Here is a 72,089-nt window from a genome sequence, read left to right as displayed (position 1 = left end):
CAATGTGCAACTCATGCACCATATCTTTGCATGCCCCCTCCCCCCGGGGTCTGCGTGGGTTTCCTCCCGGAGCTCCGGTTTCCTCAGACAGTACAAAACATGCAAGTGAGGTGAATTGGAGATACAAAATTGTCCATGTCAAATACTCCATACCAACACTTTAGGGAATGTACTTTCCTGTTCCAGCACGAGCAAGCTCCATAAAGTGGTGCAGAAAAGCTCAATTTAAAAACCAAGAAACTCCAATGTCCTGCACAGAGCCCTGACCTCAGCCCAGCCGAGGAACTGAAACATCAACTGAGGCTTTCTTGACTATCATAAGTGCCCAGCTGTACAAATGCTGCCTTTTTTGACTGAATGGGCACAAATTCCCACAGACATGTCTATGCATTCTCTTGGTTTTCTTAGTATGTTTTTATTATGCTGATGTAAAAAATGACATATATGCCGGACGGATGCGGAATTCTCTACTATTGATGTTTAGTTTGTATAAAGGTGCACAAGTGTCTTTTATTTGTACATTCAGGCTCATCAGGGACAGTTTAACCTTTTTCGGTACGCGGAGGGAGACGTTAGCTGGCGTGCTAGTGTGTTGTGCCGCCTTCGTTTTGAACGGTCTGAGGCTAACTGTGTTAGCTTAGTAAGCTAAAACTGCAGTGACGTAATGACTGTTTAAGTAGAGCGTCTAAATAATCTGCCTTATGAGTTTGATGTCTCTCTACTGAGGCAGCTGATCAGGTAGGTAGTAGGCAGCAAGGCAGCTCACTAGGTCTGTTCTCTTATAATAAAAGGATTTATCATGTCGAGAAAACAATACTCTGTGATCTTTGACAGGAAGTTGGGGGAGGCTGCAGACTTCCTGTGTGTGGTGTGCTCCACTGTACACATGAGCGTACAAATTAAGTTATGATCACAGATTATAACATGGCTCATGGGCTGTGATAGTATCTACAGAGGGCACATGGAAGTGAGAGTGCCCACAGTAGGCATGAGTAAAGGTGTCGGGATGATCACTTAAGTGTGAAAGTAGCCATTGTCATGCTAACTGTGTACTGATTTCATGCTTAATATAACCTGAATATTAGTATTATGCTGTTTGTGCATTAAATCCTTAGTCATGTTGTTGTTAGAGGTGTGGCTGAATACAGAGATAAGCAACATGTCTTTTGTTAAGCTGTTGCAAAATGTTGTAAGCAGATAAGAAACAACAAGTAAGCACAGAATGGAGGGTTCAAAGTCCTGCTGAAACTGTAACGTGATTAGAGAGCTGTGCACAAAGTTTCTGCACAAGAATTTAAAAAACAAACTTCATCACGTTTCTTCACAGTCACATTCCGATGCATTTTTCCAGCGTCGTACCAACTTTTTAAAGCCATCAGCAAAATGTTTTAGGTTGAGTGAGTAGCCACTGATGCGCCGCTGCTTTCACATCATCACCACATCAAAATCTTCTTCCCCTTAAAGCTTCTTTGAGCGTCCAAATAGGGTGGAAATCAGATGGTTAAATCCGGACTATAAGCGTCTCTCAGACACGATTGATTACTACTCCACCCACCCTCACTGTTTCCATCCAAAATATAAAAGTGAGGAAACTTTTTGAAGATTCCTCGTATAAAGAGAGGCCCACAGTTCTGTTCTTTGTTCTCACACTGCTGTAAGGACCCACGATCGTGCCAATGAATTCTTCAATCCAGTCATCTTTTATCATCGGACCCTATTTTCCACAACAGTACATGGCTAGAACGTTACATCTACTGGATTAGTATCATGCTAATTGCATACATGACTAGAGCATTACATCCACTTGTTAGACAAAATATCAAGGTGTACACACATTTTTGGTCACTTTGGTCTATCCCCTCTGACCTCTGTGTTGCAACAGAGGTGTTTATTTAAGATATAGTTAACCACAGCAAATAAATCATTTTATTTATAAAAATATTAAACTATTGTATTATATGAGTATTAATAAATCCTTTTATTATAAGAATATTATTAAATATTTTTATTATGATAATATTAAATCATTTTATTATAAGAATATTATTAAATTATTTTATTTTAAAACATTATTAAATTATTTTATTATAAGAATATTATTTTTATTATAAGAATATTATTACATTATTTTATTAAGAATATTATTAAAATATTTTATTATAAGAATTATTATTTTTATTATAAGAACATTATTGAAATATTTTATTATAAGAATATTATTACATTATTTTATTATAGGAATATTAAAATATTTTATTGTAAGAATATAATTACATTATTGTATTATAAGAATATTATTAAATTACTTTTACAAGAATATTATTAGATTATTTTATTATAAGAATATTATTAAATTATTTTATTGTAAGAATATTATTAGATTATTTTATTATAAGAATAATATTAAATTATTTTATTATAAGAATATTATTAAATTATTTTATTGCAATTATATTATTAAATCATTTAAGAATAAGAATTCAGTGTCTGGAGATTTCTTTGAGAGTTTTGTGTTAGTTTAATAGTCTGGTGTGAGGGATCGGGGTCTTTGAGCCATGACAAGACTTTCAATCTTTAAACAGTAAGCTGAAGACCACTGTTTTATCTCTGGACACTCTTTAATCCTTGGACCTCCTCCCCAGCTCCAGTAAGTTGGAAAAGGTATTAAAACTGACATCTTGGTTAAATGTATGGCCTCCTTCCTGAGATCTCTCTGGGGAAAGACAGAACCCCCCACCACCCTCCAGAAAAGAAGGTTTCACACACAGAACAAAGGGCTCAGTTTATACTTCCTCTTTTAGTATTTTTACATCCTTATATCAGAATCTGAAGCTATCAGGGAGCAGAACTCAAGACCAGCTTTCAAACAAGTCCAAACAACTGGGAAATCCAACCAAATTTTGCCAAGAAAGAAACGGTGGGTGGCACCTCACAGCAAGAAGGTCCTGGGTTTGATGGTGGAGCAGTCCGGGTCCTTTCTGTGTGGAGTTTGCATGTTCTCTCCGTGTCTGCGTAGGTTTCCTCTGGGAGCTTCGGTTTCCTCTCACGGTCCAAAGACGTGCAGTCAGGTTCATTTGAGCTACTGAAATGCCCTTGCTGTGAGTGTGTGTGTGTGTGTGTGTGTGTGTGTGTGTGTGTGTGTGTGCTTGCCCTGTGATGGACTTGTGACCTTAGCATTGGCATAGTTCTGTAAACCAAAACAAAATTCCTCGGTTCAGACAGAACTGAATTATCTGTTCATTATCAGCTCTTTGTTTTGTTTAGAACCGGCCGACATGCATGTGTTGTGTCTACAGAGTGAGCTTGGGTGTTGGATATACCAGTCTGGTTTGGTTTTGGCTAATTTAAGGGGAAAAGCGTACATACGAGTGCCTTTGTGCTGATGGTGGACCAAAGGTTTAACTCTTGCAGACTGAATTATGCCAGTGGGATGTGTATCGGGGAGCTCTACTGATTGTTTAAAGGAATGTAGAAATGTTACAAGTAGAAAGAAAAGATTTCAAATGTTCTCACTAAACAGCTTTTTTTGTAGTTTGGAAATATATTGTGGTGTCAGACTTGCAGTCATAGAAAGGCGAGGGACCCACGATTCAGTGCGTCCACACCCGAAACGTTAATAAGGTTTAAAGCTAGTTTAACGAGTAAAACAGTGTTAGAAGCATGTGTGTTTACAGTTGCATATTTTGTTTGTGTTAATTTGTAAGTTACCGTATTCGTTAAGCACGTTGTGCTCAGTGACCATGCTGTTCTGTTCACTTGTTCAGGATAGTGGGAGGGATTTGCCATATATCAGATCTGGTTGCTTTTTCATTCCCTTTTAGTTCACACAAGAGCTTCCCTCTACAGTAAAATACCGATATGTTATTTTTAGGGCTGTCAAACGATTAAAATTTTTAATCGCGATTAATCTCAGAATTTCATATAGTTAATCGCGATTAATCGCATTAAAAAAAATCTGTGTAAATGTTATAGAAAACAAGGATTTTTAAGTGAAATGTTACAATTAAAATGGTGAACACATTTTATGCTAAATGTACTTATGTTAAAAACTGCTGGTTTTATTCACTCACATACTAAATGTCAGATTGTAGGTTAGAATTTCTCCATCAGCAAACATTGTAGATCAGCGGTGCTTTAGGTGGGATAAGGCGTAGTTATTGTAACAGACTTGTCTGTGGTTGTATCGTGACGATGGTTTGATGGACGTTTCTACACGAAGTGAGTGTGTTTTGACCCTTTGGGGCTTCCATGGTTCATGAACTAACGTGCTCGACTCAGCTTTCCGGTATTCGGTACAGAAGAAGAAGTTAATTAAGTGTAATAAAGTGTTCTGCTCCCGACAACTTGTGAATATAGCGTGTATTTATTTCTTTATTATGCAAGTGCATCACTACCACGATCGGTTACATTATGTTAACAAACCGCAAATGAAAAACGGTGGCAAGTCCGACATTAAAATGTTTGTTCTACCAGTCAAGTGTCAACATGAACTAGAATTTGCGTTAATGGCACTAATTTTTTTAATCGCGTTAAATTGAGGTCGCGTTAATGCGTTATTATCGCGTTAACTTCGACAGCCCTAGTTATTTTACATCTAGTGCTGGGCGATTTTCATGATTAATTCGGTTAATTCAAATGAACGTCGCAATGTGACAATCGCGATTGTACAAGTTTACAAACCTTATATTTTTGTAATATAATCAAGAGGACCAAATCAAAGCTGAGCTGACTTCTCAAAAAAAAAAAAACGGAATCGAGAATCGGTAATAAAATAATTGAAAATAATCAAGATTAAATTTTTTTGCAATATCGCAAACTTACATCTCACCAATTCAGTTCTCATTAATTTTTCTGCCTTATTTTATTTCACTTTTGGTCATCATGCCTTCCAGCCCCAAACAATGATTTCAAGTCCAGTATTATTTCTATACTCTGTGGGGATCTGGTTTCTCAGGCTCCAGGAAGACTGGGAGAAAAGCAGTAAAACTGACAGAGTAACTAACTTTTTTGGCTTTTTTATGGCTCCCTAAGTGGCCTTCTGCTGAAGGAGGAAACTTCACACGCTTTCACATTCTTTCAGCAAGGATGACTTATGGGAAATTCGGAGAAATTCGATGAATACACGATGAAAGTACAGATCTTGGTATTTTCTTAATTTGGTTGATGAAGTGGGGTTATTTCTGAAGAACTGGTGGTAGGAGCTTCCTCACCTTGGTCTGCTTCAGAATCGGAATCATAGTAGTGGCCGTCCATTGACCTTTGCACTTTTAAACTGGGCAAATAAATTATGTGTCCGTTCTTAAAGACCCAACGTAGACAACAGGTAGTTAAAAATACATTTATGACATCACAAGAGTTCTCCCGTCCCATCACGTGGTTATTTTCTTTACTCTTCTCAATCAAATGCATTGGACCCCCTTCTGTATTCACTGCACCCCTGGTTGAGAACCACTGCTTTAAGGAACAGATTACGGATTAATATTTATATTGTAATGGCAGAGTATATTGGAAAATACACTGATCAGCTATAACATTAAAACCACCTACCAGTTTCTACACTCACTGTCCATTTTATCAGCTCCACTTACCATATAGGAGCACTTTGTAGTTCTACAATTACTGACTGTAGTCCATCTGTTTCTCTACATACTTTTTAACCTGTTTTCACGCTGTTCTTCAATGGTCAGGACCCCCACAGAGCAGATATTATTTAGGTGGTGGATCATTCTCTGCACTGCAGTGACACTGACATGGTGCTGGTGTGTTAGTGTGTGTTGTGCTGGTATGAGTGGATCAGACACAGCAGCGCTGCTGGAGTTTTTAAATACCATGTTCACTCACCGTCCACTCTATTAGACACTCCTACCTAGTTGGTCCACCTTGTAGATGTAAAGTCAGAGACGATCGCTCATCTATTGCTGCTGTTTGAGTTGCTCATCTTCTAGACCTTCATCAGTGGTCACAGGACGCTGCACACGGGGTGCTGTTGCCTGAATGGTTGGTGGACTATTCTCAGTCCAGCAGTGACAGTGAGGTGTTTAAAAACTCCAGCAGCGCTGCTGTGTCTGATTCACTCATAGCAGCACAACACACACTAACACACCACCACCATGTCAGTGTTACTGCAGTGCTGAGAATGATCCACCACCCAAATAATACCTGCTCTGTAGTTGGTTCTGACCACATACAGCCCTTTACAGAAGAGAAGGGTGGGTAACGTCTCCCCTGTCTCCTTATTTATACCCCCCTTTACTCTCCCTTCAGGCAAACTGTGCTCAGTAATCTAGTTCAAGGTTAGCTAGTACAAAGAACTGTTCATCATTGAACATTCAATAACAGTGACTTGATTGTTGGAAAAATGGTTGTACGTGCTGGATACAGTGTGTCCGCCAAGGTCAGCATGTCTTGAACTTAAAGCTTCAAGCAGTTACACTCGTGATTATTAGTCATGCTATTCTATCAAGGATATATGTTCATTAGTAAAATATAAACTAAAAAATCGAGAAAATCGTATCGTGAATCCAGTATCGTAAAATGCATTGCATCGTGGGTGGAGTGTATCGTTACATCCCTAATACAAATCAGTTAGTCAGCTACACTTTCCCCATTGCTAGATTTATACACAGAAGCATTTATACTGTTCGTATTACTTACTTAAGTTCTTTTTTCTTTCAGACCCTTGATTATCTACCTATGATGGAACAAGAGAAGCAGAGAGCGTCTGCCACGATGCAGTCTAACATGTGGAATTCACAACCTTTTGCTCAGAGCCATCAACATCCCTGGCACAATGTGTCATCCAGATATTACAACGTACAGCAAACGATGCAGATCCAGAGGAACAACCTACAGGCCGAGGGATTAAACAATGCCCAGAGATATCACCAGCCTTCGTCAAGTTTCAATAACCTGAATTCAGGCCAGATTCCTTATGCGTCGTTTACCAGCTCCAGTCGACAGCTGTCGTACTCTCGGAATTCACCACCTAATGTTACTGTTCACCATGTGCCTTTGCCAACCACACTATCCAGAAGGCCTACTGAAAATGTCTGGCATGATTCCCGAAATGCTCCTTCACAGCAGGTTCTGCCGACCCAGCACACAGACAGTCGTACCTCCAGCGCGACCAGGTTCTCCTCCGCGAGCAGCAATTGCAATGCGAGTCCTGGATTCGAATACAATTACCGTACGCATGGTGAAATGAATCGGTCTTACCCGGCAAGGACTATGTTACATTCTGCAGCGCAGACACAACAGGCACATCAGAGAACACGCATCTATCAAAATCAGATAAATGAAGTTGACATTAGTATGGCGTATAACCTTAATTCAAAGCCTGTGGTTGCTTCACACAGACTCGTGCTTTCGTCGTCTTGTTCTCAGGGCCGCTCAGATTGCGAACAGAATCAAGCTGCGGTACAGCAGCGTATACTGTGCCGGCCGTCCGTTGCTTACAACCAGTCCACAAACGGTTCAAGTACAAATTTAAACCCACCTCCACCATATAGAGCAAATATTAATTCAAAGTCAAAGCCTACAGTAGAGTATGGATCAACCAGCCTACCCGAGAACTTATTTCAGCCTCACGTCATGCCTACTGCGGACAGTCCTTGTAACACGAGCCTTCCTCCGTCGCAGCGCAACACACAGCCCCTACACCTAAATGATTCTAGGTCCTCACAGGACACGATGTCTTGCGAGACTGCCACTGCTCACCCTGATTCACGCCTGTTGCGCTTTCTGCTAGAAAACAACATCAGTGACTTGTCCAATCAGAACTTATTGACCAATTTGAGGTCAGTGTTTGCCAAGAGGAAAAAAATGCTGCAGCAGTCTTCACAGGACCGAACAGCCGGCCAGGTTACCAATACCAATTACCAAGACTCCTCTCAGGGACAGGCACCTGTTTCACATTATACCGTTCCTCCAGGCCAAAGTAATCATGAAACACAAGAGCTCCAGCGAGCTGCTGCACAAACAAGGGTCTCAAAAGTGAATGGAGTTGGACTGCAAAATGAGATTCCTGATGGACAGACGGAAGGAGTCATCACCAACACAGATAACGGCTTACTCTTTAGAATCGAGGCTGTCACGACTCTTGAAAGACAGACAACTGAAGTCATAGCCAATGCAGACAACAGCCTGCCCTTCAGGATCGAGGCTGTCGGGACTCTAGAAGGACAGACAACTGAAGCAATCGCCAACACAGACAACAGCATGCATTTAAGGATCGAGGCTGTCAGGACTCTTAAAGGACAGACAACTGAAATCAACACAAACAACAGCCTGCCCTTTAGGATAGAGGGAGTCAGGACTCTTTTAAATGACAATACAGACACACATACACAGTCAAGTGCACTGAACCTGACCAGAGAGACCAGCATCGTATCTGACAATGGATCTGCAATGGACACTCAGCAGCTTAAAACTGACACTTGGTGTACAAGATCTTCAAACCCTGTGTCCTCTGCAAACTTGATGTCACAGAGTCCACGATATAATGACCATGAAGGACGGTCTTGTTTACATTACGCTGCTTTTGATATGACTGACGTTCCAGTGGTTGATGTTACTTTGAAGACACTTAGAGAGCTGGTGGCATCTTTAGAGGTCACGAGGACTGATTCAGCAAACGAGAAAGTAACTAACGTTTTAAAATGCATTGCAGATCTTTACTGGAAGGGAAATATGAGAGAACAGCTGAGAGATTTGCAATTATGTATAAAAAATGTATCTGACTTCTGTGTAAGTGAAAATGAGGCTGTGGTCTTTCAGCAGCTGGAACCTCAACACTTAAAACTGCTGGAAAACAAGACCACCTTACCTTTAGCACCTGAGAAATTTACATCATTATGGTTGAATGTCGATGGGCAACCTGCTGATTTAGATAAGGTCCTTGCAGAACCCTTTTCTGACCCCATATTGGAAAGTATCTTAATACGCCACAAGAATTTATCCTGCTCAAGATCTCTTAGTACTGGTAATGTCGAGATTCTAGACAACAGTTGTGCAAACCTGGGTAAAGACCCGTGTGTCTCAGGTAATGAGGAATCTAATACAACATCGGGCAACGTTCCTGAGGACACTAGTTTGGACACCAGTCATCCACAGCTTGAAAGTTCTGCAGAGGTTTTGATACCAGCAACAGCTAAGATGGCCCAACAGAACAAGGCTGCAAACTCTCAGGTCAATGAAATTCAAACCCATGAAAAACGTCTAGAGGAGCAAGAGAAGCAGAATGAACAGAAAGAGGTTCATATAGATTCAGAGTCTGAGAGTAATAACAAAGATTACGTAGATACTGAAGAGAATGCGGTCTCGAAAACAAGGGATCTCCATGATGAGCCAGTGGGGGAAGACACTGAGGAAGCTGGCAATGTAGTCACGGATGTACATGAGGAGATTTCTGAGGTTACGGATGATCCCAATGACTTGATGGAAGTCACGCTTCTATCGATCAGTGAGGCTAGAGAAATCTTTAAAGATGACTTCAAGTCTGACCAAGATAAAAGGACGGTGTTGCCCATGCTCTCCAACAAACTTCTAAATGATGGATCCCAAAACGTCCCTAGTAACATTAATTTTACTTGCCCACATGTGGCAGACAAAACAAGTGGGGGTGATTTATTTTGCCCTAGTTGCTTGGGGGAGACACAGTTACTTAATCTAGACCTGGATGAGGATTCATCTGATACGGAAACCTCTCCTAGACCACTGCAATCTGAAACACTGACCGAGGACCAAAATTCACCCGTATGCCTAAAGAGTCTGACTGAAGCAGCTGTATCCATGCCGATCGTTGATATATCTGGCAACACAAGAACCCCTGCTGACCCAAATTTACTTTGGGTATTCAAGTCACCCAATGCAAAGCCAGCGTCATCCTCCCTGACGAAACCAGAAACGATTGCTCCATCAAGAAATCCCCTTAGTAAAAAGGTCAAACTGCTTAAAACTACTGCAGCAAAGGACGTCCCTGATGCTATGACCAAGAAACCAAGCGTCCATAAGCAATGCTTGAATAACCACAGATTTTCTTCTTTCAACGATGGGCAGCATTCAAGAGCCGAGGAAAACAGAACCTCTCCCATGAAGATCACAATTCGACTTGATCAAACCAGACAAAGCGCTTACAAGGTGTGCAAAAAGACACTGGCCAAGAGGCAGCAAGGGTCGAACGTCTTTGGGAGGACGGCGGTACCTCGTAAACCGAAGAGACAGTCTCTGAAGAAAAGGGGAACCTGTACAAAACAAATGGGACTGAACAAGGGAGCCAAAAAAGTCCGATTCGAGCTGTTCGGATCCAGCAAAAGCAACTCCATCTGCCAGAGCAGAGAGAGGTCAGCGTCGACTCCAGTTTACCTTACTATTTCCGCTAACACGAATACCAGCGCGAGCTACGGCGGCAGTCCTTCCGCCAAGCAAAAGGTCTTTGAGCAGTGGAGCAAGACATTTGTGCCGACCCAACAGAAAGCTTCGCATAAGAAAGCCCAAAGTGTGAAGTCAGAACTGAAGTCCAGAGTACAGATGTTGAAAATAGTTGTGAATGACAGAACGGCGTTCAGGGAGAATCAGTCGCAGAAAAGAGTCATCGACAGTGTTGCTAATGACAGTGTTGCTGATGCACACCAACCCAAGAAAATGAAGAGCACTAGTATAGAATTCAGTTCCTAAAATGCATTAATAAAGTCATTCTGGTGTTATGAAAATATAGCAATACACCTTCTGTGATCATTTAAGTCTGTAATATGTTGGATGTTAAGAATGTAAATCACTCTTTTTTTATTTCTAATAAAAGTATTTTTGTATATATAAAGCTTTTGTGTTGTGTTTTCTTTAAGCAAACAACCCATTTGTTAGGTAATAAGCTGAACAAAGCAGTCCAGAGTCCAGAAGGTCTGGACCATGCTTTCCGATAAACATCCAGACCATGGGTCCCCAAATCATCCCTAGTAACATTAATTTTACTTGTGTCCATGTGGCAAATTAAACACGTGGGAGTTTTTTTTGCCCTAGTTGCTTGGAATACCTAAAAACACATCCTTAACTTACACAAATGCAATGTAATATGCACAACAATAGATATACATAAGGTATAACATTATGAGCACTGACAGGTGAAGTGAATAACACCGATTATCTCTTCATCACGGCACCTGTTAGTGGGGGGGATATATTAGGCACCAAGTGAACATTTTATCCTCAAAGCTGATGTTAGAAGCAGGAAAAATGGGCGAGCGTGAGGATCTGAGCGAGTTTGACGAGGGCCAAATTGTGATGGCTAGACGACTGGGTCAGAGCATCTCCAAAACTGCAGTTCTTGTGGGGTGTGTCCTGGTCTGCAGTGGTCAGTATCTATCAAAAGTGGACCAAGGAAGAGACAGTGGTAAACCGGCGACAGGGTCATGGGCGGCCAAGACACATTGATGCACGTGGGGAGTGAAGGCTGGCCCGTGTGGTCCGATCCAACAGACGAGTAGCTCAAACTGCTGAAGAAGTTTCAGAAACGTGTCAGAATACACAGAGCATCACAGTTGCAGGGCTGTTTTGACAGCAAAAGGGGGACCAACACAATATTAGGAAGGTGGTCATAATGTTATGCCTGGTCGGTGTATGTCAACAACTTCTATAAGTGACGCTGAGTCTCTTGCACAGTGGAAATGTCCATTGTGGTCTGACAAGTGTAATAATTTTTAATAATATACTTTTTTTCTGAATCTATTTCTATAAATCACAGTAGAATTGTAATGGGGCGGGTTGCGCCTACTCAAGCGTGAGGTGAAGCCCCGGTTTGTTGAGCAGACAACATAAAATATCTCAGGTTCAAACTGTCTGCAATCAAATAAAAGTCAAAGTAAATAACCTCTTCTGATTTGAAGTTGTAAATACACTGATCAGCCATAACATTAAAACCACCTCCTTGTTTCTACACTCACTGTCCATTTTATCAGCTCCACTTACCATATAGCAGCACTTTGTAGTTCTACAATTACTGACTGTAGTTCATCGGTTTCTCTACATACTTTGTTTGCTCCCTTTCACCCTGTTCTTCAATGGCCAGAACCACCACAGAGCAGGTATTATTTAGGTGGTGGATGATTCTCAGCACTGCAGTGACACTGACATGGTGGTGGTGTGTTAGTGTGTGTTGTGCTGGTATGAGTGAATCAGACACAGCAGCGCTGCTGGAGTTTTTAAACACCTCACTGTCACTGCTGGACTGAGAATAGCCTACCAACCAAAAATATCCAGCCAACAGCGCCCTGTGACCACTGATGAAGGTCTAGAAGATGACCGACTCAAACAGCAGCAATAGATGAGCGATCGTCTCTGACTTTACATCTACATGGTGGACCGACTAGGTAGGAACGTCTAATAGAGTGGACAGTGAGTGGACACGGTATTTAAAAACTCCAGCAGCACTGCTGTGTCTGATCCACTCATACCAGCACAACACACACTAACACACCACCACCATGTCAGTGTCACTGCAGTGCTGAGAATGATCCAGCACCTAAATAATACCTGCTCTGTGGGGGTCCTGACCATTAAAGAACAACATGAAAGGGGGCTAACAAAGCATGCAGAGAAACAGATGGACTACAGTCAGTAATTGTAGAACTACAAAGTGCTTCTATATGGTAAGTGGAGCTGATAAAATGGACAGTGAGTGTAGAAACAAGGAGGTGGTTTTAATGTTATGGCTGTGATGGTTATCACTGTCTGTTTTACCACCACTGTATGCTATTTAGGATCACAGTGGATCTGACTCACTAGGTGAAATGCAGGAAACACACCGGACAGGTCACCGGTCCATCGAGGGCAAACACACACACACACACACACACACACACACATTTCTTGTACCTCCTATAAACCTGACTGCATGTGTTTGTACTGTGGGAGGAAACCGGCTTTGCCAAACAGGCTTCTTATAATCATATAAAGTATTTTCACATATTTAGTAAGATATTTAATCATTAAGTGTACGATATTTTGTGTGCTGTGACCTAGGTCACAAAGAGAACACAACAATCAGATAGACATAAACATAACAAGGATGTGAAAACAAAGGATATCTGAGAAAGACAAGCTATCACATCACAAGGCCGAATTATTTAGAGCAGCGCCAGATGTAATTTTATTTTTGAATGACATGTATGTTTCATGGTATGTTTCTCTTTGTGTGTCCGACACCGAGGAGGGGGGTTGGTGATGGCGAGGGCGATAGAGGTATAAAAGACCTATGTAAAATTACTGGGTACTGCGGTATGCTTTTATACTGTATGTAAGAAACCAAACTTGAGCTTTCATTAAACTTCAATCCAGCTAAAAACAATTGTCGTGTTTGAGGGAGGGGAGGTCGGACGGGGGTACTTCTTTCTCGCTGCTACTGTGATGTGCTGGAGGAAAAAAGTTTTCCATGCTGTCTCTGCTGGACTGAGAATAGTCCACCAACCACAAACATCCAGACAACAGCGCCCCGTGGGCAGCATCCTGTGACCACTGATGAAGGTCTAGAAGATGACCAACTCAAACAGCAGCAATAGATGAGTGATCGTCTCTGACTTTACATCTACGAGGTGGAGCAACTAGGTAGGAGTGTCTAATAGAGTGGACAGTGAGTGGACACGGTATTTAAATACTCCAGCAGCGCTGCTGTGTCTAATCCACTCATAACAGCACAACACACACTAACACACCACCACCATGTCAGTGTCGCTGCAGTGCTGAGAATGATCCACCACCTAAATAATACCTGCTCTGTGGTGGTCCTGTGGGGGTCCTGACCATTGAAGAACAGGGTGAAAGGGGGATAAATCATGCAGAGAAACAGATGGACTACAGTCAGTAATTGTAGAACTTCAAAGTGATCCTATATGGTAAGTGGAGCTGATAAAATGGACAGTTAGTGCAGAAACAAGGAGGTGGTTTTAATGTTATGACTGATCAGTGTATATACACACCAATCAGGCATAACATTATGACCATCTTCCTAATATTCTGTTGGTCCCCTTTTTGCCACCAAAACAGCCCTGACCTGTCAAGGCATGGACTCCACCAGACCCCTAAAGGTGTGCTGTGGTATCTGGCACCAAGATGTCAGCAGCAGATCCTTTAACTCCTGTAAGTTGTGAGGTGGGGCCTCCATGGATCTGACTTGTTTGTCCAGCACGTCCCACAGATGCTCGATTGGATTGAGATCTGGGGAATTTGGAGGCCAAGCCAAGACCTCAAACTGGTTGTTGTGCTCCTCAAACCGTTCCTGAAGCATTTTTGCTCTGTGGCAGGGAGCATCATCCTGCTGAAAGAGGTCACAGCCATCAGGGGATACAGTCTCCATGAAAGGGTGAACATGGTCTGCAACAATGCTTAGGTAGGTGGTACATGTCAAAGTAACATCCACATGGATGGCAGGACCCAAGGTTTCCCAGCAGAACATTGCCCAAAGCATCACACTGCCTCCGCTGGCTTGCCTTCTTCCCATAGTGCATCCTGGTGACATTCATTGGTGGTCATAATGTTATGCCTAGTTGGTGTATATGTGTACAAATATTATATCCATAAAATTCCACCACACTGTTCAGCTGAATCAGGAATACAGAATAAGGACAGTCAGGGAATTTGCTTAGTAAAATTTGATCATTTCATTTTTATCAAACACTACATCCTGGTAAGGGTCACAGCGGGTTTGATTCCGAGCGTCCACTGTTGGGCCCTTTTTTTGTGTGTATTTATTTAGTAGCAGTGCTCGGAGTGGTCTGGTGTGAAAAAGCAGTTGATATGTAAAAAATGTGTCTATTATGTAAAATGTATAGATAGATACACTTTATGACCAAAAGTATTTGGACACCTGACCATAAGTGTGTCGGACGTCCCATTTCAAAAACAAACTGTATTAAAACAGAGTGACCTCTGTGTGATCTTTTAAGCTAGAACAACAGACACTCTTCTGAGAAGGCTTGTCACATGGCTTGTTGTATGTCTGTGGGAATTTGTGTCCATTTATTCAATGGCTGGGCACTGGTGTCGATGTTCCAGTTCATTCCAGAGTTGTTGAGTGGAGCTGAGATCAGGACTCTGTGCAGGACACTGGAGTTTCTTTAAGTGTTTATAGAGCTTGCTCATGCTAGAACAGGGAAGGTCCTTCCCTAAACTGTTCCTGCGAAGTCGGGAGCATATAATTCCCTTTATATCATTGATTTATTACACCTGTTAGCAGTTGTTGTGCCTGAAAAACATGCATTTAAAAATTAGAAGTGGCATCCCAATACTACTGACCATAGTGTATGTGAATTTCTTTCTGGTCAGGGTTTCAGTGAGTCCAGCCCCCTGAAATCAATGGGCGTAATGCAGAAACACAGGATGCCAATTCATCACCGGCCACTCCCGTCCTCAGACATAGCCAAACATGTCTCAATCATGTCTGTATGTAGATACCCGACCGGTCGACAGCACAGCTGGGGATTCGAACCAATTTCATACTCAATATGTTATAAACTAAATATATTCATACTCTGACACTGTATGGTAGATTAGATACACAACGTCCATATATTTATTGTTTTTTTCCAAAATGAGTATAAGACACACTTAGTAATGACATTACATTTATTCCAAGCACACTGTTTAAAGAAAATGATCCCACAATGCATTGCAGCCACCACTGTACCCCAATGCTCCATGTGTCTCCCAATACACAATGAAATCATAGCGTCTAGGGTCAGGGGCCCGGACTAGACTAGAGGACCCAGACTGGACTAGTGTCCTCCTGGGCTTCTGAGCAAGGCCCTCAACCCCCAACTGCTTGCTGTTGACTGGGGCTGAGGTCAGAGTTCTGTGCAGGACACTGGAGTTTCCAGAGTCACAGCAGAACAGGAACAGTCCTTCCCTAAACTATTGCAAAGTCGAACGCATACAGTGCCTTGCAAAAGTATTCAGCCCCCTTGAACTTTTCAACCTTTTGCCACATTTCAGGCTTCAAACATAACGATATGAAATTGTAATTTTTTGTGAAGAATCAACAACAAGTGGGACACAATCGTGAAGTAGAACGAAATTTATTGGATATTTTAAACTTTTTTTAAAAAAAAAAAACTAAAAAGTTTAGCAATATTATTCAGCCCCTTTACTTTCAGTGCAGCAAACTCACTCCAGAAGTTCAGTGAGGATCTCTGAATGATCCAATGTTGACCTAAATGACTGATGGTGATAAATAGAATCCACCTGTGTGTAATCAAGTCTCCGTATAAATGCACCTGCTCTGTGACAGTCTCAGAGTTCTGTTTAAAGCGCAGAGAGCATCATGAAGACCAAGGAACACACCAGGCAGGTCCGAGATACTGTTGTGGAGAAGTTTAAAGCCGGATTTGGATACAAAAAGATTTCCCAAGCTTTAAACATCTCAAGGAGCACTGTGCAAGCGATCATATTGAAATGGAAGGAGTATCAGACCACTGCAAATCTACCAAGACCCGGCCGTCCCTCTAAACTTTCAGCTCAAACAAGGAGAAGACTGATCAGAGATGCAGCCAAGAGGCCCATGATCACTCTGAATGAACTGCAGAGATCTACAGCTGAGGTGGGAGACTCTGTCCATAGGACACAATCAGTCGTACACTGCACAAATCTGGCCTTTATGGAAGAGTGGCAAGAAGAAAGCCATTTCTCAAAGATATCTATAAAAAGTCACCTGGGAGACACACCAAACATGTGGAAGAAGGTGCTCTGGTCAGATGAAACCAAAATCGAACTTTTTGGCCACAATGCAAAACGTTATGTTTGGCGTAAAAGCAACACAGCTCATCACCCTGAACACACCATCCCCACTGTCAAACATGGTGGTGGCAGCATCATGGTTTGGGCCTGCTTTTCTTCAGCAGGGACAGGGAAGATGGTTAAAATTGATGGGAAGATGGATGGAGCCAAATACAGGACCATTCTGGAAGAAAACCTGTTGCAGTCTGCAAAAGACCTGAGACTGGGACGGAGATTTATCTTCCAACAAGACAATGATCCAAAACATAAAGCAAAATCTACAATGGAATGGTTCACAAATAAACGTATCCAGGTGTTAGAATGGCCAAGTCAAAGTCCAGACCTGAATCCCATCGAGAATCTGTGGAAAGAGCTGAAAACTGCTGTTCACAAACGCTCTCCATCCAACCTCACTGAGCTCGAGCTGTTTTGCAAGGAAGAATGGGCAAAAATGTCAGTCTCTCGATGTGCAAAACTGATAGACATACCCCAAGCGACTTGCAGCTGTAATCGCAGCAAAAGGTGGCGCTACAAAGTATTAACGCAAGGGGGCTGAATAATATTGCACGCCCCACTTTTCAGTTTTTTATTTCTAAAAAAAGTTGAAAATATCCAATAAATTTCGTTCCACTTCACGATTGTGTCCCACTTGTTGTTGATTCTTCACAAAAAATTACAATTTCATATCGTTATGTTTGAAGCCTGAAATGTGGCAAAAGGTTGAAAAGTTCAAGGGGGCTGAATACTTTTGCAAGGCACTGTATTACTTCCTTTATATAATGGATTTATCACACCTGATAGCAGCTATTCTTGGTGAAACACATGTATTCAAAAGCTAGAAGGGGCGTCCCAATACTTTTGACCATATAGGGAATCCACTGGGAGGATTTATGGGTTTGTAATTGTTGGCCTGGAGTCGTGCAGCACCAACACAGTCTGCTACGCTATATACCAACTGTATAAACAGTGATATTACATATAATCAGATTTTGATAATTAGGGTATACAAACTAATCATATATACACTATATAGTGAGTGCAGTTAGTGTATATAGTAAGTAAGTATATATATTTTTTGACATATTGGTGTTTTTTTCCTCTTTTTACACCCACTGTATCCTGGTCAGGGTTGCAGAAGGTGTAGTTTTCTTGGAAGTACGTAGCATGCCAGCCAATATCATCGCCAGGGATTCGAACCCTGGATCCGGGGGTAGAGGGCCAATGTAATAAATACACCACTGTGCCATACGGTGATGTACATTCATTAGTGATTTCTGGTCTTGCCCTACACAGACTGTGACTCTTAGGATTCCCAGAATCTTTTCACAATATCATGTACAGTAGATGGTGAAAAATCTAAATGATATGCCTCATCTTGTATTTTCTAATACAAATTCTTGAATCTAGGGCTGTAGAGTAAAATGAATACTTACACAAACTGATCTGATGTGGCTGGTCTGTTTTAGACACCATTAATCTATTTATCGTAGTACCTGTCTGAGGATCAGCCACATTCAGAAGACTGAGACTCTCAAAATTCCCAGAATCTTTTCACAATATCATGTACAGTAGATGATGAAAGCCCTAAATTATATGCATTATCTTACGTATATCATATATATGTGTTGCAAATTTTAATTGTGTTTTTCCAAACATGAATCTGATCTGTTGTGCTGTTGTGGCTAGTCTGTTTTAATACTCGACGAGCAACTCGTTCTACACTATTTATTGTAGTAGCGTCTGTCTGGGGGTCTCAGGATTCACTAAATCTTTTCACAATATCATGTACAGTAGATGGTGAAAGACCTAAATTATATGCATCATCTTGCATTTTTTAATATTCTGCTTCTGTTGAAAATTTAAAATTCGTTTTTCTAAACATGAATCTAGTGCGGTAAACTCACATTAATATTTACACAAACTGATCTGATGTGAAATATTGGCGACCCGTTGTGTTGTTGTGGCTAGTCTGTTTTAAAACTCGACGAGCAACTCGTTCTATACTATTTAATCGTAGTAGCGTCTGTCTAAGGGGTTTAGGATTCACTGAATCTTTTCACAATATCATGTACAGTAGATGGTGAAAGACCTAAATTAGATGCATCATCTTATGTATAAAGTATGTGTTGCAAATTTTAAAGGTGTTTTTCCAAACATGAATCTAGTGCTAAAAAGTCACATTAATAATTACACAAACTGATCCGATGTGAAATATTGGCGACCTGTTGTGGTTAGTCTGTTTTAATACCTGACGAGCAACTCTTTCTATACTATTTAATCGTAGTAGCGTCTGTCTGAGGGGTTTAGGATTCTGGTTGGTCTGTTTAAGTACTCAGCTACTAATGAAATTGAAACAGGATTTAACACTTCTTTCTGATTCAGTCCTGCTGTACGTGTTAACATGGAGTGCTCTTTAATGATTCATCTCTTAATAAACGCTTGTACAGGTTCAGTAATGGAGTTTGTTATTTCTATACAGGCGGCTGCAGTAGCTTGTGCAGGTCGTAGAGGGCGCTCTCCAGCGTCACAGCCAGTTTCTCGGCGTTGGTCTCGTCGCAGCAGTTGAAGGCCGTGATGGAGAAGTGGATGTGATCCGGTTGTGGGTTGTAACAGACGGCGTAGCCATCGGGGACCAGAGGCCCGAAACTCATCACGCTGTCTGTGTTAGTTGGAACCTGAGTGATAGAATTTTTTTTAATCTATTATATTTTGTAAATATAAACAAATGTTGAATTTAAAGCTTAAAAAACATGTAAAAAGTTGGCACGGGAGCGTGTTTACCCCGTCTTCCATCACCTTTTTATTAATGACACTTTTTAATAATTTGGGAACTGGGGATTCGAATAGCTGCAGGCAGGACAGTCAAGCACGTGCACTCTACACTAGAATAACAGCCGCTCTTCTGAGAAGGCTTCTCATAAGACTTTGGAATATGTCTGTTAGAATATGTGCCCATTCAGTCAAAAGATGACAGTATTTGTAAGACTGGGCATTGCTGCAGGCAGGCCAGTGGAGCACATGCACTCTACAAAAGCCACTCTGTCGTGAAGCCTGGCATCTTCTTGCTGAAATAGTCTTGGACTTTTTGACTTCCAAGACAAAAGTACCTTCACCCATACGCAAGTCACCTATGATGTGGGCACTGATGCAACATTCTGGATGGTCCTGAATGGTCAGTTTTCTTTTAAAAACAAGCTGAATTGTGGACTCATCTGAGCACAACATACGTTACCACTGACTATCACTGTCTCATCAAGTGAGATGAGTTCAGGAAATCGACTGGCTTCCTCTCTGTGTATCAGTGTTTCAGGTTGGGTTTCTCGATACAGCAGCGGACCGTGTTAAGTAACAATGACTTTCAAAAGTTCAGCCAAGCCTATGTGGCTGAATTTATTACAGTAGCATCTGTCTGAGGGCTTGAAGGAGGTCAACCACATTCAGCAGTGATTTTACCCAGACAGAGATTCTCAGGGTTCCCAGAATCTTTTCATAATATTATGTACAGTAGATGGTGAAAGACCTAAATTATATGCAGTATCTTGCTTTTTTGAATATGTTGCCCCAACTTTCAAATGTGTTTTTATTACATTCTACAGTTCGTTTATATTTAAGTCCATATATTAAAGTTTGAGTACTTGTGTTATTTGAGTACAAATAACAAAACAAGAAGTGTTAACTACTCGTTTCTCAGCACTGTACATTCACGCACATACATTTCTGCATATAAACCATGTGAAATGAGACATTTAATGGGATTCCCATCCTTTCTCATCTTTTGGAGATGTTACCTGTCCTGTACGTAGTTTCCAGTGTGTGGCCAGCCCGTACGCCGTGTCCATGAACATCCTGGGTACGCTCAGTCCCTCCTCGATAGCCTGTAGCTTCAGACCCAGCAGGTGCCGGTCAATACCCTGTCCCTTCAGAGCCTGGCCAACACACACACACACGTACAGAGGAGGACATAAGTTTACATACACAGGCTGAAGTCATTATAACTCAGATTTATCCTCCAGATTAGGATCTGTACGTCACACAAGCAGAACTTCACAACTTCTGGGTCAGAAGTCAGTGGGGGCTCAGGTCAGGGCAGGACACTGGAGGTTCTTTCAATTAAACTGAGCTTTTCTTCATGTCTTTATAGTTTAGTTTATTAGGATTTTAACGTCATGTTCTACACACTTTGTTTACATTCATGACAGAAACAGTAGTTGCACGTCTTTGGACTGTGGGAGGAAACCGAAGCACCCAGAGGAAACCCACACAGACACGGGGAGAACATGCAAACTCCACACAGAAAGGCCCCGGACCGCCCCACCTAGGGATCGAACCCAGGACCTTCTTGCTGTGAGGCGACAGTGCTACCCACTTGGCCACCGTGCCGCCCTCATGTCTTTATAGAGCTCGCTCATGCTGGAACAGGAAAGGTCCGTCCCTAAACTGTTGCTGTAAAGTTGGAAGCATATAGTTTCCTTTATATAATTAATTTATTACACCTGTTGGATTTGTTGAGGCTGAAACACAAAATTTGAAAGGATGTCCCAATACTAGGGCTGCCACTAACGACTATTTTTCTTTCGATTAATCTATAGACTATTTTATCGATCAGTCTAAACGATTCATTTTACTTCAAAAAATGTAATTCAGAATCTCATTAAAGCTTCTTTTATTTTAAAAATAAACTGTACGGCTTAATAATATGGCACAAAACTAAATGTAAACAGGGTTTATGTCCATATTATCACATTCTCAAGTGCTCCATATTAAACAAAGTGCAGCACGTGTTTATGGTGTTCCGTACACAAAGCAAAGTGCTTCAACTTATAGCAGAAATAAAACAGAGGTAGGCGCGTCTCATTAAGTCCAACGTACAGTAAAGAGCCCAGATTCTAACCTACACATTCACTCTAAACTGCAGCTCTAGTGGGGTGTTCCCGGTCTGCAGTGGTCAGTATCTATCAAAGGTGGTCCAAGGAAGGAACAGTGGTAAACCGGCGACAGGGTCATGGGCGGCCAAGGGTCATTAATGCACGTGGGGAGCGAAGGCTGGTCCGTGTGGTCTGATCCAACAGACGAGCTACTGTAGCTCAAACTGCTGAAGAAGTTCATGCTGCTGTACAGCTGTTCCACTGCTGTACATCACACCGACACAAACGTGATGTCTGGAACACGGACGGTGATCTTACCTGATCGGTCAGCTGACTATAAGCATCCACAGCCTCCTTCAGCAGCTCCACCTTCACTTCCACCTAACACACACACACACACACACACACACACACACACACACACACACACACACACACACACACAGTTTCTAAAAGGCTCCCGTTAGCATTAAACTCATCAATCTGCCCTCGTTAGCTGGTGTAACTCACAGAGAGGGCGTGGTCATCAAAGGCCTGGACGAACTTGAGCGCCTGATTGGTGGGAGAGCGGATGTAGTCGATGCGTCCTCCTCGAAACATTCGGACTGAGGCGATGTCACAGGCGGGACACAGCTCGCCGTGCGCTCTGAGAAGACACAGACGTGCAGATTTCATTTTTACCAGCCACTTCGTCCTGGTCAGGGTTGTGGTGAGTCCAGTTCCATCTACCACAGTGATTCACAGTACATGGGGTCTGTCTGAAAACCTAGAGAGCTGCCTTGCTGCCTACCTGATCAGCTGCCTCAGTAGAGAGGATTCTAATAAGACATGGAGATTATAAGGCAGATTATTTAGACGCACTACTTATACAGAGGTTACGTTGATTACGTCACTGCAGCTTTGGCTTACTAAGCTAACACAGTTAGCATCAGACCATTCAAACCACTGGGTAGAGGCGGCACAACCCCTCTGTGTACTGAAAATGATTCAACTGTCCCTGACGAGCCCGAATGTACAAATAAACGACACTCGTATAATTACACCTTTATACAGATTAAACATCAATGATAATTTATTTACATTTGAAAAGAACTCTGTTGGTTGCTCCATATTGATTCATCCACCATGTTTGTAGTTTTTTGTGAGGAAAGTTGTGCCGCACTGAATGCTGGGATTGCCTTCAGCGCTGAGGAAGTGTCGGACGCTCCCTCATTATTCAGTCAGATTATCACTCAGAATTAAGGCGCCTTAGTAGGAGCATTTTAAATGATCTAAGAATTTAGACACGCCCTCTTCTCGGGAGTGTAGGATGACGTAAAATGCGACTGAAGAGAGATATCTGGCATGTCAAATATCTGGATCTAAGTTGGCCGACTGGCAATGAGTGCTATGTTGAACAGCCAATGAGAACGCAAGATACGGTGTGAGGGGAAACGCAGGAGAGGAGTGTAAACAGGTGGTACAGGGGTGTAATATAGTTTATATCAGAATACACCGGCACACACACAAGTTTTACAGTATTTCTGACCTTATCGTTCTCTACGAAACATAACACTGCATTGCAAAAAATATTTATTAACCTCCAACTCACTACAGAACAATCCATACTGTTCGTGTTGCCAAATCCACTCAGATTCATTTATTTTTTCTCTTTGATTTTACGCTGCACATCAGCACACAAACTTTGATCTCTCGCTACTTGTTGACGTGCATGTTTGGACGTGGCATCATTAAACCCCTCGTCACTTCTCACATTTGTTCTCTGGGAGATCAGAGAAGCTCGCCTGAGATTCCAGTTGGTGATAGACGGTGTAGTGTGTTTGACCCCCTATCACCGATCAGCCGTGTAGTGTGAAAGCCACACCGACCTGAAAGACTCCCGAGTACAAGAGATCCAGTCGTGTAGTGTGAACCGTACAGCGACCCGACCACTTGGAAAGTCGTGTAGTGTGAACTTGGCATTAGCAGCCCACGTCGGAGGGGGCTTGTGTCAGACAGATATACCCTCCTCAGATCGTATCAGGGTCTCCAGCAGCGAATGACTAACTGGCTATGACTAAATTGAAAGAAAAAGGAAGAAAATGCTTAAATAAAATAGAAAATGTGATTCATAGTGAGCACTAAATAATGTACCAGGATCTGGTACTGGGACATTAGTACCAATGCTTTGCCGCAGAAAACACTGGAGCAGATCATGAGGATGAAGCTCACAAGATTAAACAGTATTGAGATCCACTGTGTTATAGCGCCCACTGCTGGTCAACTAGTCCAGTCTAGCCTTATCAGTCCTAGTTACCAGCTCACAAACTCACATGAAACACAAGTGAATAAAATATATAAATAAAACACTAAATTATTTCATTTTGATTCGGAAAGACTTTAGTCGAGTTGAGCCGGGAGTTCAGAAGGACTGTTGGTGTTTGAGAGGGACCTTCAACCCTCGACTGACCCTCTCTGTGTCCAGATAAACCCTGGACAGATCAACTTACTGTTTAAGTATCCAAAGTGACTTACAACAACTGAACACAATTTAAGCAACTGAGAATTAGGGGCTTTTGCTCAGGGGTCCAACAGTGCCAACTAAACAATGATATGCCCTGTCTACCACTGCCCTGGTAGATAAACGTGTCCCTCACCTGTAATAAGCCAGCTGGATGGCGACCTGGATGAAGGCGTTGGGACTGAACTTCAGCTGTTTAGGGAATTCCTTTCCAAAGTTCTGGAAGTTAAAGCAGCTGATGTCCAGATCGTTGATGAGACTGAGGAGAGAGCGGTCATCTATTAGCCAACAACACAAAAGCTAAATTCAAAGTATTTGTGTCCACAATTTGTGTTTCATGGGCCGATTTTCCGCCTGGTGCTCCATAAACCGAGTTTCCATAAATAAGTGACCCAATCTTGAGCCTAACACATGACCTCATTCCAGAGATCAGAACTCTGTGCAGGACACTGGAGTTTCTTTAAACTGAGCTTTTCTTCATGCCTTTATAAAGGGCCTTCCCTAAACTGTTGCGACAAAGTTGGAAGCATATCATTTCCTTTATATAATTAATTTATTACACCTGTTAGTAACTGTTGTGGCTGAAACACATAAATTCAAAGTTTACAAAGTGTAAATAAACCAAGTTTCATTTTAACGTTTTATCACTGCTCTATCCTGGTCAGGGTTGTGGTGGGTCCAGAGTCTCAGGTATTACTAAATCAATGTGGTAACAATGCAGAACCACACCCAAACAGATCGCCAAGACCCATAGCCAATCAAGCCTGTTTGTAGATGCCCAGACGGCAGATATCACACCCCTGGGGATTCAAACTCTGGATCCCAGTAGTAGTAGGCGCCACCCGAGCACTTCATTTCACTATTACTCTAGAATCTTTGTATGAATATTGTTGTGTCTAGAGATCGTCACTCGTAATAAAACATGTACAGGAGTGTAAACTCACATGTTGAGGTTCTGCTTGGCCATCTCCAGGTCCCACTTGATAGCCCGGTCGATGTAGAAGTAGAGCTTCTTTGGCATGGGCAGCGGGACGAGAGGAGCTCGGACCGGATCAGGCTTCTTACTGTAGCACAGAGGGAACAACAGGGGTAAGATGTTCACATTTTAATATTTAACAGATGCTTTTATCCAAAGCGACAGTATACAGTCAGTATACAGTCTTAGCAATTGAGGGTTAAAGGCCTTGCTCAAGGGTCCAACTGTGGCAACCTGGCATTGGTGGGGTTTGAACCAGCAACCTTCTGATTACTAGTCTTTCTATCTTTCTGTCTGTCTGTCTACCTACCTACCTACCTATCTGTCTATCTGCCTGTCTATTCAGCTCTCTGTCTGTCAGACGGCCTATCTATCTGTCCGTCCGTCCATCCATCCATCCAGCTGTCTGTCTGTCAGACGGTCTATATATCTTGTCTGTCTACCTATCTATCTGTCCATCTATCTGTCTATGTCTGTCCACATATCTGTCTACCAGTCTGTCTGTCTATCTATCTATTTATCTACCTGCCTGTCTATCGATCTATGTCTGTCTGTCTGTCTGACAGTCTATATATCTGTCTATCTATCTGTCTATCTATCTCTGTCTGTCAGACGGTCTATATATCCATATATCTGTCTGTCTGTCTGTCTATCTATTTAAACTTGTACATGAGCACCCCCTTGTGGAGGCTTTACGTTACACCTTGTAAACCACAGTGGGACCAGATTACCACCAACACAGTGGTGACCTTGCTGTGTTGGGGTTGGAACCTTGAGGTCCTGTTACCTCGAAGCACTAAGATATCACCGATCCAGATGATTTCTAATAAAGTGGTCGGTAAGTGTGTAGGGTCGAAGCTGTAAATATAAGATACATTAGTGTGTGTGTGTGGATGTGTGTGTGTGTGTGTGTACCAGTAGTGCAGAACATGGTCGAGCAGTGTAGCTATTGGAGGAGCTTCAGCCGTAGCCTGTTCATACAGGAGCCCCCATGATCCGTCTTCACTCACCACGAACTGCACACACACACACACACAAACACACAGGAGATTTAGCATGTTCACCTTACAATAAATAAAACTCATCTTTTATCTAAAAACAAAACCAGCACATAAAACATTCCACTTTACATCACTGACGTCATAATAAATATTTTTATTCAATTAAATGCAGAATATTTAAAGTATTTATATTATAAGCAGTAGCTCCGCCCACCTGTAACGTTTTATCAAACCAGCGGTTTCCGCTGTTGGAGTAAGTCCCGCCTCCATGCAGGATCTGAGCCGTCATTCTGCTGGAGTACCTGTCAATCATCCATCACACACAGATAACACCAGTCAAACAACAATTAATTACTTAATATTAATATTAACAATTAATAAAACAGTTTTGGAGGGTGGTTCAAATCTCAGATCTGATATCAGCCGGGCGGGCGCCTACACAGACACACGACTGGCTAAGTGTCTATAGGGGGAGGGACAAAGGCTGAAACAGGGATACTCGTCGCTGGTGTAAGTGCAGCTTCTGCTGACCGGTTGAGGCGTCTGTGCCAGGGACAGCTGATCATGTGAACCCTAGCAGGTGAAAAGAAGTAAACAGCAGCTGCACAAACAGGTCAGTGACAGTGGTTAATGTACTGGACTAGTAATCAGAAGGTTGTGGGTTTAAGCCCCACCACCGTCCCTGAGCAAGGCCCTTAACCCTCAATCGCTTTGGATTAAAATATCTTCTAAAACTGTAATTAAGGGTGCATAAGGGCCTTGGCCCTCCTGAGATGAGGTGGGCGTGGCATTTGGCTCAGGTGAGCCAAATATGAGCTTACATTTACATGTGTGACATTTAGCGGATGCTTGTATCCAAAAAAAATGATTAAGGGTTCAGGGCCTCAGAGTTTTTGACTAATGTAGTAACTAACATAAGTAAAATAAACCTGTTACTTCAATTCTGGATAGAAATTTGGAAAAAAAAACCAGATTGCAGGAACTAAAACACAAAATTAAATAAATAAAATTTTCTTTTTACACTTTGAGCATAAGCAATAAACAATCTCAAGTATAAATAAAGAGAATCTTTTTTCCCACTGAGCAACAAAAATTACATTTAAAAGGGACACAAGAAACAAAAAGAAGCCACAATTACAAAAAATAAAGCAAAAATACAAAAGGACTAGAAATCCCTACAGTTTGTTTATACATATTTCTGCATTTGTTATTTTATCTCCTAATCTAGTCGCATTCAATTCCCCAGATGTATCTCATCTACTGCTTCAGACCCCTAGCTCGAGCGAGGAGGGCCGTACCAAACACACGCCCCGTCCGACACGTGCAGTTGCCAACCACTTCTTTTCCCCAGCACACAGGAATCAGTAACACATACAGAGAGTCACGCACTGCTCTCCGTTATTCACCGTCTCTGTGCAGCGCCTCCACCGGCCAGCAGAGGTCGTTTATTCAGCCCTCCCACCCGGCAGACATTAGCCAATCAAGTCTGTGTAGGTACACGTCTGGCTGACAGAAGCTGAGTTTCGACCTTAAGGGCTCGAGATCTCAGCACTCGCACCTATAGTTTGTTGAGCCAAACCAAAATTAAAAAGTGCAATTATTATTGAAAATGAATCGCCGCATCACGTTTCTCCTTCACCGAAAACAAACCGAGAGGAAAAAAAATCCAGAAGCTGAGAGAGACATCAATACAATAAAGCAGCTCGTACTTCTCATCGCAGATGGTCATGACTGGAGAGTCCAGACACAGAGTGAAGATTCCTTTCTCTATCAGCCTCACCGACTCCTTATTGATCTTATCTGAGGGAGAGCAGAGCACAGAGATCAAAAGACCAGAAGGACTCCATTCAGGCTTCTTACTGTAGAACCTTGGTGCTTTTGTCATGGAAAATGGTGAGAATGCAAAAGAAGTCGGACTGGATTGAAAAAGATTTATTAAAATACGGTTATGGGTTCTTACAGCAGTATATGAGCTGAAGAACTAAGAACAGAACTGTGGACCTCTCTTTATACTGCTCTAGTCACGTTTACAGTTTCTCTGAAACTTGGGTGTAGGACTTTGGAACCAACCATTCTGTGATAACCTGTTGTTCCTCATTTGCTTACAACATCCTGCTTATCTCTGTACTCTCCACTCCAGTCGTACTTGCTTAAACAGCAACATGACTGTGAGGATTTATGCACGAGCAGCATAATACTAATATTCAGACTATACTAAGCATAAAATCTGACCTTCCTACTACACTTTTTAGAGAACCAGTCTGTTTTTCCATCAGTTTTGGGAGCCAAGGATGCATCATAAACAGAAGTAAACCGTACTAACATGACAGCAGAGCGTGTAGGTTACCTGTGGGGATTTGTGCTGCTGTTACAGATGTTTGTTTTTATGTAAAAAGCATCGATCAACTCTTGGTGATGATGATGATGATGTAGAAGGTGACGTGCTTGTTTGCAGATGTGGAAAAAAAAAAACTAGCAGCCATATAATTGATGTTCATGGCTGCCCACTGTTGGCACTTTCGGCGGTGGACAGGGGTCAGCATGGGCACCCTGACTGGTCTACAGCTATGCAGCCCCATACGCAACAAACTGCGATGCACTGTGTATTCTGACACCTTTCTATCAGAACCAGCATGACCTTCTTCAACAATTCCCTTCCCTAAACTTGCTGCAAAGTCGATGAGGTCAGAAGTATTTGGACACCTGAGCATGATAATACTGGACGTCCCATTTCAAAAAATACTCTATTAAAGCCTAGTGACCCTCTGTGTGATCTTTTCAGCTAGAACAACAGCCGCTCTTCTGAAGTGGCTTCTCACAAGACTTTGGAGTATGTCTGTGGGAATTTGTGCCCATTCCGTCGAAAGATGACAGCATTTGTATGGCTGGGCACTGAAGTTGGTGTTCCAATTCATTTCTAAAGTCAGGACGCTGGAGTTTCTTGATATTTAAACCGAGCTCTGCCAACACGCCTTCCACCAGCTTAAGGAATCTAATGCATGTATGAACCTGTGTGTGTGTGTGTGTGCGTGTGTGTGGTTACCCTGCAGCAGTCGGTTGTACGCCTGACCCCACGTGTGTCTATGCTCACTGGTCAGAATTCCCATGGGCTCCTTATCGGTCTTCCAGGACTGAGAGCGAATCCGACAGAGCTGAGAGTGAATCTGACCCTCAGTGAGAGGAGTTCCATCACTGTTGTACACATCCAGCTGGAAGAACTATACACACACACACACACACACACACACACACACACACACACACACACACACACACACACACACACACACACACACACACATCAGTACCTAGTGTCCATCCTCTGTAGCGAAACACACACGCCCCATCCTCTGTAGCGAAACACACACACACACACACGCCCCACGTCGAGGCTCTCACCTGGTAGTTTCTCACCACGGTGATGTGGGTGGGGCCTCGGCGGGGCCGGCCGTAGTGAACCACGTGATCGCGCTTCGGCCCCGGAACCCGACAGGACGAGAAGAGATGAGGGAACAGCTCCATACACATGGGCCTGCCTCGCATAAACTCCACAGCCAGCTGACCACTACATCACAGACAGGAGAGAGTTTTAACTACATGAGAATGAGGGTCTAAAGTATCTGGACACCTGAGCAGGAGCTTGTCGGACGTCCCATTTAAAAAGCGTATTGTACTAAAACAGAGTGACCGCTATGTGATCTTCTCAGCTAGAACAACATCCACTCTTTTGAAAAGGTTCATCACAAGATTCGGGAAGTATGTCTGTGGGAATTTGTGCCCATTCAGTCAAAAGATTAGATCAAGAAAGCCTCAGTTGATGTTCCAGTTCATCCCATTTACATTACATTTACATTTTCAGCATTTAGGAGATGCTTTTTATCCAAAGCGACTTACAGTTGTGACAGTATACAATCTAAGCAAGTGAGGGTTAAGGGCCTTGCTCAAGGGCCCAACAGTGACAACCTGGCAGTGGTGAGACTTGAACCCACAACCTTCTGTTTACTGGACCAGTACCTTAACCACTAAGCTACAACTGCCCTACATCATCCCAGAGCTGTTGAGTGGGGCTGAGGTCAGGTTTCTTTAAATAGAGCTTGCTCATGTTGGAACAGGAAAGGTCCTTCCCTAAACTGTTGCTGCAAAGTTGGAGGCATAGAATTCCCTTTATATAAGAGAGTAAGGGAATCTACACAGACATGATGACTTAAGTCCTGCAATGAATTGGCACCCTGCCTATGGTGTACCAGTGTTTTCTTGTGGAACTGGACCTGCTGTGACCCTGACCAGGATACAGTGGCTGATGAAAATGACCGGGGTGTTTCCTACTTTTCACCCATTGAGTCTGACCCACTGTGACCCTGACCGGGATAAAACGGTGGTAAAACAGACAATGAATGTATAAATACACTGATCAGCCATAACATTAAAACCACCTCCTTGTTTCTACACTCACTGTCCATTTTATCAGCTCCACTTACCATATAGAAGCACTTTGTAGTTCTACAATTACTGACTGTAGTCCACCTGTTTCTCTGCATGCTTTGTTAGCCCCCTTTCACCCTGTTCATCAATGGTCAGGACCCCCACAGGACCACTACAGAGCAGGTATTATTTGGGTGGTGGATCATTCTCAGCACTGCAGTGACACTGACATGGTGGTGGTGTGTTAGTGTGTGTTGTGCTGGTATGAGTGGATCAGACACAGCAGCACTGCTGGAGTTTTTAAATACCGTGTCCACTCACTGTCCACTCTATTAGACACTCCTACCTAGTTGGTCCACCTTGTAGATGTAAAGTCAGAGACGATCGCTCATCTATTGCTGCTGTTTGAGTCGGTCATCTTCTAGACCTTCATCAGTGGTCACAGGACGCTGCACCACGGGGCGCTGTTGGCTGGATATTTTTGGTTGGTGGACTATTCTCATATTCTCAGTCCAGCAGTGACAGTGAGGTATTTAAAAACTCCAGCAGTGCTGCTGTGTCTGATCCACTCATACCAGCACAACACACACTAACACACCACCACCATGTCAGTGTCACTGCAGTGCTGAGAATGATCCACCACCTAAATAATACCTGCTCTGTGGTGGTCCTGTGGGGGTCCTGACCATTGAAGAACAGGGTGAAAGGGGGCTAACAAAGCATGTAGAGAAACAAATGGACTACAGTCAGTAATTGTAGAACTACAAAGTGCTTCTTTATGGTAAATGTTATGGCTGATCAGTGTATGTGTATATACAGTATAATAACAGCAGTGCTAAATGAGTGTCTGGTGCTGGCAGACTAATACATAAGTACATGTAACGTACTAATTCTGGTGTTAAGGTTAAGTCTAAATTTAGGGAAGCACCTCTCACCGCTCCTACACCCCAGATAATAAAAACAGGAGCCACGTTGTGTGTTTATAATGTTATGAAAGAACAAACCTGTCCACTCTGGTTTTGAAGTCTAGAACTGCAGAGATGAGCTTTGCTGCAAACCTGAAATACAACAGATTCAGATCAGCCTTCAAACGTACACACACTGTTGGGCCCTTGAGCAAGGCCCTTAACCCTCGATTGCTGAAACTGTATTCGGTGTGTGTACTCACTCCAGCTGACCCCTCCAGTCGCTGAAGTCTCCGCGGGGCAGAGAGATGGCCGGGTTGGAGTGAACGGCCAGGGGCTGACGACTCTCCAGATACGCCCACTGTACCCACCAGTCCGAGATCTACACACACACACACACACACACACACACACACACACACACACACACATTATAAATACAAGCTACCAGTTCACTCTAACCTATACATCGATCAGCCATAACATTAAAACCACCTCCTGGTTTCTACACTCACTGTCTATTTTATCAGCTCCACTTACCATATAGAAGCACTTTGTAGTTCTACAATTACTGACTGTAGTCCATCTGTTTCTCTGCATGCTTTGTTAGCCCCCTTTCACCCTGTTCATCAATGGTCAGGACCCCCACAGGAGCACCACAGAGCAGGTATTATTTAGGTGGTGGATCATTCTCAGCACTGCAGTGACACTGACATGGTGGTGGTGTGTTAGTGTGTGTTGTGCTGGTATAAGTGGTTTTTAAACACCTCACTGTCCCTGCTGGACTGAGAATAGTCCACCAACCAAAAATATCCAGCCAACAGCGCCCCGTGTGCAGCGTCCTGTGACCACTGATGAAGGTCTAGAAGATGACCAACTCAAACAGCAGCAATAGATGAGCGATCGTCTCTGACTTTACATCTACAAAGTGGAGCAAGTAGGTAGGAGTGTCTAATAGAGTGGACTGTGAGTGGACACAGTATTTAGAAACTCCAGCAGCGCTGCTGTGTCTGATCCACTCATACCAGCACAACACACACTAACACACCACCACCATGTCAGTGTCACTGCAGTGCTGAGAATGATCCACCACCTAAATAATACCTGCTCTGTGGTGCTCCTGTGGGGGTCCTGACCATTGAAGAACAGCATGAAAGGGGGCTAACAAAGCATGCAGAGAAACAGATGGACTACAGTCAGTAATTGTAGAACTACAAAGCGCTTCTATATGGTAAGTGGAGCTGATAAAATGGACAGTGAGTGTAGAAACAAGGAGGTGGTTTTAATGTTATGGCTGATCAGTGTATGGTAACCACTGTACGTGTGGGGTTACCCAGTTGTGCGAGTGCTTGGTTCGTCTCTCCAGGCCGTGCTGTAGCCTCTCGCCCAGGCCCCCGGCGCCGCCGAAACGCTGCACCGTCTTGCGCGTGTGCTGCAGCTCGTCCGGAGGCAGGAGCGGCTCGAGCGCCAGCAGGTAGCGCTGCAGCGTCTGAGCTAACGGAGGAACCGGCTGAGGAGGGGGGACGAGATCTGAGGAGTGATGAACCCGTCTCACCGGCACCTGAGAGCACACAGGAGAACACGCAGTGATGGGTAACACCAGCATACGGACATGACTGAGCAGAACGATGAGGAATGAGCTTTTTAAATTATGGGTGCAGGGTATTTTCCTCATTTTGGGGTAGATTGTCCCCATTAATAATGATGCAGGGAGACAAAACAAACGTTGGATGCTGGTCAGTCTCAGACATGATCAACACTGGATGAGTTGTATCCAGATCAGAAAGACATTTTTATACAAAGCGACTGACAACTGGAGCTAATTACTCAAGCAATTAAGAGTTAAGGGCCTTGCTCAGGGGCCCAAGAGTGACGACTTGGTGGTGATGAGGCTTGAAAAAGTAAATAGTTTGTAGATTACAGATGCACACGAGTCAACTACACTACACAGCCAAAAGTATGTAGGCATACTTCTAACATGGGGATTCAAACCTATTGGCCTAATGGCCCCTAAACCAAGGGCCAGTGATAGCTCAGTGGTTAAGGTACTGGACTAGTAAACAGAAGGTTGCCGGTTCAAGCCCCGCCACCACCAAGTTGCCACTGTTGGGTCCTTGAGCAAGGCCCTTAACCCTCAATTGCTCATTGTGTAAGTCGCTTTGGATAAAAGCGTCTGCTAAATGCTGAAAATGTAAATGTATTACATAGTTCATTTTGTACATATGGTTCATTATACGGCATGCTATTTAAACTATTTAACATATTTAGGTTTTTGTGAATATATAACAACAGCAACATTCATTATGTACACATACGGTAGGATAAGCTATGCTTCCAAAAGTATGTGGACACAGTTTCTAACATGGTGATTTAAACTTATTACATAGTTAATTCTGTACAGATACCACAAGAGCAGCATTAAGCAAGTTCAAATTATTCCATATGTACAGATACTGTAAGCTAAAGTATGTATGTAGACAAAGCTTCTAACTATAAGATATATTTAATGTAAGTTAACAGTTTATAAATTACAGATTAAATAACAATAAATCACAAGTGCACAAGTCAAATACTCTACAGTACATGTAAAAAGTATGTAGACACATCTGACTAGAGGATTTAAACTTGGCAAATAGTTCATTTCACACAGATATTACAACAATAACCCCACTGCAAGTGCAAATACTCCAGGATACACTAGATGATCAATAGTATGCAGACATTCCTTCTCATTACAGATTTCAAACTTGCTTTTTGGAGGTGCTTATGCATTGAAAGAACACAATATGACCACAGATATACAGACGTACCATACAGCAGCCTGGTAATCACTAATACACTACTACACAGTCATAGGTATGCAGACACCACAACCTAACTAGTGGTTTAAACTTGCAAAATTAAAACTCACAGTTTGTTTTACTTACTGTAAGTCGCAGTGCGAAGTTTACTCGGCTTATTGTTTCCAAAATCATGACTGCAAGCTGTTTGTAGCGCCGATTTAAAGCCTAAAACTCATCAAAACAAAAATAAACAGAAGTTGGAGTTCCACCCAACATGCAAACGCATTACTCCCACAGGCAGGCTGCAAAATAATAATAACAAATGCTGATCAGTTCATCGTGCACAGGAATGTGAACAGCAGTACTGTTCTAGTACTAATGTCATCGAGTCAGCACTTTGTTTTGGATTAGTTTTGCAGTTTAGGATTAAGTTCGTGTTGCATTGCACGTCCAAAAAATCAGGAAGAGCCAACAACACGTGTGCAGTGTTTGGGCGAGTCTCATTTCAGGTCCACACACACACCCTAGTTCACTTTCTGCACACAATCACTCAAAGAGTCGATTCTCTAAACTGCATACTTATTCGAAATTAAGAGAGTCGACTTAAAAGAGTCGATTCATTTCTGATATCGCTCCCAAGACATAGAAATCTAAAGAGTCGATTCCAAGAGTTTAATCTCCTACGCTGCATAAGTATTCAAAACTGAGAGAGTCGACTCTAGGAGTCAAAACCTAGAAATCTAAAGAGTCGATTCCAAGAGTCTAATTTCCTATACTGCATAAGTATTCAAAACTGAGAGAGTCGACTCTAGGAGTAGATTCATTTCTAATATCACTCCGAAAACCTAGAAATCTAAAGAGTCGATTCCAAGAGTCTAATATCCTATACTGCATAAGTATTCAAAATTAAGAGAGTCGACCTAAACGAGTCGATTCATTTCTGATATCGCTCCCAAGACATCTAAAGAGTCGATTCCAAGAGTCTAATCTCCGTCACCGCATAAGTATTCAAAACTGAGGGAGTCGACTCTAGGAGCCGATTCATTTCTATTATCGCTCCAAAAACATAAAAATCTAAAGAGTCGATTCCAAGAGTCTAATCTCCGTCACCGCATAAGTATTCAAAAATGAGGGAGTCGACTCTATGAGCCAATTCATTTCTATTATCGCTCTAAAAACATAAAAATCTAAAGAGTCGATTCCAAGAGTCTAATCTCCGTCACCGCATAAGTATTCAAAACTGAGGGAGTCGACTCTATGAGTCGATTCATTTCTAATATCGCTCTAAAGCGCAGGGAATCTAAAGAGTCGATCCCACAAACATTTAGTTGATTCTGAGTAAATGTTCCTTTATTTATTCGTTCATTCATTCATTGCTTGCTGTTCTATATGGGGTCGCGGTGGGTCCGATTCAATGGGTGAAAAGTAAGAAAGACCCCCGGACAGGTCGCCATTTCATCACAGGGCAAGCACACGCGCACACACGTACGCACACACACACACACACACACACACAGGACAGACACACACTTAGGGCAAATTTTACAAGCTCAAATTTTTGGACTTGTGGGTGGAAACCTGAAGAAAACCCACACAGACACGGGGAGAACATGCAAAACTCTGCACAGAAAGTACCCGGACCGCTCCACCTGGGATCGAACCCAGGACGTTCTTGCTGTAAAAAAATTAATAATAATATTGACTAAATGTAGTCGGGCTTGTATGTTTCTCATGCCACCTGACCGCACAGCCCAGACATTTGAAGAATAGGGGAGATTGTTGTCACATTTAATACATAACCAGTATTACTTATATTACACATATACAGTATTACATATAGTAACACATATATTTTAAATGTAATATCTTTCAGTCATGTGGTGTTTGTGGGGTTTCACCCCACATTCAATCTCAATAGGATTAATATTTAGGGACAGTGGTAGCCTAGTGGGTAGAGCTTTGGGCTATCAACCGGAAGATCGGAGGTTCAAATCCAGGCTCTGCTATGCAGCCACTGTTGGGTCCTTAAGCAAGACCCTTAACATTCTCTGCTCCAGGGGCGCCGTATGATGCTGGGATAAGCAAAGAAAGAATTTTATTGTACTGTACAACTGTATATATGACAAATAAAGCATTTCTTCTTGTTCTTATTAGGCCTTTGGCCATTCCAGAATTCCCTATTCCTTTCTTTTGAGCCTTTCGTTGATGGATTTAATGGAATGTTTTCTTTTGTTGCTGTTCCCAGATATTCTAATGTTGGATTAGTCTACTCAAAGCAAAGTACATTGTTCCAGAAGTCCTATGTGTTCTCTCTGGCAAACTGTAGTCTTGCCCTGATGATTTTTTTTAAAGCCAATCAAACGTGTGTAGTCAGCCCTGGTTGTATTAAACACATTGTAATGCTGATATAATCTGCACACACATTTACATTTACATTTTCAGCATTTAGCAGACGCTTTTATCCAAAGCGACTTACACAATGAGCAACTTAGGGTTAAGGGCCTTGCTCAGGGACCCAACAGTGGCAACTTGGTGGTGGTGGCGGGGCTTGAACCGGCAACCTTCTGTTTACTAGTCCAGTACCTTAACCACTGAGCTATCACTGGCCCCACACATGGCGTTACTAAGACTAAAAGTGAACACTACTTAAAATAATAACCAAACACTTTCTAATTCCCACGGTAGCGGCAGGAGCTGCTCGCCCTGTTACAGGTTCAGAGATAATAAAAAAAAAAAATAGCCTTTGCTTGTGTTGCGCCGGCCCTGTGTGTAGTCTATTGCTATGCATCTTGAGGTCTGCTTTTTAGCTGAACTTGCTAGGACGGCCTGACTTGTTTCAAATGTTCTCCAGCGTAATGGCTGATTTCCAGTTGTTCCTCCCAGACTACATCCTTCTTCCTAAAGGCCTCAGAAATCTCTTTGTATCTTGTCATGGTGATACTACTCACTTTAACATTTTAGAGAAAGCCATATTTAATAGATAGATAGATAGATAGATAGATAGATAGATAGATAGATAGATAGATAGATAGACAGATAGACAGATAGACAGATAGATAGATAGACAGACAGACAGACAGACAGACAGACAGACAGACAGACAGATAGATAGATACTTTATTGATCCTTTGCAGGAAATTTCTTTGTTACAGCAGCTCACATCAGACAACATACAACTTATTATAAATTATTCTTAATTATTCTTAATTATTATGAGTTGTTGAGCAGTCTGATTGCAGTTGTAAGGAAAGATTTCCTGTAGCGTTCAGTCCTGCATTTGGGAGGAATCAGTCTGTGACTGAAGGTGCTCTTTCGAAACACCTCCAGGGCATGATGTGCCTGTGAATGTTGTTTAATTATCGAGCTTTGTAAGCATTCTTAACTGTGCTACCTGCTGAACTGAGTCCTGTTCAGACCCCACTATGGAGCTGGCCTTTTTGATCTGTTTGTTTATGCGGTTTGTGTCCGTTGTTCTAGCACTCTCACCCCAGCAAACCACTCCAAAGAAAAGAGCACTGGCCACCACAGACTGATCAAAGGTGGTCAAAAAAGGGCCTGCTGATGTTGAAAGATCTCAGCCTTTTAGAAAAGTACAATCTGCTCTGTCCCTTTTTGTACACAGTCTCCATGTGTCTAGACCAGTCCAGCTTGCTGTCTAGCTGAACTCCAAGTTCCACCTCGGTTCCTAGAATAGTAACTGGCTCAGGATCTTTCCTCCTCCTTCTAAAGTCCACCACCGTGTCTTTAGTTTTTGAGATGGTGAGTTGTAGGTGGTTGTTGCTACACCAGTCCAAAAAATGTCCCTGTATTTTTGCTCACATCCTGCCTTAATACAACCCACGACTTGATGAGACAAAGGAGCACATTCAGTGCAAGACTCATTCTACCAAAATGCACCACAGAGCGCCACAGGAAGTCTTGTCTACCTGTGGCCAATAAACTCTATAATTCCTCTCTTAATGTGTGACACTATGGTTCATCTGTGCAATATTCAGTATTCATATGTGCAATAATAATAATGCAAGCATTTTAATTATTTAATTATGTGTATATAACTTTTTAACTTCTATTTGCAAAATTTTCTTTTTTTCTTTGTTTTAAGCTAGTAGAGTGTTTATTCTTTCTACATAAATGGGTGCTACTGTAAGAACTGCAATTTCCCTCTGGGATCAATAAAGTATCCTGATTCTGATGACTGCTGAATCATCAGAACATTTCTGAAGAAAACAGTTGTGGGAGTTATACTGAAAGTCTGATGTATACAGCATAATATCTGAGGTTTAAATAAGACATTCTCCTTTGAAATCCTCTCTAACAATGCTCTTAATCAAAGAAAATTCATCTATTCCATCATCCTTGAAGTTCCCATCACAGCCCCGACTATGACTAACCCACTGCATTCTATAACGAGGGATGGTGCATGTGATGGACAACTAATCTATCCAATCAGTATAGCGATTACAATTTACTAGCCAATCAGGATGCAGAAGGCGGGACACCAACCACCAATACTGTTACGGTGGTGTGATTTAACGGATTACAGGTGGGAAAAACAATCCGAATGAAAATGATGGAAAACTGAAATACGTCGCCTGAAGCTGATTTATATCTTCTATAATTTAATTATCTACTTTATTAACCTGCCTAGTATTGCAAAATTAGCTTTATTATATCGATAGGCACATATTTAACCGTGTTAATCCGACGAACGGGCGCTTTTATTCGTTTTGGGTAAGTGTTGAAATGTGTATGTACTGGGCCGTATGCCAAATCGCTTCTGGCTCACTATACTAGTGCGTTACTTAGGGTGTGTTTGAATCGCGTATGCACCCTATGTAGTGCACTACAAAGACTTGACGCAGGCGTTTGAAATTTAGCCCTGGAAATCCTTGAGTTAGCATTTGGATTTTGATTTAAGAGACAAAACGTAGCACTAAGCATTTACCTGCATGACTACGTTACATTAAAATGTTACGTTTGTTTGCGCTGAAACACGCAAACGTTATAACTGCAAATATTAAACCATTTAGGATTGCAGTGAGCTAACAGGTAGAATCCTAACCTTCATTAATGATTAGCCTGATGCTAAGCTACAATGCTAACAGGTAGCTTATTTGACTAGATTAATTTTTTTCTAGCAATTTGACGATTATTCACTAGCAGTGACGATTATTAATTCAAAACGCATTTCAGCAGAGTTGCACATTTTAATGCTCCACAACACTGGTACAATACATCAGTTTATTAACCAATACAGTCAACCTTAGGCTCATTACTATCAGAAAATACTATTTAAGGCCAACGCTTTAAAAATGTGCATTATTTTTCATCAAACCATTGCCAGAGAACTGTGTCTGTAAGATGCAGAGAAAGAAACCTAACCCTCGGAAATCAATATACACCGATAAGCCAAAAGATTAAAACCCACCCCCCATAAATGTGCATGGCAGTGGCTGTTCGGTAGCACTGGTGCATATGTGGGTCAGGGATACATGAAATGTTGGGCTGATGGTGGTATAAAAACCTCACTGACTCTGATAAGGACCAAATTGTTCTGGCCAGACGACTGGGATGAAGTGTCTCAGAAACTGGTGCCCACAGACAGCGGTCAGAGGAGGGACAAACCACTAACCGCCAGATTTATTGATGTCGGAGGAAATGAAGGCTATGGTTTCTGGTACAGACCAACAGAAGAGCTACTGGGGAGATAAAATGGCAAATCATTTTAATCCTGGTGATGAGGTCACAACACATAGATCATCAAACCCTTCTGTATTTGGGATTGCATAGTGCCCATGCTAACTCCTGTCCACTGTTGAAAGCAAATGGACATTGGAGCAATGGAAGAAGGTCAACTGTTTTAATCAAGATTATTTCAACCCTAATGAAGAGATGACACCAGTATGTCCTAACAACATACAGGTGAAAGACCTGCTGGTAATGTCCTGTTGCCAGATACCACATTACACCTTCAGGAGCTGTTGTAAGAGCATATTAGGCGAGTGGTTTTAACGTTGAACATTTTATTTTTGGCTTGTTGAAGAAGAGCAGAACAAAATTCCTCTCACGAGACGTAAAAAAGGACTAATCACAAGTATCACAAACGTTTGAGTGCAGTTGTTACTGCCAAGGGTGTGTTTTATTAGGTTAAGGGGGTGATTACTTTTTCACATTGTTGCTATAGGCTTTTTAATACATTTTTATCTTTTATAAATGTATTAATTTGAAAGTTGCATGTTGTGTTTCCTCTTGTTGTTTTTCTTTTTTGTCAAACTCTGTGGTCATCCATTAAACCCAGTTTGGTCCCGAACCTTCCAGTTCAGTTTGAGTAGACCAAACGCTCATGCTGTGCATTTTCTTCTCCAGGCATCCACGATGGATAAAGGATTGAGTTGCACCGGTCCGGTTGTCCAGGTGTGTTTTCCCAACGTGCGAGCACAGGTGCTGGACAACCTGAATCGACAGCGAGAAGAAGGCCGACTGTGTGACCTGTCCATCCAGGTCCAAGGCCAAGTGTTCAGGGCACATCGATGTGTGCTAGCGGCTTCTTCACCTTACTTTCACGACCAGGTATCTACCAAAATGTTCCACTTCTAGGATTAGACTCGGAACAGTTTTAGTTCTAGTGTAAAGCTATATTAAAATGTTCAGGTATAGATGCAGGGTTAGTTGTCTTAGTCTCTCAGGGCCAGATCTGAAGTCAGGAGAAGCATGCGGTGGATTTTTTTGTATTGGTGGGTGGAAGCAAGGACCTGTTAGGTTGGGAACAAACCCAAAGTCAGTTAAACACCCTATGAAGGTACAGAAGTCATTCTACCTGTTGTATTATTGTACAGCTGAATATCCTTAATTCACCAAATGGCCAAAAGTATATGGACACCCCTACAAATTATTGAGTTCAGGTGTTTCACTGTCCATGGTTAACAAGTGTATAAAGTCAATTATATGAAAAACATTTCCTCTTTTATCTCTCAATCTAGTCTTTCCAGTTCCCAATTGGGAACCTGCCATTGCTCGCACAACCCCCTGATCTGATCAAAAAGAGCTGAGCTTCCACACAGAGCCGTATCACATACGGAGAGCCATACTGAGCTCTATGTGACACTCCTAACCCCCCACCCAACCTGCTTGCACCTGAGCAGGAGCCCAGACCAGTCCTGGAGATTCCGTATAGCAGTGGTCACAGGAAGAGTCCGTCCTCCACTCTATCAAACATGCAAACAGGGTCGATTGTGTTTGTGTGGAAGCCTGGCCAGGTTGGTGGCTCTGCAGAGATATGAACCTCTGCAGTGGTGTGCTAGTGCCTCAGACTGCTGTGCCACCTAAGTCAAGTCAAGTCAACTTTATTTATATAGCGCTTTTTACAATATACATTGTCTCAAAGCAACTTTACAAAATCCAGGACCAACAGATACAAAAACCCCTGTTGAGCAAGCCGAGGGCGACTGTGGCAAGGAAAAACTCCCTGAAAATTACAGGAAGAAACCTTGAGAGGAACCAGACTCAGCAGGGCCCGTCCTTCTTGGGTGGCCTGGAGGAAACTTTAAATAAATACACGATTTACACAAATCATACAAACACAGAATTAAATGATCTAAAAGTCATAACTGGTAATAAATAGATAAATAAATAAATAAATAATAATAGTGTTGTTATCCGCTCTAGTCTTCAATAAAGTCTGTAGTGATTTCTTGTCGTTGCAATTACTCCAGACCCGTCACATCTGACAGGAGCAGCATCGTTGTCCCGGCAGTCTCGACTTTAATCCTTAACCTCGGCGGGTAAACAGGTTTCCATCAGAATGCCCTCGGGGTAAAACAACAGAGAATGTAGTTAATAATGTACAATGCTAGTTGACAAACAGTTTTACAGAGAGTTTTAGACTCCGGCAGCCCTAATTATTACAGCATAACTAAAAGGGAGAGCGAGCAGGTAACAAGGTCATGAAGGCTTTCACAGGACATCAGCGCCCATCTCCCCACCGTCATCAAACCTGAGTGATCGGACAAGAGAGGCAGGACGACAGCAACACAACATCCCTGATCACCACAAGTTTCTATGACCAAGAACCCCCAAGCTCTGCGCCTTTGTCTATATTAATCAAAAGCCTGAGAAAATAAATATGTTTTCAGTCTAGACTTAAACATTGATACTGTGTCCGAATCCCGAACAGAGGCAGGAAGATTATTCCAGAGTTGTGGAGCTTTGTAAGAAAATGCTCTTCCACCAGCTGTGATCTTTTTAATTCTAGGAACTATAAGTAACCCTGCATCTTGTGAAGTGCCCCAGTTATGTTTTATATGTGATTATATATCAGATGCTACGACCCTGACCAGGATAAATGAGCATGACCATGCCCAAGTGTACAAAAACCACAGCTTTATAGAGATGGTTTGCCAGGTTTGTGATAAAGGAAGTCCAGTGGCCTGCACAGAGCCCTGATCTTTGAGATGAATGCCTTCTCATCGTACATCAGTGCCTGACCCCACAAATGCTCATTTTGACTTCCGAAGACTCAATGCAATGTCCTCGACAAGCTCATGGTCAGGTATCCACATACATTTGCTCATATAGTGTAAGTAAGATGTATGCTTTTGTGATTTGTTACATAAAATGTAAAGAATTTCATTGCAAATAAAATGAAGTATGTTTATTGTTTCCACTTTTAGTAGATTTCTTCAAGGATTTAACCTCTAGGACAGGGTTTGTCAAACCCTGGGTCAGGGTAGCGAGCCAGAAATAATACAGTGGTACCTCGGTATACGTCCTTAATCCGTTCCAGATCCTGGGACTTATACTAAACAGGACGTATACCAAACGAATTTTTCCCATAAGAAATAAAGGGAAAATGATTAATCCGTTCCCATGAAAAAAAATCCTGTTGTTATTGGCATATTGTACGTTGATGGGGTTGTATTAAATGATTTATAAAACGGATAGTTCCGGTCCTAAAATCTGATTGGCTGAGCTGCGTTCAAAGCCGTTGTAAAATCACCGTAACGCGCACCTGTGACCATCTCACATCATTCCATATTAATACGCCACTGAAAAGAACAAGTACAAACTTGTTTGAGCACTATTTTAAGTGATGTACTATACATGGAAATGTCCAGATTAATATAAACAGTAATTCTAATCATTAAGCGGGTGTATCGTCCAAGAAATAGTGTAATAGTTTGAGAATGTTATGTTCGCCCTCATGTTGCCTAGCAATACGGCACACCGTTAACGGGACCACAGTACCTGTAGTACAGTACCTGAAAATTCACAGAGTTTTATAGCGCGGGTTGTTCACTGAATGGTAGCAACTGGCGTAATGACGCTCGTGGCTTTGTCTCGCGGGAGGTAAACAAGGGTAGCGCGCGGTGAATGATTTTGACCCGTACAAGTTCTAGCACGCGAGTCGTATTCCAAACAAAGGTCGTGTACCAAGCAAAATATTTCGCGTCCAAACAGGACGTATACCAAGTTGGACTTATTCCAAAGCGGACGTATACCGAGGTTCCACTGTAATAATTAAATAAAAAAACTTGTACACGAACGCCCCCTTGTGTTGGCTTTGTGTTACACTTTGTAAACCCCAGTGGAACCAGATTGCCATCGTTTTCATTAAGTATATTTAGTTTTGTGTTTTGTTTTGATGAATTTGATGTGTTGCCTGGGTCGTGTTAACAACCATGGACAAAATGTAGGTCGCTTGAAAAAAAAAGTTGAAAAACCCTGCTTTAGGTGACCCAGGAAGGTTGGAGGCACTAATATGGACACACTTTATTAAACTGTATATTTATGGTGTGTATGGTCAAAAGAACGTGGACACCTAACCATGAGCAGGTGACCATGCAGATCGTCATATTCTGAACCAGCTTAATGTCCTGCATGCTGGATTATTGGATAGGTCAAAGTGTGACCCATGTGTCAAGTATAGGCAATCGATTGACCAACGTATCAGATTTACAGAAACATTGTAGAGACACTTGACCCTTCTATTTTCCCAGTCATCCCCATTTCTTACATTTACTTCTACAGGTGCTGCTGAAGAACGTGAGCACGGTGTCCCTGCCGTCCGTAATGGACCCGCTGGCTTTTGAGAGCGTCCTGAACTCGGCCTACACGGGTCAGCTGAGCATCGTGCGCGACGACATCGTCAACTACGTGACGGTGGCCAGCTTTCTGCAGATGTGGCACATCGTGGACAAGTGCACGGATATCCTCAAAAGATCACGACCTCTGACCCAGGCCAGCCCGGGCGTCGAGCCGGGCAACTCCACTCACCAGAGTCCCAGCAGCTCCGATTGCTGCCTGAACGAATCGGAGGAGCGGAAAAAGCCCTTCGGGGGGAAACATGGCCCGCTCCCACCTCTGGCCACCTGGAGGAGGCCGCAACAGTTGCCTCAGCATGGGAAATGGGGCCGATCCAGGCTCTTTATGCCCCCCCAGCACAGAGCCGATTCCCCTCCGGTTAATTTCGGGGAGGTGGAGCGGCCGTATAGCCCGGAGGCCGTGAACGAGAGGCGCAACTGGATGCGATCCCGCCTCCGGGGGACGCAGGAGGGCAAGGAACGAGGGATGAGGGAGGCAGATGAGGTGGAAACCAGGAGAGGGGAGAGGTGGATGGAGGCGGACGAAGGTGTGGGAGAGGAATCCGAGTTGGAGGAGGAGGAGCGGCGGGTCGGTGAGTGGAGCGTCTGCATCACTGCAGTTTAACTGTAACTCCTGTCCACCAGAAGGAGCTCTGTTTTTCCTTCAAACATGGATCTTTAAAGAAAGGAATGTCCCACATTCTGACATTTTCTGCACCGTGTGTGTTTCCATGTGTGTTTTACCGTCTCTTCTCTGCTCTTCTCTCCCAGGAGCCTGTGGCCCAGAGGCAGCTCTTAAAAAGGAGGTTGAGAGATTGGGAGACAGGGCAGAGAAAGAGAAAAATCAGGAGGAAGGGTATTCGGCCAATCGGGACACACAAGAAGTCCTCCCTGCTGCACGGGTCCAGTGGCAGCCGGCGGCTGTCTGGTCAGCGGGCTTATGCCCTCAGCCTGGCGGCAAGTTTACCGAGGAACGTCCTGGAGCGACAGATGCTGAAGGGATAGTCTTTGGTTGTTTTGCTGAAGGAGGTTTTGAGGGAGAAACTTACGATGAGATCGAGGATGGGACAGGACAAGTTTCCCAAAGGCCTTTGCTACCCGTGTCGCCTGGCGGTGCCAGAGGACCGGAATTCGTCCTGGGTCCCTCGGAGCTCACCTGGACTCCAGGAGTGCTCTCATCCCCCTCGCATATGCCCTCCCTTCCTCCCTGCTCCTCTCCGGTCCCGTCCTCCTCGTCTCCGCCCTCCCACTCGCCCTACGCCGGCAAGGTGCACTTCTGCCACTGCGGTAAAGCCTTCACCCTGAAGAGCATGCGAGACCGCCACGTCAAGATGCAGCACCTGAACCTGCGACCCTTCGCCTGCCCCGTCTGTGCCAAGAGCTTCAAGATGAAGCACCACCTGACCAAGCACGTCAAGACGCACGGCGCCCTGCGCCCCTACGAGTGCGCGTTCTGCGGCAAGAAGATCATCTGGAGGGACAGTTTCCTCAAACATCAGACCCGCTGCCAGCGCCTCGCCAACAGATCGGCCGGTACAAGCAGGTCCAGCGAGGAAAGGTCAGGGCAGGACGAGCCGGAGTTTGAGTATGGTGGTCAGGTGAAGGTTGAGCAGGGGGAAGGGCTAGCTGCAAGAGTGTCTAGGCAGGACAGAGCTCAAATAGAGCAAGTTCTGAAGGAGGAGGATGGAGTAGGGTACAACTAGATTAGAATAATCAAGGTTTTTAAACATGCTAGGCATGTTTAATTGCCTGGTACAGGTGAGCTAAGGTGAGTACACTTACTTTCAGACCCTGAAGATGGTTTCCTACTTGTCTGAGATTACCGATGAAGCTTCTAGGATCAACACAGAGCTAGACGTGATCTTCTAGTAAGAATCGAGGTTGGAAATCTATATAAGTAAGTTTGGTTTGAAGGTAAGTGGGGAAAATTTAAGTATTAGGGTGGAGCAAGATCAAGTTTAGGTTCAGATACCAGAAGAAGAACTTGTGGATATAAAAGACGTTTGTGTTCTCCATCAGCTTTTAAAAACATGTTCTCCAGATGTGTCTTCTGATTATGAGACAGCAAGACTATGAAGATGAGACCATGTGTGGAAGATACGGCCCTTTTAGAAATTTCTATTCATAAATGGGAAGAAGACCTCTACAGTTTTAAGAACATCCCTGTTTTGCTTATTGTGGAAGTTCTTCTCCTCTGGACATTACAGCATACATTTCAGGAGCAGCTTTTAAAAGAATATAAAAGACGTTTGTGTTCTCCATCATCTTTTAAAACATAGTCTCCAGATGTGTCTTCTCATGAGACAGCAAGACCATGTAAATGAGACCATGTGTGGAAGGGACGGCCCTATTGGATGCCCTATAAGAAATTTATATTCATGAATGGGAAGAAGACCTCTGTAGTTTTAAGATCATCACTGTTTTGAGTTGTTTTGGCTGCTAAGCATGTGCAAATTTACTGTTGTTTTATTACATATAAAAGCGACTCTCAAATTGTTTTCTACTGTCTGCATTAGTGCTCTCTTCTGGATGCAAAATAGCGTCTACACCTTAAGGATTTACCTGCCTACCTATATTTATGGTTTAACCTAACAGTTCTGTGATTTATTTTCTAATAAAAATGAAATGGGGGAGAAATTTTGGGATATTTTGTGTTAGTTAAAAGCACCGGTGTTATCTTTGGACTACGGGAAGATCAGCATCCTTGCATGTACAATCCTGGCTCACTAAACTGCTCTCTCAACCTCTGGGGCTTGCTGGGTGCCGGTGTACCCCTAAAAGCCTCCGCAAACTTCTTTGCAAGTGTCGCACGAATCCGAACGCGCCTTCTCGAGCTTACAAGCTGGCAAACTTCCAGTGGTTTCGCTTTGCCTGTTGTGTCTGCTCCACGGCTGCAGGTGACGCTGTGACATTTATGATGTTAAGTTCCATGACTAGCGAAAAACGATGGCTGCGTCCGAAATCGCAGACTCGAACAGTACGTACTAAATTCGAGGCAGTACGCGCACTGCTCGGCCGGTACAGAAGCTCTTTCAGTATGCAGGTGTTGTGTTTGCATACACAAAAACTGCTGCCCAAGTAGTAGATTATCTCAGTAGATTTCGGACGCAGCTGATGATCACAGTTGAGATGCTCCTTTCATGGCACGCCTCTTTTTTTTACTGACCAATCACATGCATTGTCGCGAAATGTCGTCGTCCGTGGAGTCCGCCCAGCCTTCATGTGCGCGACAAGGCAATCGAAGCCTCTGCGCGACGACCGTGGTTGTTCGCTTTCTCCGCAATTACATCACATTGGCTGCCGGAGGATGTATGCTGAGGCCTTAACAGTGAGCATAGCCATATTTGATTCAAGGACTCCTAGATAATATAACTGATTATTTAATGCTTTTTATGCCTCCTGAAACAGAGAAGATAGAAAGAAAGTCGGCTTCTGCACTTCTCCTGTGTTAAAGATGTCGGTTTTGTTTGTGGTGAAAGTTTTATCCCTCCAGGAGTGGAAAGCAGTGTTCATTTCGTTGACGAATGATTTTCGTCATAGTTTTCGTCAACGAACCTTTTTTTCATGACGAAAACGAGACGATGACTAAATAAAAACTACATAGAAGGATTAAAAACTATGACGAAATGAATCGACACTTTCGTCAACGAATAAAAACGAGACGAAAATGTTTGACAGGGACGAAATCCAATCAGAACTGATTTAGTTTTGTGAAAGGTAGGGACAAGTTAGGAAGAGATCCAATCAGAACTACTTTAGCGTATGTGGAGGGGCGGGACAAGCCGATTAGCCATCCAATCAGTACTAATCTTTTGCAGTACCGCGGCAAGCCCACACTTGCACACATTTGATCTAAACCCGGGAAGACCAGACAAGCTTGTGAACTTTCTTTACTCATGGAACTAGATTAACTCCACAATGTCAACAGGGAGAAAGAGGAGAGCTGATATCTGGACACATTTCTCATTTGACGTCGTGAAAAACAAGACGATGTGTAAACCATGTGTGGAACTGCTGCTCTTATGGTACCCAGTTTTATAAAGAATGTAATATGCAATTTTTTATAAACAATGCATATACTTTTCTGGCAGAGCAGGCCTACTGGTCATTAATCTTTTGTTATTGTTATGCTCAATAAGCAGGTCAGGTAAATAAAGATGTTGTTTGAAATAAGTTAAATTTTAAACTGTTTTTGTGTGTATTGCACATTCAAACAATAATATTCCATAACTGGTTAAAAATGTTTCATTTTGTGTAAGTGTATATAATGACTTAAATAATTTAAGGGAACTGATGACAAAGCATTTACATTTTACACCCTTTATATTTATTTTAGGGCGGCACGGTGGCTAAGTGGGTAGCACTGTCGCCTCACAGCAAGAAGGTCCTGAGTTCGAATCCCAGGTGGGGCGGTCCGGGTCCTTTCTGTGTGGAGTTTGCATGTTCTCCCCGTGTCAGCTTGAGTTTCCTCCGGGTGCTCCAGTTTCCTCCCACAGTCCAAAGACGTGCAAGTGAGGTGAATTGAAGATACTAAATTTTTCCATGACTGTGTTGGATATAACCTTGAGAATCGAATAAACTTGTGTAATGAGTAACTACCGTTCCTGTCATGAATGTAACCAATGTGTAAAAACATGACGTTAAAATCCTAATAAATAAACAAACAAACATGTATTTTAGTCGACTGAATCGACCGTAGATTTAGTCGACTATATTCTTATGATAATTAGTCGACTAAAACTAGACTAAAACTAAAACAATTCAGATGACTAAATTATGACTAAAACTAAATTACATTTTAGTCAAAAGACTATGACTAAAACTAAATCAAAATTTGCTGTCAAAATTAACACTGGTGGAAAGTACACAGATTGTAGAAGCATGATTTAAAGTACAGACCTGTAGGTGTAGCTTGTGCTGATGTTCCTTGGCTCAAAAAGCAATTTTCCAGATGTCTAATAGTGTTCAAAGGCATCAGGCATTGTGAGATAAGACTAGAGTTCAAGTTCAAGAGAGGCTTCATTGTCATTTCAGCCTATACAAGTACATATTGAAATGAAACAACGTTCCTCCAGGATCATGGTGCAACACAGAACAAATGTGCAAGACAATACCACATATACAGTGCAGATACAGAAACGTACAATAAATACAAAAGATTATAATTTCTAATCTAAAGAAATTGAGGGGAGCCGGGCCAAAGACGAGAATACATGGTACTGAGTATCTGATAAGTGAGAATTTACTAAAGACAGATCATGTGAACGGCATCTGAGAAATGTCCCAGAGCTACTTATACAGGATATACTGTACGCTACAGGGAGAGACCTGTAACTCTGATACTTGTAAGCCAGATGGGTGTTAATGGGAGGGGGAGGAAAAACCTGTACTGGGCGGCACGGTGGTGAAGTGGGCAGCACTGTTGCCTCACAACAAGAAGGTCTTGGGTTCGATCCCCAGGTGGGGCAGGTCAGGTCCTTTCTGTGTGGAGTTTGCATGTTCTCCCCGTGTCTGTGTGGGTTCCTCCCACAGTCCAAAGATGTGCAAGTGAGGTGAATTGGAGATACTAAATTGTCCATGACTGTGTTTGATATAAACATGTGAACTGATAAATCTTGTGTAATGAGTAACTAGCGTTACTGTCATGAATGTAACCAAAGTGTAAAACATGACGTTAAAATCCTAATAAAGAAACAAACAGGTACTCTGGTTACCTGAAATGACCACCTCTGTTGCAACACAGAGGCCAGAGGAGAAGGACAAGTCACCAATTGTTATAAACACTTTAATATTTTACCTAACAACAAGTAAATGGGAATATACAGCCATGGTGGCCAGACCTTTGCTTTGTCAGCATGATCAGCTCCCATAAGGTTTATGATTTTTTTTAAATGTAGATGTCTTGGACGTCACTATAAAATCCTGGTATGTGAGGGCCGCTCAGGTGGCGCAGCAGTAAAAACACATACAGAATACATGTAGAATACAGCGTATCGAATCTCAGCTCTGCCTGCTGACTAAGGCTGAGCGGCCACATGAACAATGATTGGCCTGTTGTTCAGATGGGCGGGCTAAGCCAGATGGGGTCTCTCTCTCATGACTGGTGCAATTACGACCTCTGCTGGCTGATTGATGGCGCCTGCACAAAGATGAGAAAAGAGTGCTGTCAGTGTGTGTCTCTCCGTACACAACGCTGAGCTGTGTTGCACTTGTCAAAGTGTAGGTGATGAGATGCATACGGCATGCTGCCCACGTGTCGGAGGGGCGTGGGTTAGCTTCGTTCTACTAAATCGGAGCGGGGATCGGCATTGGTGGAGAGGAAGCATAAAAGGGAGAAAACGGGAAGAAAACGCATAAAGAAAATATATAAAAAATATATATGAGTTTTGGGACACTTTTATTAAATTGTCTTTGTTTTCTGGAATAGTAAATCAAACTCTAATGTTAGTTGATGGGTTTAATCTGTGTTTATGGCTAAATAACCTTCAGTAACAGCTATCATGACCTTTACTTAATTATACATGTTAAGTACTTTATAAAGCACAGATTACAGACATCTGTTCTAACCAGTAGATCCAGTCAGATAGATTTAGTGGGAGCAGTGGAGTGGAACTAAGATTTGCATCAGCGACGCTTCAGTTTCTCCCAGAATAGAGCAGAAACTTCAGCAGATGTTCAACTTCCTTCATCCAAACTCACTGGAGCAGAAGAAGACACGAGTGAACCTCCAGCTAAACCTTCTCTCTCCTACCACTGATCATGATCATGAAGTAAAACAAGAACCAGAAGATCTTCAACGTTCAGCTTTATTTCAGTAGAACAGAAGCAGAGGAAAAACAGAGTAACGACAGAAATATCAGCTCTAGTCTAGATGTCTTAACACCATCCTGGATCTGCTAGGCTACACACTGGCTCTTCTCAAACACGGCCGAATGTTTGGAGCCATCATGGGTGACCGTACACCTGAACTCCTGGCCCTTCTCCCACAGTGCTTTGCTGAGGGTCAGGGTGCTGCCCCGGCTGTAGCGGCCGTTCTTCTCTTCCTCCGCGCTGGTCAGAGCTTTGTCATCTGTTCCGGAGCCGTCCACCGTCCAGCTGACGAGCGCCCCCTGTGGAGAGTAACCAGACAGCAGGCAGAGCAGCGAGGCCGATCCCTCAGACAGCTGCAGGGGGGACGGGGGGAGCAGAGACACGGACGGTGCTGTGGGTTCAGCTGCAGGAGAGAACGAAATACATAGTTCATAATGTTCTAATATTTCTGTAGCTGAGTGTGACTGACATGGTGTTACAAAGTAATCAGACATTCAGAATGAGCGGTTTGTGTTTCCTGATGTGACGAAGGTTCAGCACTCTGAGTTATTCAGGATTAATTCTGCTGTGTGCAGTTTTTACTGTCCTTATTTTAATTACTGTGATTTGTGTCTGTATTTATTCAAATTATCCTCCAGGACACGCAAGAAGGATGGAGGTTCCTGCTGAGTCTGGTTCCTCTCAAGCTTTCTTCCTGTAATTTTAAGGAAGTTTTTCCTTGTCACCGTCACTCTCAGTTTGCTCAACAGGGGCTTTTGGTCTGTTGGTCCTGGATTCTATATAAATAAAATTGACTTGACCGTTCTTTTACACAAACAGCTGGGCGGCACGGTGGCTAATTGGGAAGCACTGTCGCCTCACAGCAAGAAGGTCCTGGGTTCGATCCCCAGGTGAAGAGGTCCGGGTCCTTTCTGTTTGGAGTTTGCATGTTCTCCCCGTGTCCGTGTGAGTTTCCTCCGGGAGCTCCGGTTTCCTCCCACGGTCCAAAGACGTGCAAGTGAGGTGAATTGAAGACACTAAAGTGTCCATGACTGTGTTTGATATTAAACATGTGAACTGATGAATCATGGGTAATGAGTAACTACCGTTCCTGTCATGAATGTAACCAAAGTGTAAAACATGACGTTAAAATTCTAATAAACAAACAGCACAGTTCAAGCACACAAACGTTTACAAACACTGACCTGGTTTACATTGACATTTTTAGCATTTAGCAGACACGCCTTTATCCAAAATGACTTACAGTATACAGTCTGAGCAATTGAGGGTTAAGGGCCTTGCTCAAGGGCCCAACAGCAGCAACCTGGGGCTTAACCAGCGACTAGTCCAGTACCTTAACCACTAGGCTACGACTTGGTTTAGCTTAAACACAGAAACTATTTTATATTTATTAGTTTTAATGTACACTATTAACTATACAGCATATATATGTGTATTTATTATTATAAAACATTAATTTAATATAAAATATATTTATTATTCAAAATAAAATGTATTCAATATTTAATATTAAAAATGCTTATTTATCATTCAAAATAAATACATATTTATTACATATATGTTCAACATTTAAAATATATTTAATGTTCCAAATAAAATATTTATTCAATAATATAAAATATATTCATTTAATATTACACTTAAAATTATTTATTACATTTTTATATTAATAAAATCAATATATATTTAGTATACAAAATAATTATTACGTCTTTGATATAAAATGTATTCATCACAAAATATATCTAGTATATTTATTACAAATATATAAAAAATAACTTTACTACATATTTAATAAAAACTTTTGTCGAGAGTTTAATATAAATAGTTATTTTTTGATGATACTATAATAAGAGACAGATCAGAACTTTATTTGTGATAAAATTCAGTTTTCTTTTTTTATTTTATTTAGAATAAAACTGATTAAAGGAATATAATAATTTAATAAATAAATGTAAATAAATGTTATATGAAATATATTAATTCAGTTCTTAAAATAAAATATATTTACTTAATGTTCAAAATATTTATTCAGCATTCAAAACAAAATGTCATTTTTTATTTTAATAAAATATATTTAATTAAAATATATATAATTAAATAATAAATATAACATATATTTAGTAAAAAGTATTTTACTTACATAATATGAAATAAGTAAGTTAATATTTATGAATTTTTTACTTTTATTTAGTTACTACATTTATTACATATTTAATAAAAAAATATATCTAGTATATTTATTACAAATATCTAAAATGTATTTATTACATATCTATTACATTTATTACATATTTAATATAAAATATATGTATTACACATTTTATTCAGTAACTACTTTTATTACATATTTAATAAAAACTTTTGTCGAGAGTTATTTTTTGATGAAACTGTAATGAAAGACAGATCAGATCAGAACTGTACGTGTGATAACATTTATTTTTCTTGCTTTAATTTTCTCTTGATCTAAATTTTATTCTGAATAAAACTGATTAAAAGAATAAAATAATTTAATAAAGATTATAAAAGAAGAAACACACTTACTTTTCACAACGAATTTGGTGCCTCCACCGAACGTCCACCACAGTGATTCATTCTAATGAAACCGTCATACAAAAACCTCCATCACACACACACACACACACACACACACACTCACACTCACACACACACACACACTCACACACACACACTCACTCACACACACACACACACACACACTCACACACACACTCACACTCACACACACACTCACACTCACTCACACACACACACACACTCACACTCACTCACACACTCACACTCACTCACACACTCACACACACTCACACATACACACACACTCACACATACACACACACACACAGCTGAAATGAAACCGTCTTTAATGCTACAGTTGAAGTAAATATAATGTAAAGGATCTTGAATGGTGTAAATTTGTATTCCGGCGGTTTAAACCAGGAGTTTCGATGAAGCGGTTCTAGATCCAGACTTTCAGCTTAGCATTAGCGCTTCACGCTTCAGCGCTCCTCGAGTCTTTATAGCTCCGTGACTTTAACACTTCAGAACTGAGAGCTGCTGCTCCTGCAACCTCATCCACGTCCAGCACGATGATCTTCATCCACGTCTTCATCTGCACGCTGCTCCTCTGGGTTCAAGGTAAGAGTTTAAAAACATAAACAATGAGCAGCCAATCAGCTAATGAACCAACTCATATGTTGTTTTTATTTCAGGATCCAGAGGTGCAGTTACGGTGACTCAGAGTCCTGAAGTGGAATCAGTTCCTCCAAAAAACACCGTCAGAATTCAGTGTAAATTCAACACTGCTGTTGATGGTGACTGTGGTCCAGAAGGTGAATCCTACTGCCTGAACTGGTACCTGCAGAAACCTGGAGAAGCTCCTAAACTCCTGATTAAATGGGTGAATCATTTACACGGAGACACTCCAGCTCGCTTCAGTGGAAGTGGATCGAAATCTGACTTCACTCTGACCATCAGTGGCTTCCAGCCTGAAGATGCAGGAGATTACTACTGTCAGAGTTACCACAGTGGTGGAGTGTTCACACAGTGTTTCAGTGTGGTACAAAAACCTCCCTCAGTGAGAGCGACTGCAGGTACAAAGAGGAACCAACACAGAACAACACACATCACATGAAAAGACTCGTCTGTTAGACAAATCCACCTTCCTCAGCTGAGGGTTAGATTTTCTCCTGTTTCTCATTCAGTGTTGAAGCGACTGCAGCACTAAACTGTACCACAGTCTGGATCTTCTGCAGTGAAGGACGCCATGTAGAGCTAATCTATGAACACTACAGAGAAAAGACTGCATTATCACTCATATTCATATAAAACTTCACTTCTTCATGCACTTTATGACACTGGAAACACTGGAACTGTCACTGGGACTAAACGATCAATATTAATCAGCCAGAAGTGTCTGACCATGAGCTTGTTGGACGTCCAGTTTTCAAATGAAAAGGTATCAAAACAGAGTGACCTCTGTGTGACCTGTCCAGATAGAACAGCCACTCTGTGCACAATTCTGTCTGTGGGAATTTGTGCCTGTTCAGTCAAAAGACGACAGCATTTATATGGCTGGGTGCTGATGTTGATGTTCCAGTTCATTCCAAACCTTTGCTTTTCTTCATGTCTTTATAGAGCTTGCTCATGCTGGAAGAGGAAAGGACCTTCCCTAAACTGATTCTGCAAAGTTGGAAGCGCATTGTTTCCTTAATATAATTGATTTACATCGATTAGGCATAACATTATGACCACCTCCTTGTTTCTACACTCACTGTCCATTTTATCAGCTCCACTTACCATATAGAAGCACTTTGTAGTTCTACAATTACTGACTGTAGTCCATCTGTTTCTCTGCATACTTTGTTGGCCCCCTTTCATGCTGTTCTTCAATGGTCAGGATCCCCACAGGACCACCACAGAGCAGGTATTATTTAGGTGGTGGATGATTCTCAGCACTGCAGTGACACTGACATGGTGGTGGTGTGTTAGTGTGTGTTGTGCTGGTATGAGTGAATCAGACACAGCAGCGCTGCTGGAGTTTTTAAACACCTCACTGTCACTGCTGAACTGAGAATCGTCCACCAACCAAAAATATCCAGCTAACAGCGGCCAGTGGGCAGCGTCCTGTGACCACTGATGAAGGTCTAGTGCAGGGGTGGGCAATTCAATTTTCCAAGGGGCCACATAAGAAACTGGGACTGTTGTGGAGGGCCGGACCAATAAGGTGAACTTAATTCTGCTCAATATTAATTTTATCTCTTTATTTACATTTACATTATTTACATTACATTCAGCATTTAGCAGACGCCTTTATCCAAAGCGACTTACAGTACAGTTACAGTCTGAGCAATTGAGGGTTAAGGGCCTTGCTCAAGTTCTAATAGGCTGTTAATGTTTAGATGTTACAATCAGACAATTAGAAGTAGGCAGAGTAAAAACATCAACATTATTTTACTATTCAAACAAAGAAATGCAAAAAAAAACAAAAAACAAATGTGAACAAATGTGCAGGTTTTTAAACTATTTTGTTTTGAGTCTAATTACCACATTTGTTTTTCAGTCCTTTGTTATTGTTGAATATTCTTATTAAAATCACAAAGCTGGTCCTGACTGCTTCAGATCTGGTTGTGTTAAACCTTATAATAAGTCCTTGTTGCTTGTAGTTTAGTTAGTGAAGCTTCAGGTGTGACGCTCCGCATCGTTCATGTTCTTGTATTTCTCAGTTTAGTACCATAACAGCGATTTAAACCCTAAATTGTGATCGTTAAACAGCTTTACACCTGACTTCAGTGAATAAATACTTCAGAAGTTCACGTCTTGTTAAAAACTCCACCGTCAGTCACACTCAGTTCTGTTCGCATTACAGTGAAGCTGGATACAGTCGCGCACAATTAAATCGAAACTTACGAAAATGTAAAGACACGGCGCTCCCGTCAAAATCAATCCTGTTATATTGCATGTTTGATGTACATTTATTTACGTCTGATTTTTTATTGCCTCAAACCTTGTGCAGGCCGACTGGGGATGTCTCGTGGGCCGGATGTGGCCCCCGGGCCGTACAATGCCCAGGTCTGGTCTAGAAGATGACCGACTCAAACAGCAGCAATAGATGAGTGATCGTCTCTGACTTTACATCTACAAGGTGGACCAACTAGGTAGGAGTGCCTAATAGAGTGGACAGTGAGTGGACACGGTATTTAAAAACTCCAGCAGCGCTGCTGTGTCTGCTCCAGTCATACCAGCACAACACACACTAACACACCACCACCATGTCAGTGTCACTGCAGTGCTGAGAATGATCCACCACCTAAATAATACCTGCTCTGTGGTGGTCCTGTGGGGGTCCTGACCATTGAAGAACAGGGTGAAGCATGTAGAGAAACAGATGGACTACAATCAGTAATTGTAGAACTACAAAGTGCTTCTATATGGTAAGTGGAGCTGATAAAATGGACAGTGAGTGTAGAAACAAGGAGGTGGTTTTAATGTTATGGCTGATCAGTGTTAGTGATTGTTGTGGCTGAAACCTATAAATTCAAAAATGAAATGGGGTGTCCCAATACTTTTGTCTATATAAGTGTACGTTTATACGTTTATACGTTTATTGCCGGTTTTCTGAAAATCTACAGGGTAAAAATTACACATAAATCAGACCACTGAAATGTCAGACAGGTTCATGGTGAGGCATCCAAATACTTTTGTACATACGGTGCAGATCTAGTGGGATCAGTGGAGTGAAAGTAAGATTTGCATCAGAGACGCTTCAGTTTCTCCCAGAATAGAGCAGAAACTTCAGCAGATGTTCAACTTCCTTCATCCACACTCACTGGAGCAGAAGAAGACACGAGTGAACCTCCAGCTAAACCTTCTCTCTCCTACCACTGATCATGATCATGAAGTAAAACAAGAACCAGAAGATCTTCAACGTTCAGCTTTATTTCAGTAGAACAGAAGCAGAGGAAAAACAGAGTAACGACAGAAATATCAGCTCTAGTCTAGATGTCTTAACACCATCCTGGATCTGCTAGGCTACACACTGGCTCTTCTCAAACACGGCCGAATGTTTGGAGCCATCATGGGTGACCGTACACCTGAACTCCTGGCCCTTCTCCCACAGTGCTTTGCTGAGGGTCAGGGTGCTGCCCCGGCTGTAGCGGCCGTTCTTCTCTTCCTCCGCGCTGGTCAGAGCTTTGTCATCTGTTCCGGAGCCGTCCACCGTCCAGCTGACGAGCGCCCCCTGTGGAGAGTAACCAGACAGCAGGCAGAGCAGCGAGGCCGATCCCTCAGACAGCTGCAGGGGGGACGGGGGGAGCAGAGACACGGACGGCTTCAGCGCGGGGCCGGCTGTAGAGAAATGAAGACAGAACGTCTCTGTAACTTTGTAGCTCTGATATTAAGCTCTGATATTAAACTTTTAGGTTCTTTATTATCACAGACAATCATTTTCACATCGTGTCCTCAAGTCTAGAGTGAAGATGAGACAGAAGCACAGAGGTTCTTCATGTTGGAATCAGCTGCAGTGCTGAACCATCAGTACCTTTAACCAGTAGCTTAAACTCCACTAACTAGCAATGACACGTTATTAAAACATCAGCTTTGACTAATTTGCTGGTACATCCAGTCATTCTGATATTTTCAAACTTTCAGGGTTATATTGATATAGGCAGTGTTAGCTCAGCAGTTAACTTACTGCACTACTGATCGAGTGGTCTCAGGTTCAATCCCACCATTGCCAAATTTCCACTGTTGAATCCACGAATAAGCTCGTTTGCTTGTATTGTATTCTGTCACAGCTGTAATTTGCTTTAGGTAAAGGTTTCTGCTAGAAGTCGTCAATGTGGGGGGTTTATGTTAGGGGTTCTATTGATAACGTTATATAATAACCACCCAACAACTGTTTTACAACGTCCCAGTCTTTTAGCATCTTTAGCACAACATTGTAAAAAAACGTTCTTTCAGTAAGTAAAATGGACCTTACAAGTACATTTTATTGTAGGACCCGTGATGGACTGGCATCTGGGGTGTGTTGCTGGAATCACTGGGCACAATGCAGACCCACCATGACTGATCACTAACACCATGTATTTATTAAACACCAACCTACTTTAATTTCACCATAAAACAGTTTTACATGTATTTATTTAATTAAATAATTAATTTATTCATGTATTTGTGTTTGTAATAAAAAACCTGAATTTTAAATTTAATATTAAATAATTATTTGAGAGTTAAATATAAACTATATTTCTTATCTAATTGGCCTATAATATGTTTCTTAAATGTTTAATATAAAATATATATTTTTATTCTATATTATATATAATAGATTATATAAAATCTATTTATTACAATATATATATATATATATATATATATATATATATATATATATAATATTAAATATATAATAAATATTTTATGTATATTTAATGTAAATATATTTATTAAAATATATATAGTGCATATTAAATATATAATAAATATTTTATGTATATTTAATATAAATATATTTATTACAATATATATACTGCATATTAAATATATAATAAATATTTTATGTATATTTAGTATACAATATATTTATTAAAATATATATAGTGCATATTAAATACATAATACATATTTTATGTATATTTAATATAAAATATATTACTTACAGTATATATAGTGCATATTAAATATATAATAAATATTTTATGTATATTTAATATAAAATATATTTATTACAATATATATACAGTATATAGTACATATTAAATATATAATAAATATTTTATGTATATTTAATATAAATATATTTATTACACTATATATAGTGCATATTAAATATATAATAAATATTTTATGTATATTTAATATAAAATATATTTATTACAATATATATATATATATATATATATATAGTGCATATTAAATATATAATAAATATTTTATGTATATTTAATATAAAATATATTAATTACATTATATATATAGTGTATATTAAATACATAATAAATATTTTATGTATATTTAATGTAAAATATATTTATTACAATATAGATATACTGTATATAGTGCATATTAAATATATAATAAATATTTTATGTATAATTAATATAAATATATTTATTACAATATATATATATAGTGCATATTAAATACATAATACATATTGAATATAAATTATATTTATTACGTCTTTAATATAAAATATTGTTATTGTATTTTAATATAAAACATTTATTACATTTATCACATTTTTTTTCCAGCAACTATGCTTAATAAATATTTAATATAAAAACATACTGAGAGTTTAATATAAATAAAAACGTGTGATAACATTTATTTTTCTTGGTTTAATTTTCTCTTGATCTAAATTTTATTCTGAATAAAACTGATTAAAATAATAAAATAATTTAATAAAGATTATAAAAGAAGAAACACACTTACTTTTCACAACGAATTTGGTGCCTCCACCGAACGTTCTCCACAGTGATTCATTCTAATGAAACCGTCATACAAAAACCTCCATCACACACACACACACACACACTCACACACACACTCACACACACACTCACACTCACACACACACACACACACACACTCACACACACACACACACTCACACACACACACACACACACACTCACACACAAACACACTCACACACACTTCAGCTTTCACGTTGTATACCAAACATGTACAATCTTTATTCAGCTGAAATGAAACCGTCTTTAATGCTACAGTTGAAGTAAATATAATGTAAATTTGTATCCTGGCGGTTTAAACCAGGGGTTTCGATGAAGCGGTTATAGATCCAGACTTTCAGCTTAGCATTAGCTCTTCACGCTTCAGCGCTCCTCGAGTCTTTATAGCTCCGTGACTTTAACACTTCAGAACTGAGAGCTGCTGCTCCTGCAACCTCATCCACGTCCAGCACGATGATCTTCATCCACGTCTTCATCTGCACGCTGCTCCTCTGGGTTCAAGGTAAGAGTTTAAAAACATAAACAACGAGCAGCCAATCAGCTAATCAATCACCTCATATATGTTGTTTTTATTTCAGGATCCAGAGGTGCAGTTACGTTGACTCAGACTCCTGAAGTGGAATCGGTTCCTCCCAAAAACACCGTCAGAATTCAGTGTAAAGTCAACACTGCTGTTCATCATGACTGTGGTCCATCTGGTGTCTCCTACGACTGCCTGAGCTGGTACCTGCAGAAACCTGGAGAAGCTCCTAAACTCCTGATTAAATGGGTGAATCATTTACACGGAGACACTCCAGCTCGCTTCAGTGGAAGTGGATCGAAATCTGACTTCACTCTGACCATCAGTGGCTTCCAGCCTGAAGATGCAGGAGATTACTACTGTCAGAGTTACCACAGTGGTGGAGTGTTCACACAGTGTTTCAGTGTGGTACAAAAACCTCCCTCAGTGAGAGCGACTGCAGGTACAAAGAGGAACCAACACAGAACAACACACATCACATGAAAAGACTCGTCTGTAAGACAAATCCACCTTCCTCAGCTGAGGGTTAGATTTTCTCCTGTTTCTCATTCAGTGTTGAAGCGACTGCAGCACTAAACTGTACCACAGTCTGGATCTTCTGCAGTGAAGGACGCCGTGTAGAGCTAATCTATAAACACTACAGAGAAAAGACTGCAGTATCACTCATATTCATAATACACAATTAATGCACCTCACTATGGATCATAACACACAAAAAGGAAATCTAAATCTAATTATGTCTCTAATTCTCTTTATGTGTTGATGTTTGGAGCGCTGGTTGAAGCTGCTAACTGTCCTCGTCCACTCCACACAATATTACCAGTACGTGTACCGCTTGACTTCTTCATGCACTTTATGACCTGCCATGCTGATCAAACAGGGTTTAGTCTGAACTGACAGTGTTCATTCTGCTGCTGGGAACACTGGAAACACTGGAACTGTCACTGGGACTAAACGATCAATATTAATCAGTCAGAAGTATCTGACCATGAGCTTGTTGGACGTCCAGTTTCCAAATTAAAAGGTATTAAAACAGAGTGACCTCTGTGTGACCTGTCCAGCTAGAACAGCCACTCTGTGCACAATTCTGTCTGTGGGAATTTGTGCCTGTTCAGTTAAAACATGACAGCAGTCGTATGGCTGGGTGCTGATGTTGATGTTCCAGTTCATTCCAAACCCGAGCTTTTCTTCATGTCTTTATAGAGCTCATTCATGCTGGAACAGAAAGGGATCTTCCCTAAACTGATTCTGCAAAGTTGGAAGCGCATTGTTTCAATAATTCAATAATTAGAAGAAGTATCCCAATACTTTTGTCCATATAGTGTACGTTTATACATTTATTGCTGGTTTTCTGAAAATCTGTGGGGTCAAAATTATACATAAATCAAACATTATAACACCTGAAACAGGTTTATGGTAAGGTGTCCAAATACTTTTGGCCATACGGTGCAGATCTAGTGGGATCAGTGGCACGAAACTAAGATTTGCATTAGTGACGCTTTACACTTCAGTTTCTCCCAGAATAGAGCAGAAACTTCAGCAGATGTTCAACTTCCTTCATCCAAACTCACTGGAGCAGAAGAAGACACGAGTGAACCTCCAGCTAAACCTTCTCTCTCCTACCACTGATCATGATCATGAAGTAAAACAAGAACCAGAAGATCTTCAAACTTCAGCTTTATTTTTGTGGATTCTAGATGTCTGAAAACCATTCTGGATATGATCAGGGGGTTCCCCAAGGTTCTGTCCTTGGACCAGTGTTATTTATACTATGTATCCCTTCGTTAGGGCAGTTTGAGCCCTTAGACAGCACTGCATGATAAATAAAGCCACATGAGCTCTGGAGTACTTAAGAAAAGCGTTGTTACTTAACACAGTCTACCACTGCATCAAAAAAAATGCAACCTGAAACTATATTGCGCAAAAAAGAAAGCCGGACATCATTTCTATACAGAAATGTCATCAACTTCTCTTGGAAAATTCATGCTGTGGTCAGATGACTCAGTGTTTCAGCTCAGAACACCGAGTTCTTGACCATACAGAGTGGTATTAGTGAAACCCGACATCTGTCATTAATACAGAGGCATGTTTTGGGATTTTAGAAAGACCTCCTGCCATCAAAGTGATGTAATTTTTTGAGAAGTCCATGATTATTTCAGTAGGAAGATTCAGTAGGCCTCATTCTACATGCGCTACAACAGTGTGGCTTTGTAGACACAGAGTGTGTGTGCTTGACTGGCCTGCCTGCAGTCCAGATCCGTCTCCAATTAAAACGTACGTCGCATCATAAAGAGGAGAATCAGATGACTGCGACCACGGACTGTTGAGCAGCTGAAATCTCGTATCCAGCAAGAAATGAGAAAAAATTAACTTCACAAACCATTAAAAAGTCTTATTAATAGGAAAGTTGATGGAACACGGGGGAACACGCCTCTGTCCCAACTTTTTTGGAGTGTGTTTACATTTTCAGTCAGAATATTGGAAATCGTTTCTTTCTACTTTTTATCAGTTAAATAAAGATTAAAGAGAATTAACACATCACAGATTTTTTTTACAGCTTTTACACAGTGTCCCAACTTTTTGCAAGTGTGATTTAGGGAGTTTTTTTTTACCATTGTTGCTTTCAGCTGCACAACAGGGGTCTGTAAAGTTGCTTTGTCACCATGTCCATAGTAAAAAATGCAATCCAAACAAACTGAATTTGATTTACAGACGCCGTCCTTCCTCCAAAACATCACATCTGGGGCACTTATACAACCCCTGGCAAAAATTATGGAATCATCACTCTTGGAAGATGTTCTGTCAATTGTTTAATTTTGTAAAAAAAAAAAAATCACAGACATGCCACAAAACTATCATTTTTCAAAATGTCAACCTTCTGGCATTAAGAAACAATAAAAAAAAGAAACAAATATAATAGTTGTGGTCAGTCACAATTGCTTTTTTTTAGATCAAGTAGAGGAAAAAAATATGGAATCACTCAAATCTGAGGAAAAAATTATGGAATCATTAGAAAACACTGCACCATTATTACTTTGTTGCACCACCTCTGGCTTTTATAATGGTTTAAACTCTCTGAGGCATGGAGTTAACTAATGACAGTATTCTTCATCAATCTGCCTTCAACTGTCTCTTATTGCTGTTGCCAGATCAGCTTTGCAGGTTGGAACCTTGTCATTGACCATTTTCTTCAATTTCCACCAGAGATTTTCAAATGGATTGAGATCCGGACTATTTGCAGGCCATGCCATTGACATTATATGTTTTCTTGAAGGAAAGTTTTCACGTCCTTTGCCCTATGGCAAGATGCATTATCATCTTGAAAAATGAAGTCATCACCACCAAACATCCTTTCAACTGATGGAATAAGAAAAGCGTCCAAAATTTCAATGTGGACTTTGGCATTTATTGAAGACCATCTCCCCTGTGCCTTTACCCGACATGCAGGCCCATATCATCAACAACTGTGGAAATTAACATGTTTTCTTTAGGCAGTTATCTTCATAAATTTCATTGGACAGACACCAAACAAAAGTTCCAGCATCATCACCTTGCCCAATGCAGATTCGCGATTCATCACTGAAGATTACTTTTATCCAGTCACCCACAGTCCACGATTGCTTTTCTTTAGCCTACTTTAACCTTGTTCTTTTCTTTTTAGGTGTTAATGATGGCTTTTGTTTGGCTTTTCTGTATGTAAATCCCATTTCTTTTAGGTGATTTCTTACAGTTCAGTCACAGACATTGACTCCACTTTCCGGCCACTTGTTTCTCATTTGTTTTGTTGTGCATTTTCTGTTTTCAAGACATATTGCTTTAAGTTTTCTATCTTGATGCTTTGATGTCTTACTTGGTCTACCAGTATGCTTCCCTTTTACAACCTTCCCATTTTGTTTGTACTTGGTCCAGATTTTACACACAGCTTACTGGGAACAACCAACATCTTTTGCGACATTCCACAATGATTTATCTTCTTGAAGGAGTTTTATAATCCTCTCATTTGTTTCAACTGACATATCTTGTGTTGGAACCATGATTCATGACAATATGCTTTGTGCAACAGCTCTCCGAGGTGTGAGCACTCTTTTTAAACTGAAGAATAATTAGCAAATCTAATCTGCTGCAGATGTTTTGTTTTTAAACTGCAAATGACAGAGTGATTCCATAATTTTTTCCTCAGATTTGAGTGATTCCATATTTGTTTCCTCTACTTGATCTAAAAAAAGCAATTGTGACTGACCACAACTATTATATTTGTTTCTTTTTTTTATTGTTTCTTAATGCCAGAAGGTTGACATTTTGAAAAATGATAGTTTTGTGGCATGTCTGTGATTTTTTTTTTTTTACAAAATTAAACAATTGACAGAACATCTTCCAAGAGTGGTGATTCCATAATTTTTGCCAGGGGTTGTATGAGTATCAGGGAGTCCAGCTGTGTGCTGTAGTGCAGTGGTCTCCAACCACCGTGCCACGGACCGGTCATTTATCATCGGACCACACAGAAATAATAAAGAATTCATTTTTTTCTGTTTTATTGACAATCACACTCTGAAATATGTTTTTATTTTTCAAAATAAAATACCCCTCCGCCATAAAAACACTAAACTATCAAACTTTACATCCTAGAAAATAATGTGCAATTTATAGGGACTTCTTTATTTTTTTCTGTAAAGTTCTTAAAACCACACGTGTATTTTTGTATCTAATGTGTATATGTTTATTTGTAAATACATGTGTATATACAGTGTATGTCTGTGTGTACATACATGTACCGTCAAGGAGATGCTCAAAAATTTCGTTGTGCACTGTGCAATGACAATAAAGGCATTCTATTCTATTCTATTCTATTCTATTCTATTCTATTCTATTCTATTCTATTCTAAAAAAAAGCTCAGGGTTCCCACTGATTTTCCATCATTGGTGAGCAGTATCGTTATGCACTTTGTAATTTCGTATAATTGTATTTTAAATCCTCCCGCCCCCGCGGTCCGTGGTGTAAACAAGGTTGGGGACTGCTCCTGTAGTGCCAATCTGCCAGGAACTGGGATTCATCTTTGACATGGAGAATTTTTCTGGACTTATAAATGTTTTCACAGTATTATGTACAGTAGATGGTGAAAAAATTCATTTATATGCAATTCTTTCCTCAAGTTTGGAACACAGTGGCAGACATCCCAAGTTGCAAAAACTCATTTCATGGAGGTACCCCCGGACCCCCCAAAAAAAACACGCACACACACACACACACACAAAAAGAAGCTAAAAAATCTCTCGCACACACCAAAGGATTATGGGTGATAACAGAACTTTTAGAAGCTGCCAGCTACTAAGCTAACTGTTTGCATCACAAACACATTAATGTGTACTACATAGTGCACTAGATAGTGTGATATTTTGCCTCCGTCCCAACTTCGTGGAGTGTGTTGCAGCATCAAATTCTAACTGTGTTGGTGAAAACAGTATACTTAAGTAGCACTTCAATATGCTAAAGTGCACTAAAGTGTATTATTGTCACACTAATGATCAATGTACTTAAATAGTGCTAAAAATGGAACAACTATTTTTGTACTTAATATACTTTAGTTGTACAAAAATAATACAAAAGATCGACTTTAATTGTATTAAGTACTAAACTGTACTAAATTGGGACTATTTTAAGTATATTTAATTTAGCTTATGTATACTACAGCATGTGTATTTAACATACACTTAAAGTGAAAATAAAGCACATTTATTTAATCAGTATTCCAAGTGCACTTGAAGTACTTTAACCTATTTTTAAAAATATATTTCCACTTCCTGTCTTTCTAGACCTGATTCTTTGTAATGTATAACAAAATATTTATTAGCCACGCACACTGATCTCTGTTTTTCAGTTTTTTTTTAGCAGGAACCATTAACCAGTAGGAGTCGTAACTGCTTTTGTTTTGAGATTATGAGACGTTTAGCAGAGGCGAGGTTTAAAGGCACGAGTTTGACATGTCATCATACACCGATTAGGCATAACATTATGACCGCCTTCCTAATATCGTGTTGGTCCCCCCTTTGCAGCCCCATACACAACAAACTGTGATGCTCTGTGTATTGAAACCACACGGGCCAGCCTTCGTTCCCCACGTGCATCAATGAGCCTTGGCCGCCCATGACCCTGTCGCCGGTTTACCACTGTTCCTTCCTTGGACCACTTTTGATAGATACTGACCACTGCAGACCGGGAACACCCCACAAGAGCTGCAGTTTTGGAGATGCTCTGACCCAGTCGTCTAGCCATCACAGTTTGGCCCTCGTCAAACTCGCTCAAATCCTCACGCTCATGACAGAAAGATTCATCAGTTCAAGATCACGGACAATTTTGTGTCTCCAATTAATCTCACTTGCACGTCTTTGGACTGTTGAAGGAAACCGTAGCACCCGGAGAAAACCCACACAAACGCGGAGAGAACATGCAAATCTACACAGAAAGGACCCTGACCGCCCCACCTGGGGATTGAACCCAGGATTTTCTTGCTGTGAGGCGACAGTGCCCTAATGTATTTATTAAAAATATACTTTTTGTATAGATATTATACAATATATTAAATATATTTTAACATTAGTATACAGTACTTATATATTTTATTTTAAGTATACTTAGACAAATCTCAGTATATTTTAAGTACGATTAAGTAATTTATTTTTCTAGGGTTTCAGTCAGAACAGTGGAAGTCTTTTCTTTCTACTTTTAAGTTAAAGATTTAAGAATATTAACAAATCACAGATTCTTATTTTTACTACATCTTACTAAACGTCCCAACTTTTCTGGAAATTTAGGGTGCAGAACTCAGTACATAATTGTCATGCGTCAACGGAAAGCATCTACAAGTCACAGCGCACGACAAACTCAGGTGGTAAAGATTTTATTCACATCATCAACTGAAAAAACTGCATCAGGACTTTAAAGACAAAATAAAAACAGTTGCTTCAAAAAACAAAAATAAAACAGATTCTGACACTTAAAAAATGTTTTTATTAAAAAAAAGAAGGAAAAAATAATAAGAATGACTTAATTTCTGGATTTTGTATGTAGTGCACCCCGGGTCACCTATCAGGGTGTGGAATACGTACACAAGATCTAACACACATGTAACAAAACAACAACTGAACGAGTCGGATGAGCTGAAGAATGTAAAATGATAAAACTGGACAGCGTAGTCGAAGAGAGCGGATGCTAGTGTGCGTGCTTCTCGCCGACAGCGCCGCGGGATGATAGAACGTGGTTGGAATGAATCTGAACCCCATGGTCCCTCTCGACTCTAAAGCTCTCAAGTTTGGATAGTTTAGTGCATTCTCATGTCTAAATTCTCTCTCTCTCACTCATTTCTCTCTCTCTCTCACCAGTCCGTTATCGTCAGCAGTCGCTCGTGGTCCCGCCCTGAGTCCGGGAGCGATCCGGCGCCTCACTCGTACTCGGCGATGAGCACCATCATGCCGACCCCGAACAGCAGGGCGGCGACCTCCAGCGTGGACTGCAGCGCGCTCGAGCGGCCGCTCAGCAGCTCCGGCAGCACCGTCACCGTGGCGATGTAGACGAACCCGCCCGCCGTGAAGGGCAGGATCCAGGCCGTGGCCGCCGCGCCCACTCCTTCGGCCAGCAGGGAACAGGCGGTGCCGGCTAGGGCGCCGACGGCGGTGAGGAGCTGCAGACACATGGCCTGAGAGGACAAAGAAGAGAGAAATAAATAAGAAAAGGTCACATGATCATACATTTATGCTTTTTTAAATGACTGGGAGGAAGAGCGGTACTGGTTATGACATCACCAGTGGTCAGATATGACCTCCAACCTCAAGGGGAGAAAGTGGATGAGATGGAATACTTGGAGTTGAGGGTACAAGGGAATAGAGAGTGTTAAACTTTATTAGAAGAATAAAGAAGAGCGCCTTTATTTGTCAAATATAAATGTTCACGTTTCCCAGTTCATTTTGGAAGCTCCACTAGAGCAGACTGGGTTAAGGGCCTTGTTCAAGGGCCCAACAGTGGCTGCACAGCAGAGCCTGAATTTGAACCAACAATCTTCCGATTGTCAGCCCAAAGCTCTACTCACTAGGCCCCCACTGTCCCACTATTAGAGTAAGGAGCAGGTAGGACGTTTGGAGGTTGAGATGGTCTGAGCATGTGCAGAAGAGGGATGAGAGTTCTATAGGGAGAAGGTGCTGAGGAGGGTGATCGAGGAGGACGTTCAAGACAGGACCAGATGGAATACTTGGGGTTGATGGTACAAGGGTACAGAGATGAAGAAAAAGGTTTAGGTTGAGATGATCTGAGCATGTGCAGAAGAGGGATGAGAGCTCTATCAGGAGAAGGACGCTGAGGAGAGGAAGATGGGCGTGGTGATTGAGGTTAATGGTACAAGGGTACGGAGGTGAAGAAAAGCGTTTATTAGAGGGGCGGAGCAGGGAGGACGTTTTGGAAGTTGAGATCATCTGAGCATGTGCAGAAGAGGGATGAGAGTACTATAGGGAGAAGGTGCTGAGGAGAGGAAGATGGGCGTGGTGATCGAGGTTGATGGTACAAGGGTACGGAGGTGAAGGAAAGGGTCTATTAGAGGGACGGAGCAGGTTGGACGTTTAGAGGTTGAGATGGTCTGAGCATGTGCAGAAGAGGGATGAGAGTTCTATCAGGAGAAGGTGCTGAGGAGAGGAAGATGGGTGCGGTAATGGATAAAGAATGAACTGGAATATCAACCGAGGCTTTTTTGACCAGCGTCAGCGCCCAGCTATACAATCATCTAGTCATCTTTGGACTAAATGGGCACAGATTCCCACAGACACACTCCAAAATCTTGTGAGAAGCCTCCTGCCTGTTTGTTTTAGGCAGTGGTAGCTCAGCAGTTCACTAAAAGGTTGCTGGTTCAAGCCCCTCTACCTCCAAGTTGCCCCTGTTGGGCCCCTGAGCAAGGCTCTCAAAATTGTGAGTCCACATACTTTTGCTCACGGTCGTTTGGGTGCGGTACCTTTCTCTTGGTGCATCCCGACTGGACGAGGATGGCGAAGTCTCCGATCTCGTGCGGCACCTCGTGCAGGAGGATGGTGATGGTGGTTACCACGCCCACAGCCGGACCCACCAGGAAGGAGGCGCCGATGGCCAGACCGTCGGTGAAGTTGTGGGTGAAGTCGGCGGCCAGGTTCAGGTAGCCGGACACTTTTATATCTACGCGAAGAGGAAAACACACCGGTCACTTCAGATAGAGCATCGACAGTATGTGGACGCTGGAAGTAGCAGCTTGACGAGACTTTATACGCCATAATAGCACAGCGAGTGGTGCTACCGGCCTGACCGGGCACTCGACTGACTCAATTTGTGGTCATGTCCGAGTAAGAAAAACGTAATGTGGATGCAACAGCGCCTCCTGGTGTCTGGTTGAGGCACAGCACGAGTAATGAAAACACCGCCTAGTATGAAGGAGGCGGGACCGGGTGCTAGTCTGTAGCTCTCCTCAGCCAGCATTGGGGGTCGTGCATGTAAACACGTACGTTTGCCGGCCACTTCTTTTCACCCGCCCCCGACGGATTCTCGCACAGAGACCAGCGTCAGTGCCCAGCTGTACAAACGCAGTTATATTTTCACTAAACGGGCACAAATTCCCACAGACACACTCCAAAGTCTTGTGAGAAGAGCGACAGAGGTCACTCTGTTTTAATACTGTTTGTTTTGGGCAGCTGTAGCTCAGCGGTTAAGGTGCAGAACTAGCAATCAGAAGGTTGCTGGTTTAAGCCCCACAACTAGGGATGTCCCGATCCGATCTCAAAGATCGAGGCATTTTTTTAACTGATCGGTATCGGCTTTACTGAGGCCGATCCTGATCCCGATCCTTTGTTTTACGTCAGCATGTCCGCTGTGTGGAAATACTTTAAATTGGAAAGTGAAACGAGTCCAACAGCGAAGCGTAACGTCTGCGATGCGAGCGCTTCACGAGGCGGTGGGAGCAGAGCTGCGTTCATTACTGTAGAATTTTACTGTTTATATGGTGTGTGAGTCGAGGGTCACTCCGGTTTACAAAACAATCACTTTTAATCCCAGTATGAAAACTTCAGGACCATAACATACAGCTTTTACGAGTTTACGTGTTACAAGACTGAACGACATCTCAGTATCGAGCGCTCCGATTGGCTTAGTTATGTAATCGAGCGTCGTAGTGATGCACTCGCTTAATAAAGAAATAAATACACGCTATATTCACTAATTGTCGGGAGCAGAACACTTTATTAATTAGTCATCTCGTTAGCCAAGCACGCTATTCCATGCACTATGGAAGCCCTAAAGGGTCAAAACACACTCACTTCGAGTAGAAACGCCCATCAAACCATCGTCACGATACAAGCACAGAAAAGTCTGTTACAGTTACAACACGGCAGGCTTTTTTTTTCCTACAGCACTGCAGAGCTATTCAGTTGTTAATAAACATATACACTGGATTAATGTGAATAACTGTTATGTACTTGAAGTGTGCACTGTGTGAACAGTATTATCCAGTTCCTATCTAGACAATATCTAGAAGATACAAGTATCGGTTTAAGACTCGGTATCGGATCGGGATCAAAATTAAAGATCGGGAACTTAACTCTGAAAAGCGTCGACTAAGTGCTGCAAACGTAAATGCAGGGTTTTTATATTTTAGTGGGGACGCTCTGTAGATACGACCCAGTAGAGTACGCTGTACCGCCGTGGCATTCGCTTTTTTTTTACCATGGCAAACAAACGCCAAGAGGCGACAATGAGGTGAAAAAACGAACGCTGTTTATTTATTTACCTGAACTCTCCTGTTTACTCTCCTGCTTGGCTTTGGTCACCGTCTTGCCTTTCTCTCCTTTCTTCTCTCCCTCCTTCTTGTCCTCGTCGTCACTGTCCTTGGCTTTCGGGGCAGCTGGAATCATCACAGTTTATTATTTAGTAAAAACACGGACACAAAAGTCAGGCGCCGAATCACCGAGATCAGAGAAGCTCGGAGAGAGAATCTTACCGTGAGAGTGCGAGTGAGAATGCGAGTGCGAATGCCCTCCTTTCAGCAGACGTACAAACTTCTCCACCACCAGGAACGCCACGATGCCTCCCAGAACCCACAGTCCCACCGACATCATGTGATCATGAGCCACGCCTGTACACAGAGACACACACCATCATCATTAGTTCTGCTCTATACACTAGAGGGCCAAAAGTACGTGGACATGCTTTTAAGCCACACCCACTGCTAACCAGACCCAGAATCCTATTATTTATTGATTGATTTTATTAGTATTTCTTCCAATTTAGTGCAGTCAATTTGTCTTCCGCTGCTGGTGGATCCTTGATTGCAGTCGAGGTGGGTATATTGCTGCTCACGCCGCCGACGAACCCTTTTTCACCCATGCACTCTGCACAGGCGTTTCTCTATCTGCTAATCAGGGTCCTTACACCGCGTTTGAAGACCCCACCCACATAGTCCGGTCATCCTGCCCTT

General features: G+C 41.8%; 3 protein-coding genes, 2 long non-coding RNA genes and 1 gene segment (V, D, J or C); 2 read left to right on the top strand and 4 right to left on the bottom strand.

Annotated features, from left to right (window-relative positions):
* Positions 1-18,928: 18,928 nt before the first annotated feature.
* Positions 18,929-34,448, bottom strand: cratb (carnitine O-acetyltransferase b). Its single transcript, XM_062999801.1, has 15 exons — positions 34,355-34,448; positions 32,761-32,988; positions 31,691-31,809; positions 31,527-31,580; positions 29,500-29,665; positions 29,144-29,318; positions 27,810-27,900; positions 26,315-26,402; positions 26,015-26,115; positions 25,068-25,187; positions 24,260-24,382; positions 22,134-22,269; positions 21,942-22,004; positions 20,547-20,684; positions 18,929-19,433 (listed from the first exon to the last, which is right to left on the bottom strand). Exons 1-15 carry the CDS (start codon positions 34,400-34,402, stop codon positions 19,230-19,232), a joined length of 1,854 nt encoding a protein of 617 aa, XP_062855871.1. The 5' UTR covers positions 34,403-34,448; the 3' UTR covers positions 18,929-19,229.
* A 6,128-nt stretch (positions 34,449-40,576) lies between these two features.
* Positions 40,577-46,958, top strand: zbtb22a (zinc finger and BTB domain containing 22a). Its single transcript, XM_062999790.1, has 3 exons — positions 40,577-40,780; positions 44,237-44,882; positions 45,061-46,958. Exons 1-3 carry the CDS (start codon positions 40,586-40,588, stop codon positions 45,990-45,992), a joined length of 1,773 nt encoding a protein of 590 aa, XP_062855860.1. The 5' UTR covers positions 40,577-40,585; the 3' UTR covers positions 45,993-46,958.
* Positions 46,959-51,077: 4,119 nt separating this feature from the next.
* On the bottom strand, positions 51,078-53,854 carry LOC134318836 (uncharacterized). The gene is made up of 2 exons (XR_010013434.1): positions 53,644-53,854; positions 51,078-51,502 (listed from the first exon to the last, which is right to left on the bottom strand). It is a non-coding gene; the product is annotated as an uncharacterized LOC134318836 (long non-coding RNA).
* A 355-nt stretch (positions 53,855-54,209) lies between these two features.
* On the top strand, positions 54,210-54,847 carry LOC134335479 (immunoglobulin kappa variable 6-21-like). The segment is given in 3 exon segments: positions 54,210-54,258; positions 54,333-54,713; positions 54,825-54,847. Coding segments are annotated over 3 exon segments (453 nt in total).
* Positions 54,848-57,538: 2,691 nt separating this feature from the next.
* LOC134318830 (uncharacterized) lies at positions 57,539-60,342 on the bottom strand. The gene is made up of 2 exons (XR_010013433.1): positions 60,055-60,342; positions 57,539-57,966 (listed from the first exon to the last, which is right to left on the bottom strand). It is a non-coding gene; the product is annotated as an uncharacterized LOC134318830 (long non-coding RNA).
* Positions 60,343-67,495: 7,153 nt separating this feature from the next.
* The window catches only part of slc39a7 (solute carrier family 39 member 7), a 9,934-nt gene continuing 5,340 nt past the window's right edge, over positions 67,496-72,089 (bottom strand). The window contains exons 5-8 of the mRNA XM_062999766.1: positions 71,613-71,747; positions 71,403-71,516; positions 69,606-69,802; positions 67,496-68,306 (exon numbers count right to left, since the gene is read on the bottom strand). Coding sequence (XP_062855836.1) covers positions 68,052-68,306; positions 69,606-69,802; positions 71,403-71,516; positions 71,613-71,747 — 701 coding nt within the window. The 3' untranslated portion in view covers positions 67,496-68,051. The remainder of the gene's footprint in view (positions 68,307-69,605; positions 69,803-71,402; positions 71,517-71,612; positions 71,748-72,089) is intronic.

This window comes from Trichomycterus rosablanca, chromosome 1, assembly GCF_030014385.1.
Source record: "Trichomycterus rosablanca isolate fTriRos1 chromosome 1, fTriRos1.hap1, whole genome shotgun sequence".
Taxonomy (NCBI): domain Eukaryota; kingdom Metazoa; phylum Chordata; class Actinopteri; order Siluriformes; family Trichomycteridae; genus Trichomycterus; species Trichomycterus rosablanca.
The sequence above is the reverse complement of the archived record's forward strand: the minus strand, read 5'-3'. Positions and strand labels throughout refer to the sequence as shown.

Excerpts from the sequence above, each read along its gene's own strand:
- cratb (XM_062999801.1), bottom strand. The coding sequence starts at position 34,402 with ATGATTTTGGAAACAATAAGCCGAGTAAACTTCGCACTGCGACTTACA. Across the intron at positions 27,901-29,143 it reads GTACAACCGACTGCTGCAGG|ATAAGATCAATAAGGAGTCG; the intron begins GTAACCACACAC and ends GCTCTCCCTCAG. Across the intron at positions 22,005-22,133 it reads TTGATGACCACGCCCTCTCT|GTGGAAGTGAAGGTGGAGCT; the intron begins GTGAGTTACACC and ends TGTGTGTGTTAG.
- zbtb22a (XM_062999790.1), top strand. The coding sequence starts at position 40,586 with ATGGATAAAGGATTGAGTTGCACCGGTCCGGTTGTCCAGGTGTGTTTT. Across the intron at positions 40,781-44,236 it reads CACCTTACTTTCACGACCAG|GTGCTGCTGAAGAACGTGAG; the intron begins GTATCTACCAAA and ends TTACTTCTACAG. Across the intron at positions 44,883-45,060 it reads GGAGGAGGAGCGGCGGGTCG|GAGCCTGTGGCCCAGAGGCA; the intron begins GTGAGTGGAGCG and ends CTTCTCTCCCAG.